This window comes from Cajanus cajan, chromosome 4 (genome assembly GCF_000230855.2).
Source record: "Cajanus cajan strain Asha chromosome 4, NIPB_CcT2T_4, whole genome shotgun sequence".
In the NCBI taxonomy this organism is placed as follows: Eukaryota; Viridiplantae; Streptophyta; class Magnoliopsida; order Fabales; family Fabaceae; genus Cajanus; species Cajanus cajan.
In genome coordinates, this window is record NC_138520.1 from 64010316 (window position 1) to 64076203 (window position 65888).

At 34.3% G+C, this 65888-nt stretch overlaps 1 protein-coding gene and 1 non-coding gene across 2 annotated transcripts; one reads left to right on the forward strand and one right to left on the reverse strand.

Annotated features, from left to right (window-relative positions):
* The first annotated feature begins 4828 nt into the window (after nucleotides 1-4828).
* LOC145957658 (small nucleolar RNA R71) lies at nucleotides 4829-4934 on the forward strand. The gene has a single exon (XR_014433701.1). It is a non-coding gene; the product is annotated as a small nucleolar RNA R71 (small nucleolar RNA).
* A 32499-nt stretch (nucleotides 4935-37433) lies between these two features.
* On the reverse strand, nucleotides 37434-39315 carry LOC109811551 (uncharacterized). The gene is made up of 2 exons (XM_083073713.1): nucleotides 38279-39315; nucleotides 37434-37938 (listed from the first exon to the last, which is right to left on the reverse strand). The coding sequence occupies exons 1-2, from the start codon at nucleotides 39313-39315 to the stop codon at nucleotides 37434-37436; spliced, it is 1542 nt and encodes a 513-aa protein (XP_082929839.1).
* Nucleotides 39316-65888: the final 26573 nt, after the last annotated feature.

A 65888-nucleotide genomic window follows, 5' to 3' on the forward strand; every position in this document is an offset into this window, starting at 1 on the left:
ACAGCAAAGTCTTTCGACTTCTTCACCCAAGTAGGGTTTCAACCGCTGTCCATTCACAACCCAACTTCTTTGTGCCTCAGGATCTTCAATTTCTATGGCACCATAGGGTTTCACCTCCTTAACTCTGAAAGGGCCAGACCACTTTGATCTCAGTTTTCCAGGAAAGAGTTTGAGCCTGGAATTGAACAGAAGCACAGACTGGCCTGCCCTGAACTCTCTCTTCAGAATTCTCTTGTCATGATAGCTTTTGACCTTCTCCTTGTAGAGCTTAGATGATTCATAGGCTTGGAGCCTCAATTCATCAAGAGCATGCAGCTCCAGCTTCCTCTTCTCACCGGTGCTGAGAGGATCAAAATTCAACAGCTTCAAAGCCCAATAAGCTTTGTGCTCCAGTTCCACAGGAAGATGGCAAGCTTTTCCATACACCAACTGAAATGGAGTGAGACCAATTGGAGATTTGAAGGCGGTTCTATAAGCCCATAGAGCTTCATCAAGCTTTGTAGACCAGTCCTTCCTTGAAGCTGAAACAGTCTTTTCCAGAATCCTCTTGATCTCTCTGTTAGAGACCTCAGCTTGCCCATTGGTTTGAGGGTGATAGGCGGTGGCAATCTTATGATGGACTCCATAATGTTCTAGAGCCCTCTCCAATTGAGTATTGCAGAAGTGTGAACCTCCATCACTGATAAGTACCCTGGGGGTACCAAATCTGCTGAATATGTGCTTCTTGAGGAACTTTACCACTGTTTTGCCATCCGCCTTGGGTGTAGCAATGGCTTCAACCCATTTTGAGACATAGTCCACCGCCACGAGAATATACTCATTTGTGAAGGACGAAGGCAGTGGACCAACAAAATCTATGCCCCAGCAATCAAACACCTCAACTTCCTGCATGTTCTGTAAGGGCATCTCATGCTTCCTTGTGATTCCTCCGGCCCTTTGACAACTGTCACACTGCTTGGTGTGACTATGGGCATCTTTAAAGAGTGTTGGCCAATAGAATCCAGATTGAAGCACCTTGGCAGCTGTCCTCTCTCCATTGAAATGACCTCCATAGGGGGAGTTGTGACAGTGCCACAAAATACTCTTGGCCTCCTCTCTTGAGACACACCTCCTCAATAGGCCATCTGCACCAATCTTGAACAAGTGAGGGTCATCCCAAACATAGTAGGTAGCATCACGGAGGAACTTCTTTTTCTGGTGCCTTGTGAAATCTTCAGGGATTACTCCAGCTGCCTTGAAGTTTGCCAGGTCAGCAAACCAGGGTCGCTCTTGCACCATGAACAGCTTCTCATCAGGAAATTCCTCCAAGATCTCCCTTTCCTTCAGGGTCACCTCATCATTTATGAGCCTTGAGAGGTGATCAGCAACCAGATTCTCCTTGCCACTCTTATCTCTTATCTCCAAATCAAACTCTTGAAGCAGAAGAATCCACCTAATGAGTCTTGGCTTGGAATCCGGTTTGGTGAGTAAGTACTTAATGGCTGCATGATCTGTGAACACAACCACTTTGGAACCAATCAAATAGGACCGAAACTTTTCCAATGCAAACACTATGGCTAGCAACTCTTTTTCAGTAGTGGCATAATTGATTTGTGCCTCATTTAAAACCTTGCTAGCATAGTGAATGGCATGAAAAATTTTAGTCCTTCTTTGGCCTAAGACTGCCCCAACCGCATAATCACTAGCATCACACATGAGTTCAAAATCCAGTTTCCAATCTGGTGCAGTGATTATGGGTGCAGAGGTGAGTCTAGCCTTCAAAGCTTCAAAAGCCTTCATACAAGAATCATTAAAACAAAAAGGAGTGTCTTTGTTTAGGAGATTGCTCAGGGGTTTGGCTATCATTGAAAAATCTTTTATAAAGCACCTGTAAAAGCCAGCATGCCCTAAGAAACTCCTAATACCTTTGACATTGATGGGTGGAGGAAGTTTTTCTATTACCTCCACTTTGGCTGGGTCAACTTCAATGCCCTTGTGAGAAATCTTGTGCCCCAGAACTATCCCCTCGGTCACCATGAAATGGCATTTTTCCCAGTTGAGTATAAGGTTGGTCTCCAAGCATCTTCTAAGCACCACTTCAAGATTAGTCAGGCATTCGTCAAATGAAGACCCGAACACGGAGAAATCGTCCATGAAGACCTCAATGCTCTTCTCCACCAGGTCGGAGAATATAGCTAGCATGCATCGTTGAAATGTTGCAGGAGCATTGCACAATCCAAATGGCATCTTCCGATAAGCAAAGATACCAAAAGGACAAGTGAAAACGGTCTTCTCCTGATCTTCCGGATCCACCACAATCTGGTTGTAACCTGAATACCCATCAAGAAAGCAATAATAAGCTTGACCAGCTAATCTCTCAAGCATCTGATCCATGAATGGGAGTGGGAAATGATCCTTCCTGGTAGCCTTATTTAGCTTCCTATAATCAATACACATTCTCCACCCCGTGACCGTTCTAGAAGGAATCAGCTCGTTTTTCTCATTCCGAACCACCGTCATGCCACCCTTCTTTGGAACTACTTGCACAGGGCTCACCCATGCACTATCAGAAATAGGGTAGATCATGCCGGCATCTAACAGCTTAATCACTTCCTTCTTCACCACCTCTTTCATCACAGGATTAAGCCTCCTCTGTGGTTGAGCAACCGGCTTGTACTCATCCTCCATAAATATTTTATGCATGCAATAGGCTGGGCTAATTCCCTTGAGATCAGAAATAGACCAACCAATTGCCCCTTGGTAGAACTTCAGAACTCTCACAAGTTTCTCCTCCTCCAATGGGGATAAGGAGCTACTTATGATAACCGGCTTGCTTCCACCTTCATCTAGAAACACATACTTTAGATGAGAAGGGAGTATCTTTAACTCTAGCTTCGGGGTGATCTCCTCCCCATCATCCTTCGAATCTTCCATGTTCACTGAGTCCGGTGTCACCTCCTTATATGAGTCAAGGCTCCTCAAACATGCCTCAACCTCTCTATCTTCTTCTTCATGGAGGTATTCAACCATATTGACTAAGACTTTTTCCAAAGAGTTAGTGAAAGAGATATGCTTCCTGGAGTCTTCAATAAGTTCATCAATGACATCAACCCGGAAGCAACTGCTCTTGTCCTTGGGGTAGTGCATGGCATCAAACACATCAAAGTTAACCTCTTCATCATTCACTCTCACCTTAAGCTTCCCATCATCCACATCAATTAGAACTCTTGCAGTCTTCATGAATGGTCGGCCAAGAATGAGAGGTACATCAACGTCCTCTTCAATATCCATCACCACGAAATCAGCGGGAAATAAGAAACGGTCCACCTTCACCAGAACATCCTCCACAATACCATGAGGATACTTCACAGATCGATCCGTCAACTGCAAAGTCATGCGAGTAGGCTTCACCTCCAAATCGCCAATCCTCTGAAGCATAGATAAGGGCATGAGATTGATGCTAGCCCCCAAATCAAGCAAAGCCTTCCCAATAGCTAAACTCCCAATAGTGACTGGGAGAGTGAAACTACCAGGGTCCTTGGATTTTGTTGGCAACATCTTCTGAATAATGGCACTACACCCCGCCTCCAATGTAATGGTCTCCTCTTCAAAATACTTTCTCTTCTTGGTGAGGAGCTCTTTCATGAACTTGGCATATGTAGGCATTTGCTCTAATGCCTCGGAGAACGGAATGTTAATTTGCAGGGTCTTGAAAATCTCCAAGAACCGAGCATATTGCCTCTCCTTATCACTTTTTGAAGGTGCATGAGGATACGGTAAGCTCTTAGTGGGTGGCACCTTCACAATATTCCTCTCCTCCATGGGTGCCTTATTCTTTTCTCTACTGATTCTTTCTTTCTCTTTTTCAAGTTCTTTTTCTTTCTCCTTCTTTTTGTCATTTTCAATTTTTTCTTTATTCTCTACAACCGACTCACTTCCTCCACTCCTTCTCCACACTCCTGGGCCCTCTAAGATGATCTCTTCATCAACACTATCATCATCATCTTTGCCTGTGTCATTCTTCTCCTTGCTCTCATCATTCTTCTCGCTCTCCTTCACCACAAACTCCCGACCACTCCTTGTAGATACTACATTCAAGTGCCCCTTCGGGTTTTGTTCAGTGTTGGCTGAGAAAGAACCTTTATGCTGCTCTGCTAGCTGTTTTGCTATTTGCCCCACCTGTATCTCCAAATTTTTAATTGAGGCATCAGTGTTCTTTTGGTTGGACATAGACAGTTGCATGAATTGTTGCAAAGTGTCTTCCAATTTGGTGGTTCTCTCATACAAAGGTGAGTGTTGGTGTTGATGTGGAGGTCTGCTACTTGATGAAGCATTCATGTCTGGTTTGTTTCCACCATAGTTATTTCTCCACCCCTGATTTGAATTTTGCGGATAGGGATGTTGAGAGAAATTTTGCCGCCCTTGATTCCCCATGTAATTCACTTCTGCACCTTGGGGATCAGAAGATCCGGCACAATAACCATTAGGGTGGTCACCTCCACAAAAATCACATGCCATCACTTGTTGCATAGGAGGAGCATTAGAGTGCATAGCTTGAAGTTGTTGATGAAGCTTGGCCATCTGTTGATTCAAAGCTTCAATTTGTTGGGAAAGTATCTTGTTTTGAGCCAACACCGCATCTTGAGTACTCAACTCTAAAACTCCTCTCTTGGTTGAAGAACTTCTACCATGCTGGCTCCTGAAGTCTGTGGAAGCCATGGACTCAATGATTGTGATAGCTTCTTCAGCAGTTCTGAACATGACTGACCCTCCAAAAGAAGCGTCCAATATCATCTTGGTTTGAGGTTGTAGCCCATTACAGAAAGTTTGAACTTGAAGCTCCACCTCAAAACCATGATTCGGGCACCTCCTCAACAATGATTTGTACCTCTCCCATGCTTCACATAGTGGCTCATCAGCACCTTGAGCAAAAGTAGCAATAGCAGTTCTGGCTTCAGTGTTCTTGGATGGGGGAAAGAACCTGGCTAAGAATTTGGTCTCCATATCCCTCCAAGTTGTCAGGCTTTGGTTTGGTTGAGAATGAAGCCAAGCCTTAGCCTTACCATTCAGAGAAAATGGAAACAACCTCATGAAAAGTGCCTCTTCATCAGCCCCAGAAACTCCAACTGAACCACACAACTCATAGAAAGTGTAGAGATGAGTGTGTGGGTCTTCATGATCCAGGCCAGAAAATTGATGAGAACTGATAAGCTGTAACAGTGCAGGCTTCATTTCTGCTAGTTTGTCGTTCATTGTAGGCCTCACAATGCTTGAGAACTCCCTCGGGCTAGTGTAGGTGAAAGTATCACCTATAGTGCGCCTCCGGTTGTGATTGTTATTGTGAGTACCATCTCCACCTTCCATAGTGAACTCAGGAATGTCAGAAACAAAAGTTTCAGGAAACTGAATGGTTGGTTGGCTAACTGGACTTGTTCTAGTCCTCCTTCTCCTCCTATTGCTATTATTCCTCCTTGCCGTGCGTTCAATCTCAGGATCGTTCAACAATGGCTCAGAAGAAACAGTACCTCTAGTTCGGATGGTACCTTGCATACAAGAGAAAACCAAAGACTAGAGTGCACAAGTCAGCCCAAAGAATTAGTTACTGAAATAGAAATTAGCAATAAAAGTAAAGGAACAAGTCACAAATAGCTATAAATACTAAATCGCCATTCTAATCCCCGGCAACGGCGCCAAAAACTTGTTGAGATTTCCGTTGAACACTTTTGTTAATATTTGTAAATTCGTTTAATTCTGTCAACGGTCTCAAACACGGCAAGTATACCGGCCGTACAAGTAGTAAAAATATCGTATCCACAGGGATTAGAAGGTAATATAAGCATTTATTGACTATTCGTGACTAAAGAATAATTCCAATTTCATAGTTTGTGCAGTGAATGCAAAGTTGTGACTATTGGAATGAAAGCTGTAAATAAATATTGTTTTGTGAGTGGAAAAGGTAAGGAATGGTATTGTGGTATTGTGAGGTTGTGGGGGTCAGGTTTCACCGGACGTAACACTAATGTATCCTTAATCTCTTGTTACATTCATTGTTCAGTCAATCATAAATTTACTCAGACCTAATTCCTTAGAGAAAGAGCCTAGGTGCAAAATATTGAATATCAATCCCTTGAGTACTCAATACCTCCACCTGCATTACCGGTTAGGGTTTTAAGACTACTAATGGGTCAAGCCCTATCCCTAGGTACAATTCCCACTAGGCATATGTTCAAAACTAGTTTCAAGGATATTTTCCAATACTCAATGAAACCTTAAATCATGCAAAGGGTGATCAAACCAAAGCAAGCATTAAGCATGGAATCATACACAACAAGGAATGAAGCAAAACATATATAACATTAAACACAAAAGGATTACAATACAGTTTGTTGGTTACATAAAAACCCCAATACAATGGATAGAACCTCTCAAAACAAAGAGGGGAAAACTAAAATAGAGATGGAAGAGGAAATGAAGAACCGAAGGAAAGACCCACACACGAACGGCTTCAAGCTCCGAGAATCCCTTCTACAGCTCCCAAAACGTGCCCAATGTGTGAATGAGGGAGAAAACCCTCGAAATTTTCCTTTTATGCAGCCTGAGGAGACAAATTAGGGTTATTGCGCCCGGCGCATTACACTTCGCGCCCGGCGCGGGCTTCCCCTGATGCTCAATGTGCTCTCGGCCTTGAATTGCGCCCGGCGCAATTATAAATTGCGCCCGGCGCGAGGTTCCCAAAGACTGAGAGTACTCTATTTTATGCCCGCCCGGCGAGATTAATACGGCGCCCGGCGCGGTTACCTGCTCTGCTCCTTAATTCTTTTGATTTCCACTCCTTTGGCCTTGTTATCCTCAATTCTCTACTTGAATACCTGCATATACAAAAGAACCCAAAATGAGAACAATTATATTGCAATGATACAAAGAATGGAAGAATTTGATCATTAAATCTTGTATAAGTCTCATCCAAAAAGAGGTAAAATTGAGACTTAACATTGATGTATATATATATGTATATATATATATGTGTGTGTGTATATATATATATATATGTGTGTGTGTGTATATATATCTCTGTGTATGTGTGCGTGTGTGTGTGTGTGTGTGTCTGTGTGTGTGTGTCTGTGTGTGTGTCTGTGTCTGTGTGTGTGTGTGTCTATGTGTCTGTGTGTGCCTGTGTGTGTGTGTATGTGTGCGTGTGCGTGCGTGCGTGTGCGTGTGGGTGGGTGGGTGTGTGTGTCTGTCTGTGTGTGTCTGTGTGTGTGTGTATTGAGTTATTTCATGATGTAAATGTTATTAGGATTGTTTAGGGGTATATGTTATGCTCTTGTTGTGTGGCTATCCGGCCATATCTCACACCTATTGCAAGTGTGAGATGTTTCTTACTCTCCTTTCTATTGTTCTTGCATTTTTGTGTTTAGTAGATGAGGATCATGATGACGATCATGTCAAATATGAGGTCCGGGCCTTGTGTTGTGATGGCAGGTTGAGCTTTGATAGTATGTGATATTGGGACGTTTAACTTTGGATTTATTGTTTTCTCTAGTTTGTGGCATGTTTAGGACTTATGTTAATTTCTTTGACTTGTAATGGATTTGTTAGTGTTTTTTTTTAGTATTTCATTAGTTTTTGGACCTCATCTTTCTTTTGTTTTCTCTATAGACATGATGTTCTTTACCCAAGAGGTTTCGCAAACTAAATTTTATTTAATGAAGTTATTTTCAAACTTTTTTTATTATCTTTTTTATTATAATATATGACTATGTTAGTATGTAGAGCAAAGGATATTACAAAATGGTATGATAAAAGAGCATCAACGCACAATTAAGAGGCATTGAGGCAACAAATGAAAAGATGACGAAGAAAGTCATAAAGGTAAAGCAAAGGAATGTTGAAGTCCAAAAGATGGTTAGGGCTCATGTTACTAACCTAAAGAGGATGTGGAGTGGGATTGTTATAGAGTATTTGAGGGATTTCAAACTATTTCCCTCAAATATAAAAGCAAAGCCTATCCCTCCATACTTTTTGGTCTCAAAGATCGAGCCTTTTGATGGATTATCAACATTTGAAAACTTTTCGATTGCAAGTGTTGATTGGCAATGGAAATGACACACTTTGGTGGAAGATGTACTTCAAAGGCACTTTGACAAGGATGAGTCTTGTTCAGTTTAGTGGTATCAACTACTCAATTAACATATATTATTTTATAAGAACATTATTATAAAGAAAAAACGTAACTAATAAGAAAGGGTAATGCTATTTGAATTTTTATTTATTTTTACTTGATACTACTAACCGAAACAATAAAGCAATGAAAAGAGTAGCTCACCTATTATTCAACAATGTAAAACTCAATATTTTAAGTTCATATTCTCATTTTAAAAGGTTTGAAAAGAAAAGTATAAAACTTAAAACTAACATGTATATTGTTTGAGAATTACAAACCTATGCAACATTTATTGGAATCTTGAACTTCAACATTTGTAAATGAAAGAAAAGAAGGAAATAAAAAAAATAAAAAAAAGCACATTACTTAGAGTTAAACCACTACTTTCTCACGCTTCCTATTAAAAAAAATTTCATAAAAAATCAATAGACATTTACAAGATCATGTAAGGTAAAAATAAAATAAAAATTACACAAAATAATGAACCTACAACTTTGTAGTTGTCCATGTAGAAGAAAAAAGATACTTGTGCAAGCTTGGGTGATAGTTACAATATTGTTGTATGCTGCTCGATGACCTTCTATGAAGTTTTCATAGCAAAATTCTTTTTTTTTTCTTCTTACCTTTTTCTTTGAGAGTATTTCCCCTTAAATAGTCAAACAAATTGATCTTTGTTAGCAATTGAACTTCTCTTTATTTTTTATTATGTCACCCCATAATCTCCTTTTATTTAGGTGTTAGCAAGTAATTACTAAAAGTGACTATTATTATATTTTTTTCATAACTTACTTCCATGATCTCCTTCCTTTTAGTTTAGTAACTGTTAGATCTCATTTAATTATAACTGATTTATCTTCTCATAATTGACATATTTCTCATATTTTAATTTTTTGTTTTTAATTAAAAATATATATGAATAAAAATGTTTAATTATTTACACCGAATAGTATTGATTAATGCCAATAGGTGATCTAAGAAATTTAAAGCGGAGATTTCAAGTAATATATAGTGAACACTACTAGAAAAGTATTATTTTCCTGCAAATTTTTCTACAAAAAAATATTTGCAGAATTTTTTTGCAAATTTTCTTGCAATAATAATTTCGCAAAATATTTTTACGAATTTATTTGCGAAAAATAATTTATAGATATTTCTTACAATTTTTTTTTTATGAAAAATAATCTACAAGAAATTTTTACAAATTTTACTACAATTTTAATGATCATAGAAATTTTTTTTGGTAAAAATTTACAGAAAATATTGTAAAAATTTTATTTTGTTTCTTGCAGATTTCCTTGCAAAAATAAATTCGCAAGTAATGTTTACTAAATGGTAGAAAAATTTCGCAAATAACTTTTCCTACAGATTTTCCTGCCAATTTTAATCCGCGGGAAAATAAAAAAAAATATTTAAATTTATGTTTAATATTTTAAAAAATTTCACGTCCCACATCGATTGAAAATAAAATAATTAAAGAGTATATAAGTTGGGGCAACACTTACCTTACAAGTTGATTTGTATGGTTGAGTGTTAGACTTATAATTTTTAATCTTAGAGTTTAATAGATTATCACATGTTGGAGGCGTGAAAACAAATGCTTCAGATGAATTTATTGAGCATTTGAAAGTTGAAGAATTATTGATAGAATTCATAGTAATTTTTTTTATTTTTCTTTCGTAAAAAATATTCCTGCATAATTTCTTGCGAAAAAATTCGCAGGAAACTTTTCTGCGATTTTTTTTTCGCAGGAAATTTTTTTCGCAGCAAAATTTCTTGCGAATTTTAAAATTCTCAAAAACATATTATCCATGAAGGTATTACCTGCAGATAAAATTTCGTAGAAAAATTCGTAGGAATAATGTTTGCTGCGAATTTTAATACAAAATTCGCAAGAAAATTCGCATGTAATAAGAGAAAATCTAGTAGTGAAAAAAAATTGAGCAGCATATAAGAAATATTTTTCAAGTGATATATACTTGAAAAAAAAATTAATGCACTTTAATTCAAAACAAATTACTCATATAAAAATATAAGAGAATTCTACTCGCAATGCGCAATTTAGAATTACATGGTATTGTCTGCTTTAGCTCATTGGGCCGTCATGGTTTTGTCTTTTAAAAGGTGTCTCGGTGGGTCAAGGAGGGAGGGTGTTTATAAACTATGCCAAATGTTCCTACCGTAAGTTCGTTGTCATCGTTAGGGTCATCGCATATGAGGTATTGTCCGCTTTGACTCGTTGGACTGTCACAGTTTTGTTCTTTAAAAGGCGTTTTGGTGGGTTAAGGAGGGAGGGTGTTTATAAACTACCCTTAGTCTCGACTCCTAAGCGATATGAGACTTTTAGGCATACCGGAACAAGCTCTCCAGTTAGGGATGACAAAAATACCAACATCCGCGGGTATTTGCAGGTAAAATTCGCTACGGATAATAAATGGATAGGCTAATTGGATACCTGTGGATAATGGGGACGGATAATTTTTTATCCGTTTATAAACGGGGCGGGGGCGGGTATGATGATATCCATACTCGCGGGTACCCGTTTAATAATATTTCTTAAATATCCTAATTATCCTTGTACTACATAACCCTAAAACTACACTCTCTCATCTTATTTTCTTACAAAAGTGAGGTTGATGAAGTTACCAACATGTGTTAAGCATGTTATAAAATTATGTTGGATGTAATTTGATTAATTTTCTAGCTTTGATTGGACCAATAAAATTTATGTATTTTAAGTTATTTACTTTCATTTGGAATTATGAGATTGAATTATTGTAGATTTGTGATGAAACTTTAACTTATTTGTGAGATTGATGTAAGTTATTGATTATCTTCCATTTTTATTATTATTTCAACAAAATTAACGTTAAATACAAGTTTAAAATTAATATTGAATTTTTATTTTTAATAATTCAATGACATTAAATATAAACTTAAAATTATTTTTAATATAATTTTTTTAATTTCTTAAAAAATTTATAAATATGCATGGATATCTTTAAGAAATTCATGGATACCCGCTTAATGGATATTTGTGCGGATATGGGGTGGGTATGTGGTCAATTTTCATACAGCGAGGCGAGGGCGAGTTTACTATTACCCGCACCCATGGGGCCCCATTGCCATCCCTACCCCCAGTCGATGCTAAGGAGCAAGAGTGGCCCAGGCCCTCCTTCTAGTGCTAATGTTCCTACCGTAAGTCTGCTGTTATCGTTAGGGTCACCGCATCCGAAATATTGTCCGCTTTAACTCGTTGGACCGTCACGATTTTGTCCTTTAAAAGGCGTCTCGGTGGGTTAAGGAGGAAGGGTGTTTATAAACTACTAAGCAATGTGAGACTTTTAGGCATACCAGAACAATTTCTAAGTTCTTTTATAAATTAATTTTCTTTTTATAAAATGCATTCCATACTATAAACACAAGATATACACAAATAAAAACAAGCACTGGTATAAAAATAGTCTTTTACATGGATTAAAAAGCCCTTTCTACATCAATTGTGGTAACTGATCATATTATTTTAATCGATGTAAAAATGTAATCGGTTTCTATATCGGTTAAATTTATATATTTTTATATAAGTATATAATTTCCATATTACATAAAAAGTAATGATATACATACAATATCATTTTTATATTAAAATTATCTATATTATACATTTATTATGTTTAAAATTTCTCTTAATTTCTTTTTTTTGCTATCTCTTTCTATACATAAGAACGAAATAAACAGTATAGAACGTACATATACTTTAACTGATTACAGCTAGGCTGAGTTTTGAGCTAAGAGAGATAAACGAGCTATCAAAACATACCTGACTTCTTTAATGCCTGCAAGCTAACAAAATTGCCTCTTTATTTATGTCTCTTTTGTACGTATCAAAGTCAAAATCCGACAAGATATAGTATATAATTCTTTTAATTGATCTATTTGTTTTGCATCATATATATAAAATAAAAATAAATAAAATAAAAAAGACTTTACGACCAAAATTTTCCATGAGTTGGATATCAACATCAACCAACTGTATCGTCCCTTCAATCTTGCTCTCGTCAACAAGAAACCCTTAACTTGAAAACTTCAACATGCACACAGTTTAGCAAACTTCTAAAAACCATAAAGAAAGGATAACTCAAAACCAAAAAAGTATATGCATGATGAAACCAACCCAGAAAATAAAAATTGCTAGTTTTGTGTGGGTTTGGCCATTGAGAGGGTGGAAAATGTGAATTTGCCTTGACTTTACGTCTTTGTTTTCTCATCGTATCTTCCTTCTTTCTTAATCTTATTATCTTCCTTCAATTAATACTTCTTCTAACACGCACTTTATTACGGATTAAATTAATCATAAACTACAAAATGAAGAAAGTCACCAAATGAAGAGTGAGAGTCATAAATTTTTTTAATATTTCTTAATAAATTTTAGATAATAATAAAAGATATGTTAAAAAAAGTGTATTTATCATTTATCTTCTTATGTTCCATTTCATAACAAATATCGTATTAAAAGAAAAAGTAAGTCTCAAATAAGTGTTGCGTTAGCTTTTCTATGTAGTATTAATTACTTCTTTTCTATTCATAACCATAATAATGTTATTCGAAAAGTAACTACTATGTTACATCATTTCTAGTAAAAAAAAACAGAAAGATTAATCATAAGATTAACTTTATAAAATTAATATTATCTTTCATCATTTTATTGTTTGTGTGTACGAGCATGTGTGTGTGTGTCTGTGTGTGTTCCTGCGTGTGTTTGTGTGTGTGCATGCGTGTGTGTGGGGGATCCATATTTCAATAGTAAGTCTACCTAAATTTATTTTACTTAATAACTCATATTTTATATCAAATTTCAACGATTCAATTGTTAAATTAAAAGTTTTTAATACATAGATAAAGTATATATGCAATTTTAAAAAAAAATGAAAACTATTTGAAATTTCATTTTATTAATTCAAACTAACATATAAATTCTTTTTGATTAACTATCAATTTGAATTGATGAAACAAATTATCAAAAAGTTTTCAAATTTTAAAAAAATTTGCAAACTTGATTATGCATTAATAACTTTTAATTTAGTAGTTAGATCATTAAAATCAGTGTAATAACACCGGTGTAACACACACACACACACACACATATATATATATATAGGAGGGTTATAATAACACCGGTGTAACTTTTACTAAATATTCTATCGCTCAATAACTCTTCCTCATATATATATATATAATTGTAATAACAAGGTTAAAACCCAAAATGTTGTAACCCATAGTTCTTACTACTATCTCAGTTCTAATGGATTTCTTAGCATTAGTGTTCAACTATAGTAGATTTTTTCTTTAAGAAAAATAAATAAAACAAAATAAGAAAAGTAAAATATATTTTTAATCGCTCTAAATATCTTGAAATGTTAGTTTTAGTCATTATAAAAATTTAATTTTTTAGTCCATATATTTATGACTTATCCAAAAATCACCTTTTTTAAATCCCTATTGAAGGAACAAAAACACATCACTCTTTATAAATATATACGGCTTAATGTGACACTCATTCTACCCCATCACTTATATTGTAATAATATAAAGGAATAAAGAAATAAATTTTCAATAAAGGTAAAATGGTGCATATAAATCCTTCATAAACATACTTCAATAACCATATGATTTAAAAATTGAATTTAAAATAATAAAAGTTCAGTAAATGTTCCAAAAGAGATCAATATAACTCCAAATACAAATAAACTTCATTTCTAGAAAACCTTTATTTGCCTCGATGTCACACTATCAAAATACATCCATGACTTAGTTATTGGCATCCTGGATGTCACTCATATCCAGAAAAACAACAATAAGATGTATAGTGAGAAAAGAAAATATTTATGTACAAAGCACACCAGGAAATTCCACAATATAGTTTAATACTACACAATATAAAATCACAAGTTTCAACATTCAAACATATGCAATTTTGTCTATATCCAATCAATAATTTTCATCATCAAATCTCAAACCATATATGTACACACACCATCCATATCCACCATATTACCAATCAGCACCATGTCATGCTCACGTCATCGCTGTCGTATCACACACTCAACGTTGTGCCATGCATACATATGTGTCAATTACCATACACATCCTACACTATGTCATGCTCACGCCATCATTGTAGCATTACATGTCCAAGATTGTGTCATGTCGACATATGTGTTAATTTCCACGCATATCCTGTACTATGTCATCCTCGCGTCACCACTATCGTATCACATGCCCGGCGTCGTTCCATGCATATATTTATGCTAAGACATCGTACCACAGTCCACAATTTAATTCCACATCAAATGCACAACCAACATTTCCACATAAAATATAATAGGTCATACACATATCTTGCACAACCTCCTCATACACATCAATCTTTTAATTCACAACTGGTCTACATTCCATACTGCACACACCATTTATATCTCTTCATGCAATAGTCATTACTGAATATCATATGATTCACAACCATCATCAAAATCCATCAATATATTACCATATTTCACAATCCCACATCAAACTCATTCAATCATATCATAAGTATTATAAAACATCACTAAGAAATCATAAAGTATCACAAACATGCCAAAAAGGGAGTCCCAAAACAACAAAAATGCAAACTAAAATAAAATACCCGCATCGGGCACCGTAAATCCTAATAGCTTGTCCTCTACTCAATATTTTGACCATAACATGAGTTATACACATTCATTTTGAGTGATTCCAAATCCATTAGAAATCTAACACCTAAATCTACAGCCTTTGTGAAGAACACGAAGCCTTAAAATGTCGTTAAGGTCACCTCGCATGGATTACAACATAAAGCTTAATATTTCGTGCACTATAATGGAGGCTGAACTTATAACTTGCATAACTCAATCAATTCTTAACATTTTTACACGATTCTAGAGTCCAAATTATAGTCCCCAGTGTCTACTTTCTAACCCAACAAACGAAAATTGATTTGGTTAATAATCACACGGAAAGATATTACAAAAATACTAAGGTACATCCATAAGTAAAATCTCCTAATTACTCATTAATTCATATAATTAAGAGTGTTGTTCGTCAATCTATACAAGAATCCTAACTTACATAACACATCCCAATAAATCCAATTATCATCTAGATCATCAATTTTATCAAATAATATAACAGCCACATTTATAAAACAATATAAAACTTGATTGAATCATCAATTTTATAGAATCTTAACTCAAATAATAAAATCTCAATTTTTTCAAAAGCTAACACTTTTCTACAACTTTGTTCTCTTTCCTAGATCATTATCTTCACTAATTGTTCGCATATTCCTAATCTTCAATACACATAGAATTTAATGGAATCATCAATTCTTCAAACAGAAACAATTATAAATTTACTAATAGCTCTACGAAATTCCTCCTCTACCTATTCTCCCATGTGGCTTTGCATACAAATAAACCATTTCCCCCGTACAAGATTATGCAAATCTGATTAGTCTTGGTGTGATCTGAGACCGTTTCTGAGTATTCCTCCTCAGAGTTTTCTGTTTCTCCTCCTCCTTTTCTTACTCTTTCAGAAATTCCAAATGAAAAACTCATGAGGGTTAGTCTGCCAACCCCTTCCTTTTCATTCCTTTGGATTTGGTCAACCTAACCCAACTCAATTCTGACCTGTTTCTCCCTTTTCTCTGAAAATAATTATTAAAATAAATACATATATATTATAAAATATTTTCTCTATAATAATTATATATATTTTTATCCAAAATATAATAATATAATTTCAATATCAAAATATCCTATAAAATCAACCTTTTAGATTTTAAATAAAATATATAATTTATCAACTCCCAATTTATCTCTTAAAACATATAAATAATTATTTAAAATGCTAATAAAAATACTTATTTAATACGTATAAAATAATTGTTTAAAATATACAAAATAATATTTTTTTATAATAATAAAATAATATTGACCAAATACCATATAATAATAATAACATTTTTTGAAAAATGGGGTGTTATAATTAAAATTATATAAAAGTTTTACAAGGACTGAGATTAACATTTTGAAATATTTTAAGAGACTAAAAATATATTTTACCCAAATAAAAAGTCTACATTTTTTATTTTGTGAATGGACAAGTAAGAACCTACATGATATCAATGCCTAGAACTTTTTTTTTAACAAGTGAAACTGATTATGATGGAATAATTGACGTTACTTTGCAAATTAAAAATTAGAAAACAAAAAACTATTGGGATATAAATAAGGTCCTACATCGATAAAATAAGAAGAGAAATAACAACTTATAAAATATACACATACTTCAATAATTAAGAGGCATTTTGGATGATAATCAAAAACAAAAAACTTTATATAAAATAACAAAGTCATAACCCTTCTCTTGATATAAATATCATGTGACAGACAATATCTCATCATTGTGGAATTGTATATGAAATAACCTTATATAAAATAATAACAAAGTCATAACCCTTTTCTTGATATAAATATCCCCTCACACAAATACCATAAAATAATCCTAACAAAACATGTTTTTGGTTAAGAAAAAATTCCTTTTACATTTTATATTTTTCTTATATGATGTTATTTGATGAATTTCTCGATAAACATCTATATAAAACATGAAGAAAAAAAACAGTGAATCAAACTTCCTATGTATAATAGGTAAAATCAATGTATACACCATATGTAACTCTTAGGAAAAATAAACATGATTAAGGAGTTTCTATAAGTGCATCTCTAAATACTTCTTAAAAGAATATATATATATATATATATATATATATATATATATATATATATATATATATATATATATATATATATATATATATATATAACATGATTAGCTGAATTTGTCTCTGGGTGAAGAACTTTGTTGTATGTTTTTTAAGTTTTAAGATTGATCACTTTGATTAACCTGTTTTCATTTTACCAAATATTTGCTTATTTGTTGAAAGAATCATATGAAGCCGCCATATATGTCATATAATATGGAGAATACACTTTGACTCATCCTGTAACTCATTATGATCTTTTTGGTTAAAAGTAGTGGATGAAACACAAGAAAGGTATAACCACAGCGTTGTCATAACCTAGATTGTGACATCTTTACTATCCCAACACATATTTTGTAATAATGTAAATAAAATTAACGAATAAATTTTTTTAACATTGGTAAAAAGGGTTCACATAAAATCTTCATAGTTGTTCTTCAATATCCAAAATAAATTGAAAATAAAACTTATAAAATAAAACATAAGAGTTTACAAATTGTGATGGCAAAGGAAGGAGAAGTGAATGAAGTTCCTCTCCTTAGCTTCACCTAGTCACGAATCTTCTTCAAGAAGACTTGAAACCGAAGCTAAGAACACTTGAATGGAGGAGGATTTTCGGAAATTAGGTGTCCTAGGCTATGAATGGAAGCATCCAAGCTTAAGGAGCAAATGAAAGCTCACTTCAAAAGGTAGGAAGAAGATGAACTCTCCTAGGGTTTTGAGGTGGGAACTCTCGGTGACTTTGAAGGGAAACTTGGCAAATAATGCTCTCAAATTTCATTTAACTCAAAGTGAATATCAAGAGTAGAAGAAGCACTTAAGTAAGCATCCAGATATGCACACTTTTGGGCGCCTAAGTCAAAGCCTACATGTGGCGCCCAAAATTTGAATTCAAATTTGAAATTTGAATTCAAATTTTGGCTCCCATGTGTTTGGCCGAAACTTTAGGTACCAAAGGTGCATCTAGGTTTGATTTGAGAGTCATTTAGGGTTAATTTGAGTGGCACATGTTCAGCCACCAATGGTGCAAAACATGTGACTCAAATGTAACTTAAATGACTTCCAAATTAAACCTAAGTTAGTCTAATTTGCCTATTTAAGTAATCCTTGTATAATCCTATTCTAATGACCTAATTACAATGGTCAATCAAATACAATGAAAAGGAAAAATTACAAGAATGAAAATGAGCCCAATATTGGGTACCAAAAGCCCAAAGGCCCATGAAGCCCAAAACTAGGCCCAATAAGACTATAGCCTAAAATGCTACTCTAAGTGGTCCAAAATACAAGACCAAAATATAATCAAACTTATACTAACAAAACATAGGAAGAATGTTTATAACAAGGTAGGGCCATGTGAAGCTTGATTTGAGCCTTTCAAGCCCATGGGGCCCATTGGGCCTTGACTGGCCCAATCCTCCATGTCTAGCCCACTCCTCTTGGATCTTTTAATGTGTCACCTCTTGCATTCCAAAGTATGATTCCATCATCCCCTCCCTCTTGAAAAGGATTTGTCCTCAAATCTAGAGGATGCATGGAAGAAAAATCAACACCTACATGTATAACATGCAAGGAATAAGAAGTGAAATGGTAAGAAAATAGTCCATGGATCCTAAGAGGAGTCCATCTATCTAACCTAACAAAGAAAGATAAAATATGAAAATTAGACTCTCTAAAAATAGGCTCCACTTCTAAGCATAACCTAGAAGTAAATCCTAAAAATGTAATGACACTATGACTAAGACAATGAAAAGAATGATTTTTAAAAACTACAACATCTTGCCTAAAGTACCCTAAATGGTAACCTAGGCTTTTCCTAGAATATAAAGAAAAAAATACTAGAAAATGCCCTAAACAATTTTGGATTTGATTGTTTATTGGATACTTATAATCACATAAGCTAGATTTGTCTTGTAGGGAAGGAATTATATTAAGTTCAAAAGAATAAGATCTTCCCATAAGAGCAAACATAGAATATAGATTATTACAAGTTGTATCCATCAAACAATGTAAACCAAAAATTGGGTGCTTTATTAAGACTACAGAAATACTTCCTCCCTTGTGCACCTCCAAGGAAGTAATATAAGGAGTAAAACTAGAAATAGCCCACTCCTTCTTCACTATATCTCGAAGTTGAAAATTCTTTGCTTGAAATTTATTTTGTTCCTCATTCTCAACTTTAAGATTAGTGGCAGCATTAGGATAAGAGTCAAAACTTTTATGACTAAAGAGAGTTCTTTTCAAGGCTTGTTTGCTAATAAAATAACTCTCCTTGTCACAAATGCTTTAGTGGAATCCCCTTCATCCACACTCTTCCCTAGTAATTTATTTTCCTTTCTTTCTTTATTTCTTTTTCTTTTCATTTGTTTTTGATCCTCAAACACTTGGGGTGGTGTTAAAGGATTAAAAACAATTTCCTTATTTTTATGAGTAAAGGATATTTTGTTAGTGAGACCATTATGTATAGTTTGTTTATCAAATTGTCATGGCCTACCAAGCAAAATATGACAAGCTTCCATAGGGATCACATCACATAAAACTTTGTCTTTATAGTCCCCTATAGAAAACTTGACCTTCACTTGTTGACTTACCTCTAATTCCTCACCTTCATTGAGCCAATGAAGTTTATAAGGTTGAGTGTGAGGAATAGTGGTAAGGGCTAATTTGTTAACCAACCTTGTACTACAACAATTAGAGCATGATCCACTATCAACAATGAGAGAACAAGTTCTTTTGGAAACTAAACATCTTGTGTGAAAGATGTTCTCTCTTTGTGATAGTGAAGTGGACAAGGTTGACTTCCAAGAAGTCTTTTGACCATAAGAAGATCACCATCAACAGGATATAGCTTTTCGATTTGATGATCTTCCTTACTAGTCTCACTATCACTTGAAGTGGTAGAACTAGATTCATCAAGACTACTATAAATGTCTTGTCCTCTCAAAATCATGACCTTTTTAGTTGGACATTGAGAAGCTATATGGCCTCTCCCAAGACATTTAAAGCATTTGATGTCACTAGTTTTACTACTAGAAGTGACAACACTTTTATTTTTATCTTTTTCTTTTACTGTTTCTTTTTCTTGACCCTTACTAGAGTTTTTAGAAGAGTCATATTGACCCTCCTTCTTGTAGTCCTTCTTGATATAAGAGCTAGTTTGAGTTTTGCCTTTGAAAGAATTTTTCCTCAAATTTTGTTGTTCCACCCTTATACAAAGTTGGACCAAATCATCAAGGTCCCTATAAGGGAGTAACTCAACCCTATCTCTTATATCAAAATTAAGACCACTTAAAAATCTAGCAATGGTCAATCTTTCTTCTTCCCTTATCCCAACCCTCATGAGATACAACTCCATTTTCTGTCTATACTTCTCCACACTCATGTTCTTTTGTTGGAGTCTTTGGAGCTTATCCATAAGCTCCCTACTATAATAAGAAGGTATGTGTCTTCTTCTCATAGCATTCCTCAATTCATTCCAATAAGTAATAGGAGGGTCATTGTGAAGTCTTCTCTCTCTCTTCAAGGATGTCCACCAATACATAGCTTGTCCTTGGAAAGCTAAGGTGGCCAAGAGAACTTTTCTTTTTTCACCTACTTGATGACAAGTGAAGATTTGCTCCACTTTCATTTCCCAATCCAAGTAGGTGTCAACATCCTCTTTTCCATGAAAGTAAGGGAGATCAACCCTTGATTCCCTCACTTTGGGTTCCTTAATGACTCTTCTAGGTGCAGGTTGGTAATATGCATCAACATTCAAACTACCTACATCCTCTTGGCTTGTAGAGGCATTGGAACTTCTAGTAGAACTCTTTTGGCTTTTTCTTTTATTAATTTTTTTCAAAAGTTTTTCTTCTTGTTGCTTAATTTTGTTAATATCTTCCTCAAGAGCAATAAGTTGTACTTCTCTTTCAATCTTTTCTTTTTCTTTTTGAAGTACCTCTTGTTGCTTCCATAGTTTTAGTGCCTCAACCTCCTTAACAATTCTAGAAAAACTTTTATGAGATTCAAGATCACTATCACTTTGAGAAATATGACTCATGATTAAGCAATAAGAATTTTATATGCTATGCAAAAGACATAAAATATTTTTAGTATTTTCTAGGAACAAAAAATAGCACTTGGAAGTCTAAGTGTACAAGTTGCACTATTAAGGGAGGTGAGCTACTAAGAGCCACTTAATAACCAAGCCTTTTCAAGTGGAAATCACTAAACTCCCTTGTGGTATTTCAATTCCACAAATATTTTCACAAAAAATTTTATGTTGGATGCTTTTCACAATTTGTTTTTGATGCTATCTAAACGTGAATGTAGACCCCTAAAATTGTCCGGGTCGGAAATAAGACTCGAAGACTCTCAAAGATCGAAGGAAAGTCAGCCAGAAGGACTCCCAGAAGACCATAGGATGACTATCTTTAGGTTTAGAGGTCTTAGAGTAGCCAAAAATAAGAAAGTGGGAGGTTTGGAGCTCAATACGGCCTCCTTGGAGTTCAGTACGGCCGTACTGCACATTTTGAACTACAATACGGCCGCACTGAACTCAATACGGCCGTATTGAAGTTTCTGAACTTCAATACGGCTGCATTGAATTTAATACGGCTGCACTGAACTTCAATACGGCTGCATTGAATTCAATACGGCTGCACTGAACTTCAATACGGCTGCACTGAACTTCAATACGGCCGTATTGAGGTTTTTGAACTTCAATACGGCCGTATTGAATTCAATACGGCCGTATTGTAGTTCAAAACTTCAATACGGACCGTATTGACCCCCAGAGATCGTATTGAGCCTCATCCCTATAAATATGACGTCAATGGGACGTCATTCTACACTTTCACACTGAGTTTTAACCCTCTTCTTGAGTATTCTGGGTTTTTTTGAGCAGTGCTCTGCCTAGAAATCACTCGGAGAGTTGATCCGACGAAGTTCTTGAGTCACGAGCCATTTGCTTGAGTCTCGAACCTAGTCGAAGGGAAATCCTCCGGATTTCCATAGTTAAAATTTTATAGGAGGGAGCGAGCGGTCTTGTAGAGGGAGGGAACGCCAAAACGCTTCCCAATTTCTGTCAAGATATATAAGAAAGCACGCTTCAAAGGTTTATCTCTTTAAAGTCCCTTCTTTTACCGCTTTCTGTGTGTACATATTTAAACTGTCATCATGTAGATAGTTAATTTATAATTGCTTAGAATAAATAGGGGTAATTTAGTAATTTCGCACTATTATTTTTAAATAATCTGTCATAGGGAACCCGAAAGGGGCGCTGTGGGGTGCTAACACCTTCCCCACGCGTAACCGACTCCCTTACCCGACTCTGGTTGTAATGGCCGAAGTCGATTTTTGAATCGATTGCCTTAAACTTCTTTTTCCAATGTTTTGAGTAAAACATTGGTGGCGACTCCATGAACCCTTCCTTTTTATGAAAACCGCTAATCCATGGAGGGTCCCGCTTGGGATTAACATGGATTGGTGAGCCTTTTAATAAAATTTCTCATTTGACAAGGTCTCAGTTTGAGAATAAGTCATTCTAGCAATCCATATTTTTAAACAAATAAAAGAGTCCAACCATCCTTCGCGAATGCCGAAAGCCCGTTTCGGGCCGGTGGCGACAGTGAACAATTAAATGCTACACAAAGCTAGACGAATTAGGGCAGAAAATTAAACAAATTAAAGACAAACAACTTAAAGGAAGCAAGGATAAGCAACTAGCCGGTTTGCCCTAAGTGGAAGCTTGAAACATATGAAATTTCCAAGCCACTTCCACTAGTACTACACGTGAGTAGGCTATCAAGGGTTTAGATATACCTGACCAGCTTCTTAATACTCCCTCCAAGCTTTACAAATTGGTTTAAAATACAAGAGAGATTGCAAAAATTTAAACCAGCCTAGAAAACAATAAATGGCGGCTTTAGTGACCAAATTAGTGACGGATTTGTTGTCCAATTTTTCTAACACTTATTCAAGTGTTTCAATCCGCCACTAACCCTTGAATTAAGTTGCTTCTGGACCCTGCACAATGAACACAACAAAATGGTTAATGTAGGCTACTCACAAGGTCAAAGGAATGATCAATCTTGTGAAGGTAGTTTAGGAAAAGTTTGGTCACTAAATTAGGTCAAATTTTGTAGTCTTAATGTCCAAATCTTTTCCTACTTTTTGTTGAGTCAATGTTTGATCCTTAAGCAAGGATTTAAGGCCACTTTCAGCACAGAATGTTTAGTCAAAGAAAACAATACAAGCAACAAAAGCACAATTTATAAAAGCTTATACCAAAAAGTGAAGAGTAAAGTGTTTATGACAAGACTCAAAGATATCCAAAGAAAACTGGAAAATAAGACTCCAATGAAAGCTAGCACACAGTAAGGAAAGCTCCTAGATAGGCACTAGAGTAGATTTACAAAAAAACAAAAAAAATTTGAAGGAATTTGAACAAGTATACACAAAATAGTAGTCCAAAGAAAATATGGAATCAAGTGTATTTTCTTGTTTTTGCTCTTCTCGGCTTTTACTCTTAAAAATGCTATATATATATATATATATATATATATATATATATATATATTTTTTTTTTATTATTATTCTTTCTTTTTCTGAATTCAAATTAAGATTCCAGAGAAGACATTTGCCTTTTGTTTTCAAATTTTTCACAATTCCATTATATAGAAACCGAAACTACAATTTTGTCAAATTTCAAGTGAAAAATGGTGGAACTAGTGCACTAGTTTTTAGGTTTTTGATTGGATTCTTTTGTTTACTTTTTTTTTTTACTATTTTGAAACAATATGCTCTGTATTTTCTCTGTTTTCCAGCCACTACACTTTTTAAAATTTGAATCCAAAAGAAATAGTGCACTAGAAGTAGGATGAATCACTTGAAATTTTAAGTATCACAAATTGTTTCAAGAATTTTTTTTATAGAAAATGATTTGAAAACTTAAGTACACAATGGAAACCTAACTCTAAGAAATTTGCTAGAACTAATAGCAAATTATGAACTTAATAAGGTAAAACAAAAAGCACATATAGGTAGGCAAGAAGAGTAAACAAACCGAGACCAAAATGTAGACAACACCAAAAAAGAAAACTAGGTTAAACAATGCTATTCAAGGAATTTGCAACATATAAGAACTACACAAACTTACTAAGACAAAACAAGGATTCAAAACAAAAAATCTAATGCAAATGTATGAAGTCCAATCACGGACACATGAAAAGAGATGAGAGACTCAAACAAATACAAAAATAAGCACAAGCAAATAGGTCCTAAACATTGATTGTGGAAGAAATTCAAATACAATCAAATAATGGATCTATGGAACAAAATGAATTTAAAACAACTAGATCCGAATATAAACACAACTTGAGACAAACAAGAACAGCAGAGACAATAAAACAAACGGTTCAAACACAAGGAAACTTATCTCCAAGAAGAGCCTTGCTCTTGATACCAAAAATGATGGCAAAAGAAGGAGAAGTGAATGAAGTTCCTCTCCTTAGCTTCACCTAGTCACGGATCTTCTTCAAGGAGACTTGAAACCGAAGCTAAGAACACTTGAATGGAGGAGGATTTTCGAAAATTAGGTGTCCTAGGCTATGGATGGAAGCATCCAAGCTTAAGGAGCAAATGAAAGCTCACTTCAAAAGGTAGGAAGAAGATGAACTCTCTTAGGGTTTTGAGGTGGGAACTCTCGGTGACTTTGAAGGGAAACTTGGCAAATAATGCTCTCAAATTTCATTTAACTCAAAGTGAATACCAAGAGTAGAAGAAGCACTTAAGTAAGCATCCGGATATGCACACTTTTGGGCGCCTAAGTCAAAGCCTACATGTGGCGCCCAAAATTTGAATTCAAATTTGAAATTTGAATTCAAATTTTGGCTCCCATGTGTTTGGCCGAAACTTTAGGTACCAAAGGTGCATCTAGGTTTGATTTGAGAGTCATTTAGGGTTAATTTGAGTGGCACATGTTCAGCCACCAATGGTGCAAAACATGTGACTCAAATGTAACTTAAATGACTTCCAAATTAAACCTAAGTTAGTCTAATTTGCCTATTTAAGTAATCCTTGTATAATCCTGTTCTAATGACCTAATTACAATGGTCAATCAAATACAATGAAAAGGAAAAATTACAAGAATGAAAATGGGCCCAATATTGGGTACCAAAAGCCCAAAGGCCCATGAAGCCTAAAACTAGGCCCAATAAGACTATAGCCTAAAATGCTACTCTAAGTGGTCCAAAATACAAGACCAAAATATAATCAAACTTATACTAACAAAACATAGGAAGAATGTTTATAACAAGGTAGGCCCATGTGAAGCTTGATTTGGGCCTTTCAAGCCCATGGGGCCCATTGGGCCTTGACTGGCCCAATCCTCCATGTCTAGCCTACTCCTCTTGGATCTTTTAGTGTGTCACCTCTTGCATTCCAAAGTATGATTCCATCAAATTGTTTTCAAAATAATAAATACAACTCCAAATCCATATAAAAATCTGTGTCCTAAAAAAATCCTCTGCCCTGATGTCACCATATCAGAGCATACCCATAATTTAATTGTTGGCATTCTAGATGTCACTCATAGCCGGATCTTCCTCACCTAAAACATTCATAATTTGTACGGTGAGAAAAGAAAGTATTTATATGTAAAGCACACAAGGAAAATCCATAACATAATTTCATCATAACTCATTACTTAATGAAATATTCACAAGCATTTCTATATATCATAATTTTATCAATCATGCATCATCTTCACATCACAATTCACAATCACACCAATCCATCACAAATCTTGCAATTAACACTATGCTAAGACCATGCCACATCTGACATAAGTGATACGTGTTAATTGCCTCACACATCCCACACTATGCCAAGGTCACGCCATCCCTATAGCATCACTTACCCAAGGATCGTGTCATCCCTGGTCATAAGTGTGAAGATCCACAATCATATTTTATTCATAATCAACACAAATCTTAGAATTAACACTATGCCAAGGTCATGCCACATCTGACATAAGTGATACGTGTTAATTGCCTCACACATCCCACACTATGCCAAGGTCACTCCATCCTTGTAGCATCACTTACCCAAGGGTCGTGCCATCCCTGGTCATAAGTGTGAGGAACCACAATCACATCACATTCACATTCAATAAAAATCTTATAATTAACACTATGCCAAGACCACGCCACATCTGACATAAGTGATACATGTTAATTACCTCACACATCCCACACTATGCCAAGGTCGCGCCGTCCTTGTAGCATCACTTACCCAAGGATCATGCCATCCCTAGTCATAAGTGTGAGGAGTCACAATCATATTCACATTCATAATCTACACAAATCTTACAATTAACATTATGCTAAAGCAACGCCACATCTGACATAAGTGATACGTGTTAATTGCCTCACACATCCTACACTATGCCAAGGTCACGCTGTCCTTGTAGCATCACTTACCCAAGGGTCGTGCCATCCCTGGTCATAAGTATGAGGAACCACAATCATATCACATTCACATTCAACACAATATTATCTCATTTCATGTCAACATACTCACTTCATAATTAATTGAACAATAATATACCATTCGCCACATCATGTTATCAATTCAATACTAAAATGGTAGATATAATGTATACATTTGTGCAAAGGCATCACACCACATTCCATAACTCCATTCCACATCACATACACAAAATAGATAAGTCCACACAAAATAGTGGTTCACATACCCCTCAAGCAATTCACCATGAATAATCCACATCTAGATCATCAATATTTATTATATAATATAACACAATAATATTTATAAATTAATATAATACTCAACTGAATCACTAATTTAATAGAATCTTAACTTAAACAGTAAAACCCCCAATTTTTTCAAAACCTAACTCATAAACACTTTTCTACAATTTCGTTCTCTCTTCCAGATCATCATTTTTACAAATTATTTACATATTCCTAATCTTAAACACATACAGAATCTCATAATACCAATATTCTCCAAACAGAAACAGTTATAAAATTATTAAAAATTCCACAAGAACTCTTCTCCACCTATTCTCATGTAACTCTACACATAAATCTCCCATTTCTCCCATACCTCGATAAGCAATAGCTGATACTAGAGCAGGATCTGGTTGGTCTCCTCCTCTAGGTTTCCCTCGATCTTTAGAGAGTGTAGAAGAAAAGAAGTCAGAAGTGAAAAGTGTTCTTTTGGAGTGTCAGAGCGTGCTATTTATAGGCATCAAGTGTGGCTGAAATGGCTCGTTCTGGACTCATTCGTCATGTGTAAAATTTCACATCCAGAACGGCCCGTTCTAAAATCAAAACGGTCCGTTCTAAAACCATAACGGTCCGTTCTAGAACCAGAACGACCCGTTCTAAAACCAGAACGGCCCGTTCTAGAGTTACATTTTAATTCATAATGGTCATGTTTGGAACAGCTCGTTCTTAAACTAGAACGGCCTGTTCCCAACTAGGGTTACAAGCCTTTTCAATAATTTGGAACGCTCCGTTCCAATTAGAAACGACCCGTTCTTAACTAGAGTTTATAAGTCTTTTTAGTAGTTTGGAACGGCCCGTTCCAGTTTGGGAACGGTCCATTCTAGGCTACTAAATCACCCTTATTGAAGTTTTAGGCCTTCATATAATTTCTAAAAATTGGGGTGTTACATAGATCACTAGTAACTAGTAGCTCAATGCAAGCTTCATCTTCGAAAGTTGTGAGTCTTTCCACAAATCCTACACATACGACAAAAGAACAAGTCATTATTGAAAGTTATTATAAATACTTCATTTACTTATTAGTTTTCCTTTTAACAACAAATAAACAATATAGTAAAGAGGTGTAAAGGATATCATAAATCCATATACAAGAAAGTAGAATGGAGTTAGATCTAATTTGTGCTTAAATAAGAACAAATTACTAACTAACCAAAGTTTGCATAGTGTATACACTCATCACAAGGTTCCTCTCATTCTAAGTTGTCTACATCCTTCAACACTAGTAATGGCGGTCATCAATGTTATGTTTCTCGCATGACAATATTTATAAAAAAAAAATGCAGATCTCGTCCAAAGCCATTTGTTTGGCTCTTTTGAGCATACACAATATTGCCATAAATGATGAAACTATAATCCAAGAATTCCAAACATTGACAATATCGCTCATTAACTAACCTAAGGATCAAGGTTGCAATGATGCCTTTACTAAATTACTGTAGCTTATAGGTTGATTTTGGTTAACAAAAAAAAATACTACATAAGGATATAAGGAGGTATTCAATACTTTTAGGTACCACAATGTGATACTGTTTGAGGTAAAACAATGTGTTGAAACTATTTCAACAAGATGGCATGTAAGATATCTTGATGTTCGTACATTATTATACACAACACCTTTACAGATTCTGGAACAAGAAATTATATATTTTGTTAAAGATAGTCCTTTGTAAATTATTTTAAATAAGTAAATCAATAATTTGTTTTAGTAACTTTGACATTAATCTTTGCATACCTATTAATTGGTGTATTTAAGAAGTATTTTCTATCGCACAAACAAACAAACTTTTTCTGAACTAGAATATATATATATATATATATATATATATATATATATATATATGAGGAGAGTTATAATAACACTGATGTAACTTTTACTAAGTATTATACTCCTGAATAATTAACTTTATATTAAATGTGAATTTTGTAAATTCAACCGATAGATTGAAAGATACTTACTTTTAGATCATATATACAAAATTTGATATTAATCTAAGATGATTTGATACTTCATACTTATAAAACAAAATTGACGTAATATATCCATTTCAAAATATACTTAAATATGAACACTTTGATTACCTTCAAGTTGTTCAATTGTAATAAAATTTGATATACACATATAAAGTGATATGAACTTTCAATTTAACGGTTGAATTTACAAAATTCACAATTAATATAAAGTTATTGAGCGGTGTAATACTTAGTAAAAGTTACATCGATATTATTATAACCCTCCTATATATATATATAAGAAGGGATCCTTTTACTCCAAGAATAAGTCTACATAGACTTACTCTGTTAAATAACTCATGTTTTATATCAAATTTCAAAGATCAAACTGTTCAATTTAAAGTTCTTAATGCATAGATCAAATCTGTAAATTTTTAGAAAATTTAAAAATTATTTGATACTTCATTTCATTAATTTAAATTGACGAATAATCATAAAATTATTTTATACATTGATTTGAATTAATGAAACGAAATATCAAATGATTTTCAAATTTTCTAAAAATTTACGGATTTGATCTATGCATTAAGAACTTTAATTTGAACGGTTGGATCGATGAAATGTGATGTAGAACATGAGTTATTGAACGGCTGGATCTCTCCTCTATGAATATATATATATATATATATATATATATATATATATATATATATATATATATATATATATATATATGTAGAGAGAGAGAGAGAGAGAGAGAAGAGAGTAAGTCTACCTAGAGTTACTTCGTTTAATAACTCATGTTATACATTAAATATTAATGATCCAATCGTTGAATTTAAAGTTTTTAATGCATAGATCAAATCTGTAAATTTTTAAGAAATTTGAAAGTTATTTGATATTTCGTTTTATAAATTCAAAATCAATGTATAAAATGATTTTATAATTATCCGTCAATTTGAATTAATGAAATGAAGTATCAAATGATTTTCAAATTTTTTTAAAATTTATAGATTTGATCTATGCATTAAAAACCTTAAATTCAATGATTGGATTGTTGAAATTTGATGTAAAACATGAATTATTGAACGGAGTTAGTCTAGATAGACTTACTTCTAAAGTAAACAGATCCCTCCTCATATTCATATTCTGTGATATAGAAAAACATAAAGAAAACTAGTATTATAAAATTTATTGTAGAAAATTATTATACGAATGACATAAATCAAAATATTACTCAAAGGAAGTAAAAAAAATAAAATGATTGTGTATATAATATCTTAGCACATACGATCTACCTAGCTAGTCTATATTGCAGGATCCTAAGACTTGATCCTTTGATCCAAACCTCTCGAATCAAGAAACTAATTAGGTTAACTTTTAAGTAAAATATAAATTGTATATATAAATAAAGTATATTTTCATTATCATACTTAGGTTAGAATTCATTCATGTTGGAACTAGTTAAACATAAATTCAAGCTTAATTAAGGTAGAGACCAATCTCTTACCCTAGCAAATTAATTAGGATTGAGATTTGAACTCAACTCACAAACACAACAGTTTAACAACTTTCATTCTTGATGTAATATGGTGTGACAGCTAAGTGCTTTAGTCGAAACCGGTTCTACCAAACGCAAATTTTGTCTATTAACATACTCATACATTTGGCCTAACACAAACGTGAACGAAGATCATATATATGTGGCATCACAAATTTGGCTTAAAACATTGAAGTATATACAGATTAAAATTTGAGCGTAAACGAATCTCTTGGAGGCTTCAGTTTGTTTAAAAACTAAACAAACAAAATACAAGTAAAATTATATATATATATATATATATATATATATATATATATATGGAAAACATAGCTTTGATTTGATTAATCAAATTATTGTTACTTTCCAACAGGAATTCGTTAATCCAACCAAATTGTTTAGGGATATCGGTTTAGATGTCACTTTTGTCAACATCAATTGGTCCATGCTCAGCTGCTATTACGGCCTCCTATAATAGGTTCATAAATGCGTCATCATGTGCATAAAGATTCGATTTAAACCAAGATTATGCCCATGACCTTTCACTTCCTTGTCCTTATATTCTTCACCTGTTTATTCGGTTTGATTAACTCAACAGTCACCATCAATGTATACATACCTAGAGTCTATACTCTTATTAGTGCATTTGATTTTGATATGCCAAAAATAGTTGACAAACATACTTAAATTTTAAAAATAGTCACCAATCAGAATAAATAAAGCAAAGATGAGGGATAGTGTACCTGTCTGAAGGGCACACAGTCTTCTTGTAGTTCGAAGGCCAAACGAGACTCCTGATCCGATAATCCGATACGCCGAAGAGGGGGTTGGTACCTACAAAAGGCACTCCAACGCTCAAGTCAGGACAAGCTCGAATCTCTAGGATAATTAATGAACAGTGACGTTACCTTTTGTCCTGAGCTATTTATACTGTCATTTATGGGCCCGGACCCCATGGGCCTCGCAGCATACTTACTGTATTAGGTAATACACCCTAATCAACTAATTAATCCCTAATTACTTGATTAAAGGTAATAAGTGACGATAGGCCGATCCAGGTGGCCGATTGGCATTCGGCTGCCTGGTTCTGCCATTCAATGGCCGACAGGGTGGTGGCTGACCTCCCTACCCGTACACTGCCCCCCAGCCTTGAAGAAAGATAGAGTTTTCTTTAAGGGTAAAATGGAGATAGTGGCCCTGGTAAGGTGAACGGTTGCAGAATTGTAACTGTTGGATCGTGTGGATCGAACGGTTACACAAATTCAAAAGTTGCGTTTTCCCGCCCATTTGATGAGCCTATAAATAGGCGAGTGGTAGGGCCATTCACACGTATTGCTTTCAACCGAATTGAGGTATCCGAAGATCTCCGAAGCCGATCTGACCCAGAACTGTTCTGCAAAGAAATTGGTAAGCTTTTATAATCATGGTTGATAGTTCTACAAGCTCTTCGGCCGACAGCTCTCGGTCGTCGTCATCCGAGGGGACATCGTCCAGCGAGTCAAGTCATCGAAGTATCATTCGGCTGCCGATTGATGCCGATGGACCGAATGAGGGAACTTCTTCTTCGGGGGAAACCTCTACTAGCGGGAGTAAAGAGGTTCAGGAAAAGACGAAGCGTGTCTCGAATCGGCAACGATACGGTCCCTCTGATGTGCCCGGTTACGAGTGGGTCAATGGGGAGGTAACTTCCTACTATTCACGTTACCGGGACACAACTATGATTACAAACCTGCTGGATTATACCAAATGTTTAAATTTTGACGCTAAGGAGGAGCCGTATCCGATTGGAGTTCGGTCTTGCTAAAATAACGCCTTCCCGAACCCAGACATTGTTTGCTTAGATCAAAGTGGCGCAAAGATGGAGTCATTTTATATGTACGACTGCCTCGTTCGGGACCTGAAGGTAAAACTTCCGTTTGATGAGTTTACCATGGGGGTGCTGAAGGTGTTGAACGTTGCTCCTACTCAATTGCATCCGAATAGCTGGGCGCAATTGCAAGGTTTTAAGCACTTGTGTAAGTGTATCCATATCAAGCCTTCTCCACTCCTATTTCTCTATTTTTACTCTTCCCGACCTACTATACTGGCGAAGTGGCTTTCATTGAGCCGAGTGGGCGATCGGTTACTGTTGGACAGTTTTACCTCGTCATATAAGAATTTCAAGGCGGGATTTTTCCGAGTGACTATCAGGCCGAATGGACGGCGCTTCTTCTTTGGGGAAGATGATAAAAGTCTGTTCCCGTTGTACTGGACTCGCGCCCCTCGGCCTTACGACGTAGTGCCGAAGAAGATGCTGACGGCCGAAGAGCGGAATGACCTGAAGTTGTTACTTCGTCTTCCTCGGCGCTTGCCGACTAGGTCTTTAATTAACTTGGTTGAATCTTCACGTTGGTGGAATGACCTGATAGGTATGTTATCTGTCCTATTTCGACTGTCAATTAAATTCCTATTGATGTTTACCTAACCCTTTTTGCAGGAATCATGGTTACCAGCGGCGCCGATGAGCTGAACATTCGCAACTTGCTTGCCGCTCGGGCGAAGCAGGTCAGACAAGCCGGGGGTGTAGGCACTTCAGAAGTTGCACGCACCCCCCGACCAGATAATGATGATCGAGCGCCTCCTTCTCCCGAACGCAAAAAGAAGGGAAGAAAGGGAAAAGAGACCAGCCGGGAACGTCCGAAAAGGAAAGGCGCTGCGGAAAATCCAGAATGTGCTAAGAAGGCCAAGTCAGTGCCCGAGGCATCACCCAATCGGACAGTGATTGTGGTGCCACCTCAGCTAATGTCTTGTGCCTTTCTTGGTGATGATGTGTCGGCCGAGGCGTTGATTCGGCCTGACATTGTGTCTCCTTTCGGGCAGGAGTTCTTGGCTAGCCTGGATGCAAGAGCCAAGTGGAGACTCTACTGCGAGGTGCAAACTCGCTCGTTGGCCCTAGCCCATCACCTAGCCATGGAACCCATCGGTGAGGTGGTGCATTTGAAACAAAGTTTGGAGGAGGCCGAGAGGACTGCCGCCGAAGCTATCGCGGTGAATGAAGAAGTGACAGCCAAAAATCGGGAGCTGTCGGCCGAATTGGATTCTGTTTGGCGTGACAATGATACTCTTCGTCTGAACCTTCAAAAAGCAGCTAATGAGGAGCGGCGCCGACTGGAGGAGGCTCATGCCGAGTACAACCGCCTAAAGGAGCAGGCGAAAGAGAAGATTGTTGCTCAACATGAAGCCGGGTTTAAACACGTTGTTCGGCAAGCTAAACACTTCGGCCGCTTTGAAGAGGGTTTCGAGTTTGATATGACCCAAGATTTTTATCAAGGGTCATTGATTTCTTTTGCTGATATGCCTGAAGGGGCAAATCCCGATGGGGAAGAGCCAGAGGATGCCCCCCAGGCAGAAGGTGCCGAAACCTCTTCCGAGGAAAACACCATGGATGAGGGAAACCCGGAACCTGAGAATGAGACTGAAGGAAACCCCGAATCCGCCATTCAAGCCGCTGCAGCCGGAACTCCGGAAGAATAGTTTAGTGTTTGGTAGGTCTTTATGTAATTTTAAACTTTTGTTTAAACAAGTGTAGACCGAGGGCCGATAGAGCCTCCTTTTTTAGAATATAATGATATTGTCTCGTTTGGATTTGTGTCTTTAATATGTCTTCTTCATTCGAAGTACTTGTCAAATTTGCGCGTAAGACTCAAGTAATAAGTAGCCGAATCGGTACTATTATTTGTAAAAATCAAAGGAAACACTTGTATGCTGGAGCAAGATCGAGTGGAGGTCAATCGGTCCTACCTTGATTTGCTGGCAAGACCGAGTGGAGGTCACTCGGAATTGCTTGTCTTACTAGCAAAACCGAGTGGGGTCACTTGGAATTGCCTTGCTTCTTGAGCAAGACCGAGTGGAGGTCAATCGGCCTTACCTTGATTTGCTGGCAAGACCGAGCGGATGTCACTCGGAATTGCTTGTCTTGCTAGCAAAACCGAGTGGAGTTACTCGAAATTGCCTTGCTTCTTGAGCAAGACCGACTGAAGGTCAATCGGTCTTACCTTGATTTGCTGGCAAGACCGGGTGGAGGTCACTCGGAATTGCTTGTCTTGCTAGCAAAACCGAGTGGAGTCACTCGGAATTGCCTGTCTTGCTAGCAAAACCGAGTGGAGGTCACTCGGAATTGCTTGTCATGCTAGCAAAACTGAGTGGAGGTCACTCGGAAGTGCGTTGCTTCTTAAGCAAGACCGCGTGGAGGTCACTCGGAATTGCATTGCTTCTTAAGCAAGACCGAGTGGAGGTCACTCGGAATTGCGTTGCTTCTTAAGCAAGACCGAGTGGAGGTCACTCGGAATTGCGTTGCTTCTTAATCAAGACCGAGTGGAGGTCACTCGGAATTGTGTTGCTTCTTAAGCAAGACCGAGTGGAGGTCACTCGGAATTGCTTGTCTTGCTAGCAAAACCGAGTGGAGGCCACTCGGAATTGCTTGTCATGCTAGCAAAACCGAGTGGAGGCCACTCGGAATTGCTTGTCTTGCTAGCAAAACCGAGTGGAGGCCACTCGGAATTGCTTGTCATGCTAGCAAAACCGAGTGGAGGTCACTCGGAATTGCGTTGCTTCTTAAGCAAGACCGAGTGGAGGTCACTCGGAATTGCGTTGCTTCTTAAGCAAGACCGAGTGGAGGTCACTCGGAATTGCTTGTTTTGCTAGCAAAACCAAGTGGAGGTCACTCGGAATTGCTTGTCTTGCTAGCAAAACCGAGTCAAGGTCACTCGGAATTGCCTTGTTTCTTGAGCAAGACCGAGTGGAGGTCACTCGGAATTACGCTACTTATGAGCAAAACCGAGAGAGTCACTCGGAATTGCCTTGCTTTTTGAGTGAAACTGAGTGGATTAATTCGGGAGGGAAGCCTTTTATGTGATTTTGAGGCACATCCTTGGCCGAGTTGTTCACCTCGGGAGGGAAGCCTTTTGCGTGATTTTCCGAGGCACATCCTTGGCCGAGTTGATCAACTCGGGAGGGAAGCCTTTTACGTGATTTTGAGGCACATCCTTGGCCGAGTTAGTCAACTCGGGAGGGAAGCCTTTTGCGTGATTGAGGCACATCCTTGGCCGAGTTGATCAACTCGGGAGGGAAGCCTTTTACGTGATTTTCCGAGGCACATCCTTGGCCGAGTTGATCAACTCGGGAGGGAAGCCTTTTACGTGATTTTGAGGCACATCCTTGGCCGAGTTGGTCAACTCGGGAGGGAAGCCTTTTGCGTGATTGAGGCACATCCTTGGCCGAGTTGATCAACTCGGGAGGGAAGCCTTTTGCGTGATTTTCCGAGGCACATCCTTGGCCGAGTTGATCAACTCGGGAGGGAAGCCTTTTACGTGATTTTGAGGCACATCCTTGGCCGAGTTGGTCAACTCGGGAGGGAAGCCTTTTGCGTGATTGAGGCACATCCTTGGCCGAGTTGATCAACTCGGGAGGGAAGCCTTTTGCGTGATTTTGAGGCACATCCTTAGCCGAGTTGGTCAACTCGGGAGGGAAGCCTTTTGCGCGAATTTCTGAGAGGGCAAAAACAAATAATGAGATAAAGCGTTCTTTATTGATGTGTGCCTCGTTAAAAACCTTGTCGGCCAAAACCCCTTTCACTTTTTTACAAGGGGAGAAAAGACCGATCAAGGAAAAGAGTGCAACTTGGAATTACATTATGATCAGATTACAACGATTAGCTGTAGTATGTCTTCAAGTGAGATGAATTCCATGTTCTGGGGATGATCTTGCCAGAAAGCTCTTCAAGTTTGTAGGCACCGTTATCAAGGCTATGTCGGATCTGAAACGGGCCATCCCAATTTGCTGCCAACTTGCCTTCCCGTGAATTACGTCTTGCCGGTCCTAGAACTCTCCAGACTAAGTCTCCCTCCTTGAAGCTTCGCTTGGTGAGATTGGAATTAAATCTACGAGCCATTCGTTGCTTGCAAGCTTCGGCTATGATCTGAGCTTTGGTTCGTACTTCGTCAATCATATCGACTTCGGCTCGGAGCGATGCTTCATTGGTTGTCTCATCAAAATGTTGCCGCCGAAAGGAATGTTCCCCGACTTCAACAGGGATCATGGCATCGGTGCCATATGTTAGCCTAAAAGGTGTTTCTTGAGTTGTGGACTGAGGCGTGCACCGATAGGCCCACAGGACTTCTAACAATTCTTCGGCCCAAGCTCCCTTAGCGTCCCCCAATCGTTTCTTTAATTCAGTAAGTATCACCTTATTAGCTGCTTCGGCTTGTCCATTGGACTGCGGATGTTCGACCGATGTAAATCTGTGTTGAATGCCAAGATCTTGGATAAATCGATTGAGTTTCTGGTCTGTGAATTGCAAACCATTGTCGGTTATGAGAGCATGAGGAATGCCGAAACGAGTAATGATGTTTTTCCACAAGAACTTCTGAACATTAGCGGCTGTGATGCTGGCGAGTGGTTCAGCCTCGACCCATTTCGTGAAATAATCCACAGCAACCAATAAAAACTTGCATTGGCCTTTAGCTATCGGGAATGGTCCGAGTATATCCATTCCCCATATTGCAAACGGCCATGGCGAGCTTATGCATCAAGAAAGGTGAGGATTCTGTGTCCGGAGGCACCGTCAACTAACCGATTTATGTTCGGGAGTGGGTAAGCATCCTTGGGACATGCTTTATTGAGATTAGTGTAATCAGTACACATTCTCCATTTTCCGTTCGGCTTTTTCACCATGACCACATTTGCTAACCAAGTGGTGTAGTGAACTTCCCGAATGAATCTCGCTGTTAGTAACTTGGACACCTCTGCCTCTACTACTTGCTTCCGTTCGGTTCCCATTTTCCTTTTACGCTGGGCAACCGGTCTCGCTTCGGCACAAATTGATAATTTATGACACATGATATTGGGATCTATGTCGGGCATGTCGGAAGGTGTCCATGCAAAAAGATCTTTGTTTTTCATTATCGCCCGGCGCAAGATAGAACAGTCTTCTTCGGATGTGTCGGCACCAATGTATGGGACTTGAGCCGAATTCGAGCCGATCTGTAGCTCTCTTTTTGATTCTACCGGCTCTACGCGTTCTTCATCATTCATTCTTGGATCAAGATCCCAAACTGGTTCTTCAACTGATGCCGAAGAGTTGACGACATGAACCCTTTTGGACTTTGATTTTCTTTCGATGGGAGCTACTTACAAGCTAGCAAAATAACATTCCCGAGCAGCTTTTTGGTCGGCGTGGATGGTGATGATTTTCCCCTTATCAGAAGGGAACTTCATTGCTAGGTGCGGAGTTGACACGACAGCGCCTAGCATATTCAACGATGGTCGTCCCAAGAGGATGTTGTAAGATGTGTGAGCGTCTACCACGATGTATTTTATCTGAATTTCCCTGCTTTCCTGTTCGTCAACACAAAAACGAGTGAAAAGCTTAATATACCCTTTGGTGTTCACCCTCTCCCCTGCAAAACCGACCAAAGGGTCGTCATATGGGACCAACTCTCTTTCAGAAATACCCAACTGCTTAAAGGTATTCCAATACAAAATATCTGCCGAACTGCCTTGATCCACCAGTGTTTTCTTTACTATACAGTTGTGGATTTCGACGCTAATCACCATTGGATCATCTTGCTCAGGATCGATGCCTTGAAAATCAGCATCAGTGAAAGTTATTGTTGGTAATCGTCGGGGAGATTGCCTATCCACATTATTGACCAAACGAATAGCTCTAAGGTGTCTCTTTCGGGCAGAAGATGTCGAGCCGCCACCCGCAAATCCACCTGCGATTGTGTTTATGACCCTCCGACGTAATGGTGCCGGATCATCTCTCTTTTCTTGCGACCTACTTCGCTCGCGCCGAGGTCTATCAGACCGATCCTGCGCATGCCGATCGTTGCGTCGATACTGGGACGAGGAGCGGGGACGATATGAAGCTGGCCGATCCACAAAATTGTGCAACTTGCCTTGCTTGACCAAATCTTCAATTTTCTTTTAAGGCGGCACACTCTTCTGTTGAGTGTCCGCGATTTCGGTGATACCTGCAGGTTTTGCTGGTATCGGCGCGTGGCGGAGTGGAAGCTCTCTTTGGAACCGCCAACACTTCTGCTGCCAAAGCCTGCTCCAGTATCGCTGCCCAGCTTGCATTAAGAGGGGTGTAATTGGAGTATTTGGGACCTCGCACGGGCCGGTCCCGAAGAGCTATTTCTTTGCCTCGCCCCCTGTATGTCTGTTCGATTGGCTTCTCGGGTTTGGCCGGCTGGTCAGCCCGAGCTTGACTTCGAAACTCGGCCAACTCCTCCATTTGCATATATTTATCCGCTCTTCTGCGCAGATCATTCATATCAGAAGGAGGCTTCTTGCACAGGCTATTGACGAACGGCCCTGGTTTTAAAGCCGTCGTCAGGTGATGAAGTGCTACCGCCGGGTTAAGATCTCGGATTTCCAAGGCTGCCTTGTTGAACCGATCCATGAACGTCCGCAGCGATTCTTTCTTATCTTGCCGAAGGCTAACCAACGACAAAGATGTCAGGCTATGAGGACGGCTGGTTGCGAACTGAACTGTGAATTGAGATGACAGAGTATTGAATGAGTCGATCGAGTTAGGGGGTAGCCGAGTGAACCAGCTCAACGCCCTACCCTTAAGGGATGTGGGGAAAATGCGACACAATGCAGCATCATCCGTAGTACTCAGGGTTACCTGCGTAAGAAAAACATCAAGATGTTCATCAGGATCACTGGTACCATCATATTTATCAATGGGTAAAGATTTCCAATTGTCCAGAAGAGAGAGTTGCATTATGGAGGGGGTGAAAGGGTGTCGGTGTGAGCCGATGGTTGTCAAATCTGCAGGCCGACCGACAGTTGGTAAGGCCGAGGGGTGCTTTTCAGGTGCTACTGCCGAGGCACGAGGAACCGATGTATGGATCGTATGGGACTGGTGCGACCCTTGGGTTTGCGTATTGGTGACCTGAGTAGGTTTCCATGAGGTGTCTTGATTCCTTAGTGCCTCATTCTCAGCTTTCAAGGCCGAAAGCTCCTTAGCGTCTTTTTCTCGCTGTTGTTTCATAGCCTCCATCTCTTGTTTCAAACTTTCAATAGACGTACGGTTTCAGAAAGGTTGGTTTCATCCACCACCTCGACATGTTCTTCTTCGTGTTGCTGATCTACCGTGTTCGTCCTCCTTGTTATCGCCATTGTTTTGCTCGATTAATCTTCTAAGATCGTCTCGGTTCGGCCCCACGGTGGGCGCCAAATGTACCTGTCTGAAGGGCACACAGTCTTCTTGTAGTTCGAAGGCCGAACGAGACTCCCGATCCGATAATCCGATACGCCGAAGAGGGGGTTGGTACCTGCAAAAGGCACTCCAACGCTCAAGTCAGGACAAGCTCGAATCTCTAGGATAATTAATGAACAGTGACGTTACCTTTTGTCCTGAGCTATTTATACTGTCATTTATGGGCCCGGACCCCATGGGCCTCGCAGCATACTTACCGTATTAGGTAATACACCCTAATCAACTAATTAATCCCTAATTACTTGATTAAAGGTAATAAGTGACGATAGGCCAATCCAGGTAGCCGATTGATATTCGGCTGCCTGGTTCTGCCATTCAATGGCCGACAGGGTGGTGGCCGACCTCCCTACCCGTACAGATAGAAAAGAAGTTTAAATATTTGATAATCAGTAAAACAAAAAACTCACCCCCACGCTTGACACCATTGAAAAGCCAAAGATATCAAACATTTTGGTTTTTGATAATCGAAAAATGTAAATTAAACAATATAAACATTCACGGAGAACAACTAGCAAATCCGATCGAGTTTAGAGGGGTAGAGTTCGAGTAGGGCATTATTACCTGATTTGTATTGTTTTTTTTTAATAGATATAATTTATGCAGTATCAAATATTATTTTAATACAAATAAAAATTTAAAATAGAGCACTAGATCGATCTTTCATATATCAGGACAAATTTATGATCACTAAGTTAAGAAGTTTGGTTAATATTTGTATCTAGCTATATCTGCATTTTAAACATAATATTTTCACTTAATTTCATACTTGCATGATTAATAGCTTTAATATGAATCATTCCTTGTTGTTAAATTAAGATATTATTCAAAAAGATCATTTAGAAATTAAAAATGCAATAATAAAATAATAGCTTAATTGTTGTTTTATCCTTTAAATTTTATAATTATGTGATTTTGGTTTTCAATATTTTAATTGAACAATTTATCTAGTATCATAATTGTATAATTTTGATTTAAATTAATTGAATAATTTTAATTTCTCAAGTATCGTAATTGTCCGATGTTAATCCCTTCCATTAAAAATTTTATAATTTTTAAATTGTAATTATATACGTATACTGTTTTAAAATTATACAATTGTTGACCTATTTAAGTTACATATATTATAATTTTCATTCCTATATTAAATGATATATATTTATTATTAATAATAAATTAAACGATTAAATATTATTAGTATTATAATTTTATTGATAAATTAGTATCAATAATATTATTATTATATTTATAAATAAATTAATAATTTTATAAACCTTAATTAGTATGTATTAATATACTTTTGCAAAATATAAATATTTATATTAAAGGAATTTTAATTAAGAATATCACTATATCATATTACTCGTTACTCGTTAGCATCGCATCAACAAAAATTATTATTAGATTTTTAATGAAAAAGACTAAAATTGCACTGCTTAATTAAAAATTGATAGGTCAAAATTACACAATTATCCCTCAAGCTCCCAATTTTTTAGTTTGTGCTTTAATCTTCTTTGTTTTTCCCTTTCACACAAACAACTTTCAACAACCTTTCAAACTCCATTTTCTCAATTATTTTAGTGTCGAGGAGTCCTCTTTTGGTGTTACTTGGTTATTCCGACGTTTAAGGAACATGTTTTGTGTCATCCACTGTCTCCATTTTTGCTCGTTATGGTACCTTCACATTTTGGGAGGGTTTTGGAACTGTTATTTGACTTTTTGTCGCATCATCATTTTGTATATGTATTTTTCAATTTGGTTCCTAATTCTTTTTTTATTGAAAAGAACACATTTTTATTTTTGAGAACCCTAACTACACTTATAAGAGTTGCTTGATTTCATTTGTTGGATGTATGAATCCTTTATTGTTTTTAATTTTTTTTGTTTGATTATTATTTATTAGGTTCTATTTGTTTAGTTTTTTTTTTCTTTACGTGAAGTATAAATTCAAATTCCTTTTTAAAAAAATGACGTTTAAAATGTTCCAAAATGTAGTCTATATTTGATTAGATTCCCTAGTGACTTGTTGACTAAGATTAGATTCTCTAGTGGCTAAAACTGGCCTAAAACTTATAACAATTAAATTAAATGAAAATGTCTTAAAACATATATAGCCAACAAAAATTGCAACTTAGTTGATTTATGTATAACAACTACATCGAAGGTTACGACATCTATCATGTAACGAAATACAGTTGATTCATGTTTACTATTATATATTTCTCCAGACATAATTGATTCATATATTTAATGTTTAACAACATTAATTAGTTAACTTTTGTCTTTGAAATATTTATGAAGCAAGAATCATTGATTTTTAGTTTTCGATTTTCTATTTGGCTTGGTTGATTTTGAACACCCCTAATTCATACTTCATATAATCACACAAGGAACCCAGATTTATTTGCAACAAGGAAAATAAAACAAGGATAGATATCTACTAATTATAAACTTTCTTACATGTTTTAATTTATTGTTATAATTACAAATGTTCTTGTGTTTGCCCAAGACAAAGTGAGTAACAAGATATTATGTATCAACTACCAAATAATTGGAAGGATAAAAAATTAAACCGTAATATAATTATTGGTAAAGTTATATCTAAGGATAAGAATGAGATAGGAAACGTGTAATTTTTAATATCTCCGTCTTTATCTTATTTTCAAATTCGTATCATATATCCATTTTTATAGTCGACGAGTTTAAAATTTATATTTTATTTTTATTTTTTTCTTTCTAATATTAGATATACCTTGTAGATGTCTCTATCCACCAAAAATTAATTAACTTTTTTCGCAAAAAATATATAAATAAGAATAAAATTTTAATATAAAGTAATAATTATATGTTTTATTTAACATAAATTTAAAATAAAATATAAATTACACAAATTTTAAGTAAATTCTAAAATAATAAATTAAATTTCTAGAAATTTAAAATGAGACAAATATAAGATAGGTAAATATATATTAATTTTCGTTTTCATATTTGATTCAATAAATCAAATATTATCCATACATGTATCTAACTAAATTTAGTATTCCTCTTTAAAATTGAAATGAGTTTGAATATTCCTTACAAGTTGGGATTTATTTGTCATCCATAATTATATCGCATTTAATATTCATCGAACACATACAAATTGTTCACGGAAATTTGAGAACATTTTCAAGAGGCCAACAGGTCAGTTAATAATAATAAGGTCAAATGATCCAAACTCATTTTTTTTAGCAAAATAAGAATTAATGTTTAATAAATATATAAAATTAAAATCATATATGATTTGTGAACATATAGACAAATATAGTTTGTTGAAATATCATTTTGGCATTTTGTGTGAATGACTGAAAGTACAAAGGAAAGTTACAGAAAACTCAATAGAGGCAAATGGCTATCTCACACTAAACTTGGAGACCTAATAGTTCAAGCATCATTTATACAGTCAAACAAAATGTTGTTTTCACGAGCAACACAATTATACCTACAATTCCGGCAGTGCAATTATGGACGCAGTAGAAAACTTAAAACGCCAACGACAACTAATTAATTTGTCTTCAAATATGGTTAAAAGCTTAAGAGGCATTTTTAGATACAGAATTTTAAAATTTTAAGAAAAATTAAATTATTTCAATTAGTTTTTTTATATTTTCAAAATATGTTGTCTAGATAAAATAATTTATGTAAATTCTTTATTTGGGTAAACTAATTCAATACCTGTCATATGTAAAATTTTATTTTCAAATATTGCTTAAAGAAGTTGACATTTCAATTTAAAATTAAAAACAATTTTTGCAAAATGAAAAATTAAAACATTAAAAATTACAAAAACAGAACTAAATTTATAAACTATCCCATTTTTCATATAATGAATAGCAGCAAACTTAAAAATTAAGCACTTGCTATGCTGATTTTATAATAGTATGTGAAAACATCGCTTAACGAAAAATAAAAAGTAAAATCAAATATATTATGTATTATTAATGAATGGATGCCTAAACTTGTATTTTATAAAAAAATAAAAAAATTACTTCAATAAGGATAAAGAGAAGTGTGTTAGAGAGAAGGTAAAAGAGACGCAATAGAGATATTAGCACTAGTTGTGATTGGAATTTGTTGGTTTGTGAGTTAGAGTATGATTTTATTCACTTATTTCAATTATGTATATATATTAAAAAAAATCAAAGTTATATTGAAAATCTTTGATTTAAACATGAAATCATGACAAAAAGTAGTACTTTAATAATTTTATAAAAATAGTCAAAAAAGAAAAAAATATTCATCCTAAATAAAATATATAAAAATACTGGATTGTGATTGAATTTAACTTTGTATAAGAGTTAGAATATCATCTTATTCAGTATTTGAAAATTTTTTGTTTGAAGCGTAAAGTACCACTGTGATTGAATTTAACTTTGTATAAGAGTTAGGATATCATTTTATTCATTTGTTTAAAATTTTTGCGGTATTTGTGTTCGTATTTGTGTTTGTGTTTATGTGGAGAGGATGTATGGGATACTCTTGTCTCAACTAGGATCACAATTGAGTAATTAAGATAAATAAAAGATTTATCTTGAAACTAAATAAAATACAATATAATAGGAGAACAAATAAATATTAGAGGCAGAATGATAAATATGATTAAAAAAAATTGACTTATAATAATAAACAAAATATGTTAATAAAATTTAAAAATTTGTAAATAAATATCTATTTTACATACTAACTTCCAGATGCTCTATATCTGTCATGAATTATATAATAACTACTTTTTAGATTTTAATTATAACAAATGATTATAGTTACAAAAATTTGAGATTTACATACACTAAATATTTATACGTATAGTAGTTCAGTTTTAATTTTATCTACAATTATCAATGTCAGTAACAAAAAAACATTCTAAGTTATTTTAATTATTGTGTATTTTATATACAAACTAAAATGCAGAACTTGCGAAAATAAGAGTTTTATTCTCTTTATTTTCTTAATATCTTTTTTTTTCACAAACTATTGCAATTAGTGAAAAAAAAATCTTTATCACTATTTAGATTGAATTTCAATAATTTTTTAGATTGAATTTGTCAGTAATTAAAAAATCTATAATTTAAATTATTTATTTAAAATATAAAAATACATATTTAAAATACTTATTTATTATATATTTTAATTATATAAAAATAAGAATTTATTATGTAATACACCTACTGAAATACTAGTTTAACAATTTTATATAAAATTAGAGTCAACTACCGGGATTAGAGATTGTTTATTTCATCCTTAATGCAAATTCAGATGAAATGATATAAAGCATTAAGAAGGTTAGATTCCATTTTCAATCCTACCAGTAAGAATAAAGAGACTTACTAACCAGTTGTATAATTCTCATAGAAGTCTTAGGTATATTCTTACAACTCATATATAACATTTGAAGATGATTATCATACATGCACCAAGGTTGTGAATTGTTGCACAAGACTGAAACAAAAAGAAAAAAAAAATATTTTATTTTATTTAGAAGAAATATATTAAAAAGATAAAGAAATTGATTTTAATAAAGTATCATGCATTTTCTTTTTTAAATCTTGAAGTATTTTTTTCATCATGAAAATTGAACTCAGTATACAACTCAGGCACCCCTTGCTCCGCCAAGTACCGGTTGAAATAAATTCCCTGAATTCTTTTACACCTTTAAATTAAATAGAATAATAAATAAATAATATTTACAATAGTGAGTCAAAAGATATAAATAAAATAAAATGAAAATTTTTATTTAAAACTCGATATCAAATGAGTACATTGAGAAAGAAGTTACAAAAATTAAACAAAAATTAAAAAGAATATACATTGGACAAGACTTAAAAAGAATAGTGTCAATTAAGATTACATACACCAAGCAATGGAAAATAAATAATTATAACTAAAGTTTATTAGTAAAAGTAGGGGTGAGCATTAAACCGACACCCGAACCGAACCCGAAAAACCCGATAAAAAATATTGTTTTTGGGTGGGTTCGGGCGGGTCTTATGGGTAAATCGGGTTAAAATTTTGATTTTATACGGGTTATATTGGGCGGGTTCGGTTTTGAATTTTTAAACCCGCCAAAAATTGAACCCAACCGAAAATGAGATAAGTTTAAATTTTTATTACTTTTGTATAACTAAACAACAATGGTCCAAACTTAAAAATCTTTATTTCAAGTATAATATAGCCATCAATTTGTAACTTATTTTTTTCCTTTTTCTCATAACTTAGATATTTATTTTGTCTTCTCCTTCCTCATTCAACTTCTCAACACGCTAGTCCATTTTTAGAGTTATGTTTTTGCTTCTTTCTTTGTCTTTCTTTTCCATCTTCTTATCTCCATTTTGAGTACATTTTGTGTGACTGTGATTTCTTATGATTTTGTAATCTTTTATATTTCTTTTCCATGTAACAACTATGAATTTTGTTATCTTTTATTTTTGCTTCTTTAGTTTGTAAATGTTTCAACTACGAATCTACTTACACCATCTATTGTCACCTTCATTCTATTTTTATACACTATTTTAAAAATATTTTTATCGTTTTAAGCTTCATCTTCCTTAAGATAAATTGGTTTACAAAGAAATTCAAACCCGATTATACCCACCCGCTTAAATCCGAATCCGTTTCAACCCGAACCGCCTCAAATCGAAAGCTCAGTTGGTCGGATATGGGTCACATTTTTTCAAAGTCGGTTTACAATGGGTTGGACATTTTTCACCTGAACCCGACCAAACCCACCCGTTGCTCACCCCTAAGTAAAAGGACTGTGTGGTTACATAGAAATAAGGTCATTTTTTGAGGAGTTCCGTTCAATCAGGATCAAGTAGTCAAAGACATCTTGTGCACATCTTGGCGGTGGCAGGTTTCATTTACCAATCTGCCTTTTGCTTTATGGATCACTAATCTTGGCTTAGGAGTGATGATGCAAGTGAAATTGAATATAAACTTGAAAGATTTTGAATAATAGGTTCACGTAGTTGGAGGGAGTTGTCTCTAGTGATGGAGGAGGATGAGGAGTCATTAATTGATATTACTTGGTATAGAGGGGTGGGCAAAAAAAACTGAACTGAACTGAACTGGTGGTGAACCGAACTGAACTGTACTATAAAAAACTGAACTGTTTGTAAAAAAATTGAACTGAACTGTTTAAAAAAAACTGAACTGAACTGAACTGTTGGAAAGTTAACGGTAATGAATTACAAAACTGAACTGAATTATAAAAATTGAACTATTTTTATAAAAGGATAAAAATTAAATATGTCTAACATGTTATGTCTTAATAGATTAACTCGATAGTCTAATAACCAAAACTTTAGAAAAAAAAAGTGATAAAAAAAATTGAATCAATTTTGTCAAACCTAACGGATCAATTGAGCTATGTTGGACTACTTATTTTTTGGCTCAAAAAATTCACTGAGTTTTTTTGACTTAATTTTATTTTTTTTTCTTTGAAAAATTTAAATAAAATGGAAAATAAAGTAAAGTTGATAAATGTGTCCTATTTGATAAATCAATGAGTCAAAATTGTTCAATTCAAAATATCATAATAGTTCAGTGCAGTTTAAATTGCAGTTCAATTCAAGTTTGTATAGTATAGTTCAGTTCAGTTCAGTGACACAAAAAAATAGTTCAGTTCAGTTCGTCTGAACTAATATTTAGTTTAGTTCAGTTCATGAAAATTACTTTTAAGTTCAATATAGTTTTTATAAGTTCAGTTCAGTTCATTTTGCCCACCTTGGATATAGGCATATCCATGATTTATGTTTTGTTTCTCGTGTACTTTTTGTTTGTTTCGAGAGATATATTCATCCATTTCGATTCTTTTTCGATCGAGATGTATGGATCCATGGGTCTATGTGTCTATATAGATCATGTTCATGGATTAACGAAAATGCGCAAAAGCTCTATTTGCCTCTGCCATTCATATGCATGTTATCATAGTGGCAGGTTCATTCATCAATCATTTTAAGGTGTCAAATCGAAGAATAGGTCAACTTCATTTGGGATGGGACACATGCTTGGTGGCTTGTTAAATCGACATCACTTTGGTTGTTTGGTAGGCTATTTATTATTGTGGGTTTCATATGATGAGGTCAAACGGAAGGTTTGAAACTATTGTATATTGGTTTGATTAAAATGTAATTTGGTCTATAAGAATTAAATTACACTTAATCAGCACATTATAAATATGGGTTTGAGGCATTTCTAGTGTCACAAATTAAATGATATTTGTTGTTCAAAAAAAAAACATAATCTTTAATTAAAGACAAGGCACCACTTTAATTAAATGATATTTGCTGTTCAAAAAAAACATAATCTTTAATTAAAGACAAGGCACCACTTTATTCAGAGACCAATAGAAATGAGTAATATCTTTTTATTAAAGAAAAATAAAATAATTATAAATCAATGATGTAGATCGTTTTACAATTTTTATCTCATTTCTTTTACCTATTCATATATTTATTCTTCTTTATTAAATTTTTCTTTTCATCTATTTATTCTTTATTTTACTTTTACCAATTCATTTATTTATTTAGTCTTACTTTTTTTTTTCAACTATGTACACACATGTTAAGCATTTAACTACATAAACCAGAAATGACGGGCAAGTAGAGAAATTTCGAATCCAAACAAATCGATCGAAAAGAAATTTCGAATTCAGTAGCATGAGTTAATATGGACTACATTAAATGGTTATAGCAAACTATCACTACGACGTAAGCAAGCAATGGGCCCAAAATTTTAAGAATCAATTATATGCCCAATTTCTAAAATCGAAAAGAAAATTGAAAACAGAACTTCCCAAATCCTTAATTAGCAGCTTTTGCCCATTCTGAAATTACACTTCTAATTATTGGGTCTGATTTTTTTTTTTTTACTAGTTTAACTGAAAGAAGGAATATATTAAAGTATTTCAAAAACATAGTGACGGGAAACCTAGATTAGATATCGGTACATCAGTGCATTTTTATAAAAATAATAATAATAATAATAATAATAATAATAAATAAATATATATATATATATAAGAAAATTATCACAATACTCCTTATTAAAATTAAATGTACAAGATCTAAAACGGCTAAAGTATTGAATCAAAATTCAAAGTTTATCAAGAGGCCAGTATAGCATATATGAAATTAAAATCATTTCCAATTCAAGTTCAAAATATAAATCACGACCTTGAAAGATGTCACATTATATATGTGACACTCTCTACCCTAACATAAATATACAGTAAAGGTAAACAAATTTTTTTTTCTTTTTGAGTGAATAAAATATTTCATAGATAAAACAATTGTCTCAAAAGGTAGAAAATTCACATTTATAACTCATCAAAACATAGGAAGTCATCAGGTAAGTATCAAAATTCAAGAAATCAAAGAAAATATAGATTAATTCCAGCAAAAGTGACAGTATCTTCTAGTTAGGAATTAATTTATACATTTCAAGTCATGTAATAAAAATAATAGGACAAAGATGTACATTTTGGTCTTTTCTCAAAAACGTTCAAAATTACAAAAGAAGAGAAAATTAAAGCTTTTAAAATAGTAACATCTTAAACTAAGCTAGCTAAGCCCCGATGTCACATCCTATCAGAGCATGCCCAACTGAAGCCTTAAGCCTCATCAACCACATCCTCATGATGTTGATCGCCTGCAACATAATTTAAACATATACAAAAACAATAAGGGAGTGAGAGACATCTCACTTAGTTTCAGATGTAGAAATAAAGGCTAGATAGCACCCACACACACACACACAACCAATATAAATCACTTATAAACAATACACATACATCATCAATATCACATATATATTCATTTATCATGCAATGATGTCATGAACTTGACTTATAAATGCATGCATGTGGCGCCATAAGGAAGTTTCACATATCATCACTGGTGACCCGAAGGTACACCTGGTTACATCACTGGTGACCCTAAGGTACACCTTGTTAGCAAGTTACATCGCTGGTGACCTCAAGGTACACCTCATTAGCAAGTTACATCGCTGGTGACCCCAAGGTACACCTCGTTAGCAAGTTACATCACTGGTATGCGGCCTCAACGGCACACCTGGAATAATATATGCATATGATGCATGTCATACAATCATTATTTCATTGACTTAACATTTAACTTATTTCATTTAGTACCTCCTGTCATCATTTTTCATGTTCTCATAGTCATAGCTTGTCTCAATAGTCCATTCTTAGGTCTCATGTCATTTGTCCATATTTCACATGGTCATGTCATAAATACTCCTCATAAGGTCCGCATAGGAATTCACAGAGATCCAGAGAGCATTCTTGTTCATATTAAAACTCATTTATTATTAACATTAATTTCATATTCATTTATTACTTTCAACAAAGAACAAAGTAGAGTAAATAGAAAATCAAACAGAACAACGACACTTTCAATAGAGTAAATAGAAAATCAAACAGAACAACAACACCTTCAACAAAGAACAAAGTAGAGTAAATAGAAAATCAAACAGAACAACGGCAAGGGATTGGGGGCCAATCCGACAAACAACTATCCAACAATTATCCCCACACCCCTGAGCGAGGTTCTCACTCCCCCCCTTACCTGGATAAGCAGGAGTTGAAACTTGGGCAGGGCCTCCTCCTCTGGATTCCCTCTTTCTTTTCCTCTCTTTCTTTCTCTCTCTCTCTCTCTTTCTCTCTCTCTTTCTCTCTTTCTCTCTTTTTTCTCTCTCTAAAATTTTTACCTCTCGGTCAGTTATAAATTTTCCACCTCCCTGCCCCTATTTATAGGCAACCTGGTGCACCCGGAACGGCCCGTACTGATTTCGGAACGGCCCGTTCCGGATCCTTCAAACGTGGGCAAATTTTTCAACTGGAACGGCCCGTTCCAAAATCGGAACGTCCCGTTCCAAAATCGGAACGGCCCGTTCCAAAATCGGAACGGCCCGTTCCCAAAAAGCAGAACGAGCCGTTTTGAAACCAGAATGGCCCGTTCTCAATCTTAGCAGAACGGCCCGTGCTGCTTCCAGAACGGCCCGTTCTCCAAACTAGAACGGCCCTTTCCAAGCCCGTTCTGGGTCTTTGAAAAACAACATATTCCCTCTTTTGGAACGACCCGTTCCGCATTTGGAACGGCCCGTTCCGACACCCAGAAATACCCTTATAACTTTAATCAATTTATGAAAATACCTTTAATAATATAATAATAATAATAAAATAAAAGTTGGGTGTTACAATTCTCCCCTCCTTTTAGAAATTTCGTCCCCGAAATTTACCTGAAAACAGAAATGCATAAGTTTCTCGCATCTTGCTTTCTAATTCCCATGTAGCACTTTCTTCAAAATTTCCTTATTGATGTACAACTCTATCAATCTCTCCAAGAAATGTCTAATGTTAATAAGTTCAAGGTGAGCAAACTTGGTAAGCCTATCCATTAACCAAATAAGATCAAATTTCTTAAGAATATCATACATAACTACAACTAAGTCCATAGATACAAAATCTTATTTCCAAATTAGGACGTATAAAGGTTGTAGTAAATCTGAAAGTTTTTTGGTGTTCTACCTTAGCTTTCTGACATACTAAGCAGACATACACAAATTCCTCCACTTCCCTCTTCATCTTAGGCCACCAAAACATCTTCTTAAGGTCTTAGTACATCTTAGTGGCTCCTGGATGGATACTAAGGATACTCTTATGACCTTCTTCTAGGATTTCTCTCTTAAGTTCTGGAACATTGGAAATGCACAACCTATCCTTAAATCTCAAGACTCCATCCACTCCAAATCTAAACTCACTCTCCACACCTTGATTCAACTTCTCTACTTGACTTAATAAGAAAGGATCTACCTTCTGACCTTCTTTAATTTCATCAATCAAGCTATTAGTCACTCTCAAAGCTTCCAACTTAATACTCTTAGAGGTCAACTCACACTCTAAGTTCGTATCCTTAAACTCCTCAATCATATGCCATTCCCTAATCATTAAAGAAAACACTTTCAAAGATTTTCTACTTAAAGTGTCAGCTACAACATACGCCTTACAGAGGTAATAGTTCAATTTGGAAGTCATAATCCTCTAACCATCTCCTCTACTTCTCTTTTCACCTTAGACCATAATGTTTCCGCTGCGCCACTCTGATACATTTCAGTAACTCTTAAATGAATGCTAAGAATACTCTTATGTCCTTTTTCTAAGATCATCTTCCTTAATTTGGGTTTACTAGGCACATAGATTCTATCCTTGAACCCCAAAACACCGTCAACTTCTACTCGTAAAGGACCATTTATATCCCTACCAATCTTTTTCACTTGAGTCACTAAGGAAAGATCTAACTCCTGGGTCCTCTTAATCACATCTATTAATCTATTAGTCTATTTCAACGTACTCAATTCAATGCTCCTAAGGATGAGCTCACACATCACGCTTAAGTTTCTAATCTCCTCAATCAAACTCAACCCTTACATCATCAAAAATGATAGATAAATGCTCATCCTACTCAGGACATTTGTCACTATATTAGTTTTACTTTTATAACCCTCTCCAAGGATTAAAAGCCTAAGTGTAAGTTCACTATGTACCCATACCCGTCTTCAAATCTTATTAATACCCCAGGCAAACTCTTATTCATTACCTTGTCCTATAGCCTCATACCTTGCCACAAACTGAATCAACTAATTATGTTTATTCAATACCCTTCAACAATCCACTCGTTACTTGAGTCATACCTAGTCACTACAAGAAAAATGATTATTATCTACGAAATATTATCTACGGAATTTTTTCCATAGATAATGTTTAGTTATCTACGGAATATTATTTACGGAATTTTTTCCGTAGATAATTTTTAGTTATCTATGGAATATTACCTACGGAATATATTCCGTAGATAAAATTTAGTTATCTACAAAAATTTCCGTAGATAACTTATCTGCGGATTTTTTCGTAGATAATTTATCTACGAAAATTTTTGTAGATAACTTCACCCATAGATAAATTTTGTAGGTAAAACATTTTATTTGAAATATCAATTAACATATTTTATTATCGTTTCATTTTAATTTATTGTAAAATAATTAAAATATTTAATTTAGCATTATTAAAAAAATAATCATTATAAGAATTAATTTTTTTAAAATTTAATTATTTATTATAATACTAAAAGTCACTGTATCGACCAAAAAATATATTTTTTATTTAAATATATTTTAAAATTTAGTTAATTCATATAATATTTTAAAATAAATATTTTTAAAATTGTTATTAGATAAGTTATCTATGAAAATTTTCGTAGATAAGTTATCTACAGAAATTTTCGTAGACAGCTTATCTACGGAAAAATCCGTAGGTAACTTATCTACAAATTTTTCCGTAAGTAACTTATCTATACGGGTAAAGTTATTTACGAAAATTTCCGTAGATAACTTATCTACGGAAATTTCCGTAGATAAGTTATCTACGGAAATTTTTGTAAATAACTTTACCCGTAGATAAATTCCGTAGGTAATACATTTTATTTGAAACATCAATTAACATATTTTATTATCTTTTCATTTTAATTTATTGTAAAATAATTAGAATATTTAATTTAACATCATTAAAAAAATAATCATTATAATATTTAATTTTTTAATTTAATTATTTATTATAATACTTTTAGTCACTGTATTGAACAAAAAATATATTTTAGATTAAAATATATTTTAAAATTAGTTTTGATTAAAATATATTTTAAAATTTTAGTTAATTCATTATAATATTTTAAAATAAATATTATTAAAAATTTTCATTAGATAAGTTATCTACGGAAATTTCTGTAGATAAGTTATCTATGGAAATTTCCATAGATAATTTATCTATGGATTTTTCTGTAGATAAGTTATCTACGGAAATATCCATAGGTAACTTATCTACGGATTATTCCGTAGATAAGTTATCTACGAAAATTTCCATAGATAACTTCACCTGTAAAAAAAATTTCTTAGGTTACATATTTGAAACATCAATTAACATATTTTATTATCTTTCCATTTTAATTTATTGTAAAATAATTAGAATATTTAATTTAGCATCATTAAAAAAATAATCATTATAAGATTTAATTTTTTTAATTTAATTATTTATCATAATACTTTTAGTTATCGTATTGACCAAAAAATATATTTTTGATTAAAATATATTTTAAAATTATTTATGATTAAAATATATTTTAAAATTTTATTTAATTCATTATAATATTTTAAAATAAATATTATTAAAAATTGTCATCTTAAATTTTTTATTTTTTTAAATTAATTGATGATAAAAAAAATAACATACTAATATATGGTTTTAAATTTGATATGAAAATATTAAGATATAATTAGATAAGATTTTAAATTAGTATTTTATTAATGATTGATAATTAGAAAATAAAACAAGAATAAATACATTTTTTGAATTTTATATATTAGATTGAAGATGAATAAATATATTAATTTAATTAATAATTTATTTAAAATGTTAAAATTTAATTTATAAAAATAATTTTAAAAGAGAAGGGTTATAATAATATCAATGTAACTTTTATTAAATGTGAATTTTATAAATTCAACCGTTAGATTAAAAGTTTTCTACTCTTAACTCATATATACAAAATTTTATAGTAATTTAAGGTGATTTGATACTTCATTCTTGTAAAATAAAATTAACGTAATATATACATTTCAAAATATACTAAAATATGAACAATTTGATTACCTTCAAGTTGTGTTCAATTTTAACAAAATTTGATATAAACATATAAAGTGATATGAACTTTAAATCTAACGGTTGAATTTACAAAATTCACATTTAATATAACATTATTGAGTGGTGTAATACTTAGTAAAAGTTACACTAGTGTTATTTCAGCCCTTATCATTTTAAAATATATAAATTATTATTTAAACTTTTAAATTTATAATAATTAATTTAAATTGTATCATAATATTAATTTTAAATAGAAATAAGTAGATTGTTAATTATACAAGTATATTTATAAATAAATATTAATTAAATATAATATAATTATTATTATTATTGGTAATATAATTATTATATATATTTTTATATTTTTATAGCGGTCTGAACATACCAAAATGAGAGGGATCCAAAAATAGTATAAGTATGAGATTGTACTTAAATGAATTAATTTGTACTACTTATACTGATAACATGCATTAGCTCTTCTGTAGCCTATCTCAAAAGAACTCCACAGTTAAGCGTGTTTGACCTGGAGTAGTATAGGGATGGGTGATCTTCTGGGAAGTTTCCCAGAAAATGTGCAATAAGGACAAAACATGTTGAAAACTAAAGTGTAATGAAATAACATCCTTGAGAGGCCAAATATGAGGGTTATTACATTAATAAATTTATTAAAATTAAATAAAAATTTCCTGAAAGTTATCTACGGATAAAATCCGTGGATAACAATTCCGTAGATAATGTTATCTACAGAATTTTTCGTAGATAATGTTCCGTAGATAACGTTATCTACGGAAAATTCCGTAGATAACGTTATCTATGACCATTTTATCTACGGATTTTTTTCCGTAGATAATTTGTAGATAATTGACATTTATCTACGGATTTTTATGTTTATCTACGGATTTTTCCGTAGATAATCTTGATTTTTCTTGTAGTGAGTCTCTCACTATTAGGAGTAATTTCACAAGTCAAACTTAAATTTCTAATTTGAGCCAAAATGATACATTTCTTTAACCATAAAGAAAGATGAATATAGATGTTTCCTACTCAAAGCATCGACCACTACTTTAGATTTACCCCGATAACAACTAAGATTAAAATTATAATCCTTAACAATTTCCAATTATCTCTTCTGTCAAATATTCAACTCCTACGGATTAAACAGATATTTAAAATCCTTATGATCACTAAATACCTCAAGCTTAGAATTATACCAGTAATGTCTCCAAAATCCCTAACGTAAATATTACAACCTCTGATTCAAGGTCATCGGAATAATCCACCCAAACCTGTCTTCAAAGCATCACTATATACCACATAAGACTTACTGGAGTCTGATTATATTATCACTAATCAATCTTGCCGTAAGAGTTAGAACTACTCTTATACTTACTATCCCACATAAAGACAATACTCCTCATAATGAATGTAGTTAAGGGCAATGCTATCCTAGAAATTCTTTCAATAAATCTCCAATAATAATAAGCCTCATAAAACTCTTATCCTCACTAACTGGCTTAGATATCTCCCCACTTAAACACAACTTCTACCTGAAACAGATCCATGGTTACCTCAACTGAAATTTACAGGAACTAAAAAAACTTACCTCATATAATAAAATAAAATAAAAAAAATAAAATAGTAATACTTAAATAATTTAACATACAATCATCTTGTTTATATCTCCACCCTCAACTACAATATGATCATATCACACCCTAAGATCACTCTCACTAACCTCACGCCATTCACCAGTTGATTCCTAACTAAGGTCATCTGTAACATCCCAAATTTTATTCAATGAAAAGAAATATTTTTTTTATGTATTTATTATGTGAATAAGTATTTTATTTATGTATTTTACTATTTACGTATACGTATTTTTACTATTTATGTATACGTATTTTACTATTTATGTATACGTATTTTACTATTTACGTATACGTATGTATGAATAGTATTTCACTATGCAATTGCACAGTGAAGGGGCGGCTGAAACGTGGGCTGCAGATTCTTTCCGTTTCAAAATTTTAATTAATTTGAATATAATAATGAATAGTACATAGTGCATAGTAATTTATAATATTATTTTAATGAATAGTGCATAGTGCATAGTAACTTCAAAAAATTCTATAAATAGGGACTTAAGGTTTTGAAAATTTAGAATTCTAGAGAGAAGGAAATTCTGGAGAAATAGAGAGAGAAAGTAAGAGAGAGAGAAGGAGAAAGAAAAGGAGGTTCTGCTCTAGTGCCTTGTTTAAGGAGAAAGAGGAAGAGATTCTGCCCTAATTCCGATTCCTTTTAAGGAAAGATAGAGAGGAGGAGATTCTGCCCAAATTTCTGTAAACCCAGGTAAGGGGGGAGTGGGAAACCTCGCTTGGGGGTGTGGGAATAATTGTTAAATAGTTTGTTTGTTGGATTGGCTCCCGATCCCTTGCCCGTTGTTTATTTCTTTGAATATGTATTATTGATGTGTTTTGTTTTATATCTTATTTATTTACATATTAGAATCTGTTATTTGAATGGAAGGCTAAGCCTCCTAAGTATTTATAAATTTGTAATCTGTTATTTAAATAGAAGGCTGAGCCTCCTTATTATCTTATATTACCTTTTAAGCTTCCTACTTTACTTAAAAGATCTTAATATATTATTATTGAAAAATATGATACCTAAGCAACCTCTGGACTGTTGGATTGTTGGACTGTTGGACTGTTTGGACTGTTGGACTGTTTGGACTGTTGGACTATTGGACTATTAAATTGGATTATTGAAATAATTCTTAATTATGAAATATGAATATAATATGTGTAACATGCTAAAGGTTGAGTCTGTGAATGTATGACATGCATCATATGCACATATTACTCCAGGTGTGCCGCTGAGGCCGCATACCCACGACTAACAAGGTGTACCTTTGAGTCACCCACGATATGCTAACGAGGTGTATGAACACCAGTGATAGGTGTGCCTTCGGGACACCAGTGATGTAACATGCTAACGAGGTGTATGAACACCAGTGATAGGTGTACCTTTGGGTCACCAGTGATAAATTCTGCAACTTCTGTATGGCGCCACATGCATACATTAGTGAGTCAAGTCAAGGAAATCATTATACATAAGCATATATGTGAGATTGATTATATATGTGAATTATATTGCGTGTGTGTGTGCTATTTAACTTTTATTTCTATATCTGCAACTGAGTGAGAAGTTTCTCACTCCCTTGTCATTTTTGTGTATATTTAAATTATGATGCAGATAATTAGCATGAGGCTAAGGATGTTGGTGGTGAAGCTTAGGCTTCTGTTTGGGTTTCGCTCTGATAAGATGTGACATCGGGATTAGCTAGACTTATTGTTAAATTATTATTATTTTTCTTTTGTAATTTTTATGTTATTTATGTTGAAAGTGTGTATTTTTGTCATATTATAATTTTACTAAAAGATTATAAGTTAATTCCTAACTAGGAGGCCCTGCCACCTTTACTGGGATTAATCTATAATCTTTATTTTATTATTTCTTGACAATTTGATACTTATAGTTGAAAATTATGAATGTGCATCTTTTACCCAATGATACTTGAGATAATTATTTTATATTAGACTAAGAAAGAATTTATATATAGATGGTTTATATCTATTGTATTTATGTTGGGGTAGAGGGTGTCACATTTAGTGGTATCAGAGCAAGTCGATTTTATCAACCGTGTGTGTTATGTGCTTATCATGACTCTGTTGTGTACTCTGACTATGTCTTGTTTGTTGTGTACTATGATGATGATGTTCGTCTTGTGTTGATATTATTGAGTTTGAGATTGTTAAGTTAGTTTGTAATCAGAGGAATGATAATCATGATAGTGTTAGCCAACTCGAATTATTAGAACCTTGGATGGGAGGTGATATATTGAGTGTACTAAGAGTTTATGATTGGTGAAGTTTCTGACATCTATAGTTGTAGCAGGTTGAATCTAAAGGTGGTTGTCTCTTTGGTGAGAGATCGAAATGATGTTAATTCCCTTAAGTGTTATTATTGGTATGTTAATTATTTATGGTTTAGGTAGCATGAGAGTTGTTTTGATTGAGAAAAGTAAGGAGAGACTTGAATGAGAAATTAAGTAGTGAATTTGGAAAAAGTTGAGGTATTTTGTGGCATTAGATATATTGATACATTATTGCTATTTGGTGTCGAAAATATTTTCATTATAGTTTGTTATGATAGTATGAGTATTATATCGACAAAATTTATATTTTGAGGTCTTTATGAAGAATATGGCTTTAGATATTATCTTTTCAATAGAACTAGGATAAGATGAAACAAAAATCTAGAACTTCAAGTTATGACTGCCTTGGTGATTAGAAATTTAGTAAGCACTGAATTTATTAGTGGTGATATTTGAATCTTTAGCTAAAGAGATGATCTCTTGGAAATCTTATGTCTTCATAAAGAGTTGTAGCTTATTCACTTAACTTTCGTTTGAGATAGGTTTGAAATCATTTGGACGAATACAACTCTGTGTGTCAGATAGATATATGCTATCATGATATTTTGAGTTGTTAGGCATAAAAATAGATTTAAACTAGATTGTCTAAGTATGAATTTGGATTGTATGAGGTGAGTATTTTAGACCATGAAATTTCTTGCGGAGGAAGATTTACCTAAGTTGTGCTTAAGTGAGAGATACTTGAGTCAATTAGTAAAATCAGGAGTCTTGTTTGATAGTTTATATGAAAATTCAATGAGTAATTTTTTTTTTAACAGCTGTTCATGGTTTAAACTGCTCTCACTATAAAAATTGCTTTTGCCTTCGTTTCTTTGGTTATTAAGATGTTTCAGTTCACTAGGTTGTTTCTTGCCTACCCTTGGAATCAACCGTAAGGATAATCTATATCAGGAATTCTTGAACCTGTGTATATTTTTAACTACCCAAATCATTTTGTTGCTTACTTCTTTGAATTACTTACTATTACCTTTGACTGAATTGACTAGAAAGGAGTTACATTAGTATGGGATAACAATTGAGGAAGTAGTTTTCAAACTCTTAAGGAAAGATTGACTAGTGTTAATATTACTAGATTTTAGTAAGATTATTGTGATATATAAATATGTCTCTGAAAATAGGTTTAGAAAGAATATTGTGGCAAGAAGAAAAGATAGTAGCTTATGTTTCTAAGAAATTGAAAATTCATGAGAGAAATTACCTTACCCATAACCTTGTTAGCGACTTTGTCATTTATACTAAGATTTGGAGACACTAACTATATGATTCTATGGTTGAGGTATTTAGTGATCATAAGAACCTTAAATATCTTTTGACCAAAGGGGTTGAATACGAGATAAAAGAAATAGTTGAAATTTCTTAAGGAGTAAAATTTTGATCTTATTATTTGGCTAAAGCCATTGTGGTGATTGATGTTTTGAGGAAATCTTTATCTTTCATTATGATTAGAGAGATGAATCTTTTTGGCTCAAATTAGAAATTTAAGTTTGGATTATAAGGTTACTTCTAGTATTGTGAGATTAATTATGAATAATGAATGGATTGTTGAAGAAAATTATAGGAGCATAATTAGTTGATTTATTTTGGTAACAAGTTATAAGGCTATAGGTTAAGGTGATGGATATGATTATGACTTGGGTGAAGATGAAATGGTGAAACTAGAGAACTGATATGGATACCGAGTGTACATTATGCTTAGGTACCTGATCTTTAGAATTGATCATAGAAGAGTTTGAATTGGTTGTAGATAGAGTAGTAAAATTAGTGATCTGATATGTGTATCTAATGCTTAGGTGTTGATGTTGTGGCAAATATCTGGATTACAATGATAACCAAATTATTATTTTGATGATTTAAGGATTGAATTTGATTGCAGAATTTAGAAACTTATGCTTGATGTGTAAGATTACCCTAGTAGCATTGAATTATTTATGTTGGAAGTAACTATCGGATTAATAGATGAGATTAGAGGAACTAGAAGTTAGATCCTTTATTAGTGACCCAAGTAAGCAAGAGATTAGAAAGGACACAGTTGGATGTTTAGTTATAAAACTTGAAAGGACATAAGAGTACTCTTAACATTTATTTAGGAGTTACTAAAATGTATCAGAGTGGCGCAGGGGAAGCGTGATGGTCTAATATGGAAAGAGAAGTAGAGAACTTGAATCAAGGTATGGAGAGTGAGTTTAAATTTAGAGTGGATGGAGTTTTGAGATTTAAGGATAAGTTGGGCATTCCTAGTGTGCTAGAATTTAATAGGAATTTAATAAAGCAATCCTAGAAGAAGGTCATAAGAGTATCTTTAGTATCCATTCAGAAACTACTAAGATGTACCAAAATCTTAAGAAGATATTTTGTGACCTAAGATGAAGAGAGGAGTAAAGCAATTGTATATTTATGGTTAGCATACTAGAAGTTTTTAAGAATCTTGTAGCACTTAGATGCTCCATTTTGGAAGTAAGATGGTGAATAGATAGACCCTAGTGGAAGATTTGTCTAAGACGCTTAAGAAATTGATTTTGTTTGTGTTTAAGTGGATAAATTCGTCAAGATCTTTCCCTAAGCAAATCATTTGAGGAAATTGATAAAAGTTGTACATCAACAAGGTAGTGATGTTGCATAAGAATTAGAAGTAAGAATGCGAAGAGTTTACCATTACAAAAATTTCGGGGACGAAATTTCTAAAAGGAGGGGAGAATTGTAACATCCCAAATTTTATTCAATGAAAAGAAATATTTTTTTTATGTATTTATTATGTGAATAAGTATTTTATTTATGTATTTTACTATTTACGTATACGTATTTTTACTATTTATGTATACGTATTTTACTATTTATGTATACGTATTTTACTATTTACGTATACGTATGTATGAATAGTATTTCACTATGCAATTGCACAGTGAAGGGGCGGCTGAAACGTGGGCTGCGGATTCTTTCCGTTTCAAAATTTTAATTAATTTGAATATAATAATGAATAGTACATAGTGCATAGTAATTTATAATATTATTTTAATGAATAGTGCATAGTGCATAGTAACTTCAAAAAATTCTATAAATAGGGACTTAAGGTTTTGAAAATTTAGAATTCTAGAGAGAAGGAAATTCTGGAGAAATAGAGAGAGAAAGTAAGAGAGAGAGAAGGAGAAAGAAAAGGAGGTTCTGCTCTAGTGCCTTGTTTAAGGAGAAAGAGGAAGAGATTCTGCCCTAATTCCGATTCCTTTTAAGGAAAGATAGAGAGGAGGAGATTCTGCCCAAATTTCTGTAAACCCAGGTAAGGGGGGAGTGGGAAACCTCGCTTGGGGGTGTGGGAATAATTGTTAAATAGTTTGTTTGTTGGATTGGCTCCCGATCCCTTGCCCGTTGTTTATTTCTTTGAATATGTATTATTGATGTGTTTTGTTTTATATCTTATTTATTTACATATTAGAATCTGTTATTTGAATGGAAGGCTAAGCCTCCTAAGTATTTATAAATTTGTAATCTGTTATTTAAATAGAAGGCTGAGCCTCCTTATTATCTTATATTACCTTTTAAGCTTCCTACTTTACTTAAAAGATCTTAATATATTATTATTGAAAAATATGATACCTAAGCAACCTCTGGACTGTTGGATTGTTGGACTGTTGGACTGTTTGGACTGTTGGACTGTTTGGACTGTTGGACTATTGGACTATTAAATTGGATTATTGAAATAATTCTTAATTATGAAATATGAATATAATATGTGTAACATGCTAAAGGTTGAGTCTGTGAATGTATGACATGCATCATATGCACATATTACTCCAGGTGTGCCGCTGAGGCCGCATACCCACGACTAACAAGGTGTACCTTTGAGTCACCCACGATATGCTAACGAGGTGTATGAACACCAGTGATAGGTGTGCCTTCGGGACACCAGTGATGTAACATGCTAACGAGGTGTATGAACACCAGTGATAGGTGTACCTTTGGGTCACCAGTGATAAATTCTGCAACTTCTGTATGGCGCCACATGCATACATTAGTGAGTCAAGTCAAGGAAATCATTATACATAAGCATATATGTGAGATTGATTATATATGTGAATTATATTGCGTGTGTGTGTGCTATTTAACTTTTATTTCTATATCTGCAACTGAGTGAGAAGTTTCTCACTCCCTTGTCATTTTTGTGTATATTTAAATTATGATGCAGATAATTAGCATGAGGCTAAGGATGTTGGTGGTGAAGCTTAGGCTTCTGTTTGGGTTTCGCTCTGATAAGATGTGACATCGGGATTAGCTAGACTTATTGTTAAATTATTATTATTTTTCTTTTGTAATTTTTATGTTATTTATGTTGAAAGTGTGTATTTTTGTCATATTATAATTTTACTAAAAGATTATAAGTTAATTCCTAACTAGGAGGCCCTGCCACCTTTACTGGGATTAATCTATAATCTTTATTTTATTATTTCTTGACAATTTGATACTTATAGTTGAAAATTATGAATGTGCATCTTTTACCCAATGATACTTGAGATAATTATTTTATATTAGACTAAGAAAGAATTTATATATAGATGGTTTATATCTATTGTATTTATGTTGGGGTAGAGGGTGTCACATCATCTATCCACATATCAACATACATGCATATCAAGTCATATTAGAATGCCTACTTTAAACCTTCATATATATCATCCATAAGCATGTACATGAACAACCTTTACCACATAGCATCATATAACCTTAAACAACCTCTCAATCTACATGAAAACACCTCAAAACATCTTAACAAAGTCAATTCTTATCCTTGCATTGCCTACTAACCCGAAAACATTATTATACAGCCTAACTTCTCTTTTCAACAACTATCAAAGAAAACAACACATAGAGAGTTCTACTCATCCACGTGATTTCAACCTATCACCAAAGAAAGCTAAGTGAATAAGCTACAACTCTTGGTGAGACATGAGATTTTAAAAAAATCATCTTCTTAGCTAAAGAAAACTTCAAAAATCACAACAAATATATTCAGTGCTTACAACTATACCTCTGATTACCAAAGCAGCTGTACTGGAGTTCTAGACCTCCGTTTTACCTGATTCCAATTCCATTGGAAAGATAACATCCAAGGCTACCACTTTCCTAAAGACTAACAAAAATTCTAATTTTGTCAGTATAGCACTTGTACTGACACAACAAAACATCTCCTACACCAGACAACAATAGTGTATCAACATCTAAAGCCACAAAAATACCTCAATCCTTCCAAACTTATTCCTTTCCACCTGAAATTCATATCAAAGTTTCCCACTATACAAATCTAAACCAAACAACTCACATATTCAGGCTTAGAAAATAAAATTCACATGCAACCATCAAACTCTAGAAATCATCAACACTTCAATCTCTCCTTAAGAATACCAAAACTCCAATTCTCAACATACATCATCCTTGGATTCAATTGCTACAACTATAGCTTTCAAAAATTTCACCAATCGTAAATTCTTAATACACTTAAAATAAATCAATGTCTTACCCAAATCTAAGGCCTCAATAGTTCCCACAATATTAGCACGATATTTCGTCTACTACTACTCGTACATATGCTTGCAATACAAGCGATATCACTCAACCACTACTTCTTACGTAAGCAAAAAGTATCAAACAAATAAGCAATCATAAGAATGAAGAAGAGCGGTCATAATGGTATTAGCTGACACTATATATCATGACTATCATTCCTCTAATTACAAAATAACTTAACAATATCAAACTCTACAATATCAGCACAAGGAGAACATCATCATCATCATTATCAAAGCAAAACATCATCAAAGTATACAACCAACAAAACACTATCAGAGTACACAACACAATCACGATAAGTATATGACTCACGGTCGATTAGATCGACCTGCTCTGATACCACTAAATGTGACACCCTCTACCCCAACATAAATACACAGTAAAGGTAAACAATTTTTTTTTTCTTTTTGAGTGAATAAAATATTTCATAGATAAAAAAATTGTCTCAAAAGGTAGAAGATTCACATTCATAACTCATCAAAACATAGGAAGTCATCAGGTAAGTATCAAATTTCAAGAAATCAAAGAAAATATAGATTAATTCCAGCAAAAGTGACAGTGCCTTCTAGTTAGGAATTAATTTATACATTTCAAGTCATGTAGTAAAAATAATAGGACAAAGATGTACATTTTGGTCTTTTCTCAAAAACGTTCAAAATTACAAAAGAAGAGAAAATTAAAGCTTTTAAAATAATAACATATTAAACTAAGCTAGCTAAGCCCCGATGTCACATCCTATCAGAGCATGCCCAACTGAAGCCTTAAGCCTCATCAACCACATCCTCATGATGTTGATCGCCTGCAACATAATTTAAACATATACAAAAACAACAAGGGAGTGAGAAACATCTCACTCAGTTTCAGGTGTAGAAATAAAGGCTAGATAGCACCCACACACACACACAACCAATATAAATCACTTATAAACAATACACATACATCATCAATATCACATATATATTCATTTATCATGCAATGATGTCATGAACTTGACTTATAAATGCATGCATGTGGCGCCATAAGGAAGTTTCACATATCATCACTGGTGACCCGAAGGTACACCTGGTTACATCATTGGTGACCCTAAGGTACACCTTGTTAGCAAGTTACATCGCTGGTGACCCCAAGGTACACCTCGTTAGCAAGTTACATCACTAGTATGCGGCCTCAGCGGCACACCTGGAATAATATATGCATATGATGCATGTCATACAGTCATTATTTGATTGACTTAACATTTAACTTATTTCATTTACTACCTTCTGTCATCATTTTCCTTGTTCTCATAGTCATAGCTTGTCTCAATAGTCCATTCTTAGGTCTCATGTCATTTGTCCATATTTCACATGGTCATGTCATAAATACTCCTCATAAGGTCCGCACAGGAATTCACAGAGATCCAGAGAGCATTCTTGTTCATATTAAAACTCATTTATTATTAACATTAATTTCATATTCATTTATTACTTTCAACAAAGAACAAAGTAGAGTAAATAGAAAATCAAACAGAACAATGACACTTTCAATAGAGTAAATAGAAAATCAAACAGAACAACAACACCTTCAACAAAGAACAAAGTAGAGTAAATAGAAAATCAAACAGAACAATGGCAAGGGATTGGGGGCCAATCCGACAAACAACTATCCAACAATTATCCCCACACCCCTGAGCGAGGTTCTCACTCCCCCCTTACCTGGATAAGCAGGAGTTGAAACTTGGGCAGGGCCTCCTCCTCTGGATTCCCTCTTTCTTTTCCTATCTTTCTTTCTTTCTTTCTCTCTCTCTCTCTCTCTCTTTCTCCCTCTCTCTTCTTTCTCTCTCTAAAATTTTTACCTCTCGGTCAGTTATAAATTTTTCACCTCCCTGCCCCTATTTATAGGCAACCTGGTGCACCCGGAACGACCCGTACTGATTTCAGAACGGCCCGTTCCGGATCCTTCAAACGTGGGAAAATTTTTCAACTGGAACGGCCCGTTCCAAAATCGGAACGACCCGTTCCCAAAAAGCAGAACGACCCGTTCTAAAATCAGAACGGACCGTTCTCATCTCAGCAG

Coding starts and splice junctions, on each gene's coding strand:
- LOC109811551 (XM_083073713.1), bottom strand. CDS start 39,315: ATGGAGGCTATGAAACAACAGCGAGAAAAAGACGCTAAGGAGCTTTCG. Junction 37,939..38,278: donor GATACCAGCAAAACCTGCAG/GTATCACCGAAA, acceptor TAATGTGGATAG/GCAATCTCCCCGACGATTAC.